Source organism: Medicago sativa, chromosome 4, assembly GCF_051527215.1.
Source record: "Medicago sativa cultivar Bolivia chromosome 4, Bolivia_mono, whole genome shotgun sequence".
Lineage (NCBI taxonomy): Eukaryota > Viridiplantae > Streptophyta > Magnoliopsida > Fabales > Fabaceae > Medicago > Medicago sativa.
The window spans coordinates 83627513-83695461 of NC_140752.1; the positions used below are offsets into that span (position 1 = coordinate 83627513).

General features: G+C 32.6%; 12 protein-coding genes and 5 non-coding genes across 19 annotated transcripts; 10 read left to right on the top strand and 7 right to left on the bottom strand.

Annotated features, from left to right (window-relative positions):
• Window positions 1-318: 318 nt before the first annotated feature.
• On the top strand, window positions 319-391 carry TRNAR-ACG (transfer RNA arginine (anticodon ACG)). The gene has a single exon. It is a non-coding gene; the product is annotated as a tRNA-Arg (tRNA).
• Window positions 392-475: 84 nt separating this feature from the next.
• TRNAL-UAA (transfer RNA leucine (anticodon UAA)) lies at window positions 476-559 on the top strand. The gene has a single exon. It is a non-coding gene; the product is annotated as a tRNA-Leu (tRNA).
• A 1644-nt stretch (window positions 560-2203) lies between these two features.
• LOC146932850 (disease resistance protein SUMM2-like) lies at window positions 2204-3154 on the top strand. Its single transcript, XM_085708020.1, has one exon. The coding sequence runs from the start codon at window positions 2260-2262 to the stop codon at window positions 3100-3102; it is 843 nt and encodes a 280-aa protein (XP_085564146.1). The 5' UTR covers window positions 2204-2259; the 3' UTR covers window positions 3103-3154.
• A 1091-nt stretch (window positions 3155-4245) lies between these two features.
• On the bottom strand, window positions 4246-5818 carry LOC146932851 (F-box/FBD/LRR-repeat protein At5g56420-like). Its single transcript, XM_085707788.1, has 3 exons — window positions 5096-5818; window positions 4641-4787; window positions 4246-4551 (listed from the first exon to the last, which is right to left on the bottom strand). Exons 1-3 carry the CDS (start codon window positions 5816-5818, stop codon window positions 4246-4248), a joined length of 1176 nt encoding a protein of 391 aa, XP_085563914.1.
• Window positions 5819-9939: 4121 nt separating this feature from the next.
• On the top strand, window positions 9940-10012 carry TRNAR-ACG (transfer RNA arginine (anticodon ACG)). The gene has a single exon. It is a non-coding gene; the product is annotated as a tRNA-Arg (tRNA).
• A 90-nt stretch (window positions 10013-10102) lies between these two features.
• Window positions 10103-10186, top strand: TRNAL-UAA (transfer RNA leucine (anticodon UAA)). The gene has a single exon. It is a non-coding gene; the product is annotated as a tRNA-Leu (tRNA).
• A 412-nt stretch (window positions 10187-10598) lies between these two features.
• On the bottom strand, window positions 10599-13824 carry LOC146932854 (uncharacterized protein At4g18257-like). Its single transcript, XM_085708026.1, has 3 exons — window positions 13497-13824; window positions 12726-13055; window positions 10599-11222 (listed from the first exon to the last, which is right to left on the bottom strand). Exons 1-3 carry the CDS (start codon window positions 13778-13780, stop codon window positions 11051-11053), a joined length of 786 nt encoding a protein of 261 aa, XP_085564152.1. The 5' UTR covers window positions 13781-13824; the 3' UTR covers window positions 10599-11050.
• A 1054-nt stretch (window positions 13825-14878) lies between these two features.
• Window positions 14879-16307, top strand: LOC146932855 (uncharacterized). The gene is made up of 2 exons (XM_085708027.1): window positions 14879-15770; window positions 15845-16307. The coding sequence occupies exons 1-2, from the start codon at window positions 15555-15557 to the stop codon at window positions 16139-16141; spliced, it is 513 nt and encodes a 170-aa protein (XP_085564153.1). The 5' UTR covers window positions 14879-15554; the 3' UTR covers window positions 16142-16307.
• Window positions 16308-17040: 733 nt separating this feature from the next.
• Window positions 17041-21561, bottom strand: LOC146932856 (uncharacterized). Its single transcript, XM_085708021.1, has 6 exons — window positions 21347-21561; window positions 20332-21248; window positions 19007-20227; window positions 18646-18879; window positions 17707-18567; window positions 17041-17618 (listed from the first exon to the last, which is right to left on the bottom strand). Exons 1-6 carry the CDS (start codon window positions 21544-21546, stop codon window positions 17041-17043), a joined length of 4011 nt encoding a protein of 1336 aa, XP_085564147.1. The 5' UTR covers window positions 21547-21561.
• Window positions 21562-24457: 2896 nt separating this feature from the next.
• On the bottom strand, window positions 24458-27762 carry LOC146932857 (uncharacterized). Its single transcript, XM_085708022.1, has 12 exons — window positions 27624-27762; window positions 27205-27369; window positions 26861-27128; window positions 26679-26772; window positions 26471-26595; window positions 26215-26305; window positions 25989-26130; window positions 25751-25908; window positions 25541-25661; window positions 25240-25410; window positions 25008-25094; window positions 24458-24906 (listed from the first exon to the last, which is right to left on the bottom strand). The coding sequence occupies exons 2-12, from the start codon at window positions 27361-27363 to the stop codon at window positions 24679-24681; spliced, it is 1644 nt and encodes a 547-aa protein (XP_085564148.1). The 5' UTR covers window positions 27364-27369; window positions 27624-27762; the 3' UTR covers window positions 24458-24678.
• A 2973-nt stretch (window positions 27763-30735) lies between these two features.
• On the top strand, window positions 30736-34651 carry UREG (urease accessory protein G). The gene is made up of 4 exons (XM_085708023.1): window positions 30736-31340; window positions 32010-32131; window positions 32231-32335; window positions 34117-34651. The coding sequence occupies exons 1-4, from the start codon at window positions 30821-30823 to the stop codon at window positions 34198-34200; spliced, it is 831 nt and encodes a 276-aa protein (XP_085564149.1). The 5' UTR covers window positions 30736-30820; the 3' UTR covers window positions 34201-34651.
• Window positions 34652-35920: 1269 nt separating this feature from the next.
• On the bottom strand, window positions 35921-35993 carry TRNAF-GAA (transfer RNA phenylalanine (anticodon GAA)). The gene has a single exon. It is a non-coding gene; the product is annotated as a tRNA-Phe (tRNA).
• A 488-nt stretch (window positions 35994-36481) lies between these two features.
• LOC146932860 (cytochrome b561 domain-containing protein At4g18260-like) lies at window positions 36482-39012 on the bottom strand. Of its 2 annotated transcripts, none has more exons than XM_085708025.1 (4): window positions 38760-39012; window positions 38363-38527; window positions 37751-37899; window positions 36482-37158 (listed from the first exon to the last, which is right to left on the bottom strand). In XM_085708025.1, exons 1-4 carry the CDS (start codon window positions 38895-38897, stop codon window positions 36810-36812), a joined length of 801 nt encoding a protein of 266 aa, XP_085564151.1. In that variant the 5' UTR covers window positions 38898-39012; the 3' UTR covers window positions 36482-36809. The 2 variants fall into 2 exon arrangements, with proteins under 2 accessions (XP_085564151.1, XP_085564150.1); XM_085708024.1 differs by having other exon boundaries at window positions 38363-38530.
• Window positions 39013-41763: 2751 nt separating this feature from the next.
• On the top strand, window positions 41764-44185 carry LOC146932861 (small ribosomal subunit protein uS11-like). The gene is made up of 6 exons (XM_085708028.1): window positions 41764-41842; window positions 42024-42146; window positions 42241-42286; window positions 43303-43388; window positions 43523-43652; window positions 43904-44185. Exons 1-6 carry the CDS (start codon window positions 41840-41842, stop codon window positions 43969-43971), a joined length of 456 nt encoding a protein of 151 aa, XP_085564154.1. The 5' UTR covers window positions 41764-41839; the 3' UTR covers window positions 43972-44185.
• A 2000-nt stretch (window positions 44186-46185) lies between these two features.
• NRPB7 (DNA-directed RNA polymerase II) lies at window positions 46186-49905 on the top strand. Of its 2 annotated transcripts, none has more exons than XM_085708030.1 (7): window positions 46186-46270; window positions 46810-46963; window positions 47352-47517; window positions 47632-47682; window positions 48178-48243; window positions 48361-48429; window positions 49652-49905. In XM_085708030.1, the coding sequence occupies exons 2-7, from the start codon at window positions 46848-46850 to the stop codon at window positions 49712-49714; spliced, it is 531 nt and encodes a 176-aa protein (XP_085564156.1). In that variant the 5' UTR covers window positions 46186-46270; window positions 46810-46847; the 3' UTR covers window positions 49715-49905. The 2 variants fall into 2 exon arrangements, with proteins under 2 accessions (XP_085564156.1, XP_085564155.1); XM_085708029.1 differs by having other exon boundaries at window positions 46821-46963.
• A 1913-nt stretch (window positions 49906-51818) lies between these two features.
• On the bottom strand, window positions 51819-56271 carry LOC146932863 (pre-rRNA-processing ESF1-like protein). The gene is made up of 7 exons (XM_085708032.1): window positions 55530-56271; window positions 55210-55281; window positions 54849-55105; window positions 54158-54320; window positions 53953-54081; window positions 52801-53513; window positions 51819-52432 (listed from the first exon to the last, which is right to left on the bottom strand). Exons 1-7 carry the CDS (start codon window positions 56133-56135, stop codon window positions 52138-52140), a joined length of 2235 nt encoding a protein of 744 aa, XP_085564158.1. The 5' UTR covers window positions 56136-56271; the 3' UTR covers window positions 51819-52137.
• Window positions 56272-62865: 6594 nt separating this feature from the next.
• Window positions 62866-66358, top strand: LOC146932864 (uncharacterized). Its single transcript, XM_085708034.1, has 5 exons — window positions 62866-63541; window positions 63703-63816; window positions 63903-63971; window positions 64666-64791; window positions 66117-66358. The coding sequence occupies exons 1-5, from the start codon at window positions 63077-63079 to the stop codon at window positions 66195-66197; spliced, it is 855 nt and encodes a 284-aa protein (XP_085564160.1). The 5' UTR covers window positions 62866-63076; the 3' UTR covers window positions 66198-66358.
• The last annotated feature ends 1591 nt before the right edge of the window (window positions 66359-67949 follow it).

The following is a 67949-nucleotide window of genomic DNA, read 5'->3' on the forward strand; positions in this document are numbered from 1 at the left end:
ATCTTCTTCATGAAGTTTTGCTCTCGTCGGATCAGGTGTATTGAAGTTGTGAAATCAAACATAATTATCACGAGGTTAATTACTGCGTTGATAAATTGGCCATAGTGAGAGTTTATGTTGACAAACTTATTAATAGCTTCTTTTGAACTATGACAGTAAATAAATAGCTTTCCCTCCTTAGTTTCGTTTTTATTTCCTCATTCTAATTAATAATAAGTATAACCATCGTTCATTAATAAAAACCATAGTGACTTGTATGTTCTACCTTTCCTATATAAATATATTTGTTTGAGACACATAAACAAGCATTCCACAAAAGACTCCGTGGCCCAATGGATAAGGCGCTGGTCTACGGAACCAGAGATTCTGGGTTCGATCCCCAGCGGAGTCGTATTTTTATTTTTTTTGTATTTTTCAAATTACGTACCATTATTAAAGAATATAAATAATATTTAACAAAACGAATCAAACCAAAGTCAGAATGGCCGAGAGGTCTAAGGCGCCAGTCTTAAGAACTGGTCCTCGTGAGAGGGCGTGGGTTCAAACCCCACTTCTGACATTTTTTTTGTTTTACTTTTACTACTTTTCGTTTTACTTGCATAACAAATAACCTCTGTTGCCAAATAAAACCTTTGATATGATATAGATTAAAATGCAAATAGCACCACCATGCATCAACCCATAGCCATACATATTGATTCTCTAATTCACATACAGATCATCATGGTTATGGTTCTAATATCTTTTGTTTGAATTGCTGTGAAGAAGCTGATACACATTTGGATTGTGAAACTATTGCTAGATAGATGAAAAAGAAGAATTCGGATTTTAAGATAACTACTACTAGTATTTGGATTATTGCTAACACAAAACCATGTCCTAAATGCAAGATACATTTTGGGAAAGAAAAAAAAAACCGGGGTGCAGAGTGCAGACTGCAGGCACATGATATACAAATTATGTGAATTTCACTTTTGTTGGTTAAGTCTCTGTGATTGAGCATTACTTTACTCTTTCTCTAAATCAATCTATTAAAATAAACTAGGATGGATGCAATTTCAACAAAAGTACTCAAAAGAAAAGCATATCTAGATTAATTCATGTTATAACCACTTGCAAATGTTTTGCTTCTCCCTCCACATACACATTCTCCTTCAAATTCAATCAGTATTTTCAACAATCCTCAGGCAACTGCAATGCATTATGTATTATTTTCTACTCATTCCATATATTATTCATAGATACACTTGAAAACAAGGCCAAAAGGCAAAATCATAACTCAGAAAATGTTTGAAAACATACCGGCACATGAACAAAGAGTATACCAATAAAAAGGTACCAATGATCTCAACACCTAATCCAACACCAGTACTATACGGTCTATACCCGTCACCATGGAGAAAATTAGCTAGCATGCCTTAACCTAAGCCTAAAGTGAGTAAGTAACATTCTTTTGGCAGTACTTCACCTTTCACATTACAACCCAACAAAAAAGAAAATAGTCGAAAGACTTCACAAGCCGCCAATTTTAAAACCATATCAAAATTTTTATCTAACAACAGCTTATCCTATACTTCATCTTACATAAAACACCAAGAAGTAGTTGTCGGCTTACCAAAAGTAAAATTTAATAGCCGCGTTAGAACTATAGAGGTTCATACACCAAAACACACCTCCGACCAACCAAAAAATCAAGCACTTTCAAGTTTCAAACAATCAACTAAAACTTAAAATATATCATAGTTGTACATTTTACCAGCAATCAGAGAATCAACAACTGGATTTCAGCACACATAGAATAAAAGGGAGAACTTCCATTACATTGACTGATCTTTTTACACTGAGCAAAAGATATATGATATTAAGCCAGAAACCACTACTTTTCTCAGAAACTGATTTGGATATTTACTCTATTCTTATAGAAAGCATAACTTAAAAAAGACGGCGTTATGTATGAAAATATAAAAGTAGAAGCTATACTTCGATTATGCAGAACTATACCAAATTATGGAAGTTCTGCATTATGCAAAACCAAACCAGATTATATTGATCATTCACCTTATACATCTAGAAACTAAAAGATATTAGAACACAACAAAAAGGCTTAGAGTGTTGGATTTATCAAGTAATCAACCTTTAATCAGTCTGTCCTCAGAAATAGGCGAGTTAATCAACTTGGAATTCATTAACCTCTCAGGATCAAACGTTCTTCAGTTGCCAATAGAATTTAAGAAGTTGAAAAACTTGAGGGTACTCCTTATGGATGATATGCCTTTCTATTGTGGTCAAATCATTCCTTTGGAAGTAATAGAAAGTCTTGAACAATTAAAGGTGTGTAGAATTAGCGGAGATATAACTACTAAAGGCGACACTGTACAAGGAGAGATATCCCTACTAGAGAAGCTGGAATCCTTACCAAAATTGGAGGAACTGGGCGTTGAATTAACTAGCATCACTAGTTTGCAGAGATTATTACACTCCACTAAATTACGAGATTTCTCTAGATGCCTTAGGATTTTTAAATTGACAAAGGAGGGGCCAAAGTCACTTGAAATGTCTTCATTATTAACATCCATGACAAAAATGACACATTTGGACCGCATAGATCTTTTGAGGATACGCAGCCTCATGGATGGTTCATCAATTGCTGACAAATGCCATCTTAGGAAGCTTCGCCAAGTGCACATAAGTAGTTGTGGTTCAATAACTCATTTGACATGGTTGAGGTATGCTCCACTTCTTGAGATCCTTGTTGTTAAGGCTTGTAGTTCAATTGAAGAGGTGGTGAAAGAAGCTAAAGATGACGACCAAGCTGTCTATGACTCAAACAATGATAATATATTCACAAATCTTAAAGATCTTCGCCTTCGAACTTTGCCAAAGCTAGTGAGCATCCACAAGAGAGCTTTGGCTTTTCCTTCCCTAAAACGTATTATGGTAACTCGTTGCCCCAATTTGAAGAAGCTTCCTTTGAATTCCAGCTTTGCTTCCCAGAACAATTTGATTGTAATCCAAGGAGAGATCGAGTGGTGGGACAATTTAGAGTGGAATGACACAATTACTCCAAGCTTACTACGTTCTAAATTTAAAAATTATTTATAATCAGATCTTAATTCTTGGATTGATAGTCTCGTAAATCTTATGTGTACCTTTGTTCTCCATTTTCCTTGTTAATTTTAATTCGTTGCTTAATCTTGTCTGTGCCATATTATTTATGTACAATTTCTTTACGCACTTATCGTGTTTTCTAGTTTTATGAGTTTCTCACAGTTGGGTTTTTCCACCTTCTTGTTTTAACTCAGAAACAGACTAACCATAATCTAATACGATAGAACAACTTAGAATTTGTGCCTCACAAACTGATTCTTATCAAGTGCATGAAACAGATTGGATATGAAAGACTTCATACCCCTTATAAAATCACTCAAATAGGAAAACAACCAGTCACAAGAAAAGTTCAATTTCCTTTTTACTCTAAACACTTTGACATTGCAAATATATTTGACATCTACGAATCAATAGCATTAAACAGACCCCAAAAAATGCCATGATCTATTTACTGACAAAGTAGTGAAACAACTGATAAACCAACTCAAAAGAGAGTGAAATGGAAAGGGACAAGATAAGAGATGAAGAATGCCAAAAGAAAATGGAGAAAGATAGCAACTAAAAATAATCAGTTATATGTAAGAAAATAATAAAGTGGACACAATGCATGGTGCTAGCAAAAGCTCAAGTACGCACTTAACATAAGGGTTTTAGCAGTAAAAGGCCTTATAAACCATCCATCAACTATGACAATTCTTATAAGACATTATATCAAATTAAATTGTTTCAAGCAAACCTTTATTGGTTAGCACTTAAAAATACAAAACAATCCACAACTGCAAAAAAAGCGAGGTATGCAACAAAGAAAATATTCAAGCTGACAGCATAACCTTTATCCCTCTTCAATCTCATTAATTTCATCAGTCATTGAAATCCACTTTGTTGTGACAAACAAACATTGTTCAATACTTTATGCCGACATAGACATCAAATGTTATATTTTGATAGAACCTAGATTTCATTCAAGTTTCAAGCAATCAATTAAAACTCAAAATATATCATATAGCTTTACAATTTACCAGTATTCATATAATCGAAAGGAGAATTCGATTACACGGATTTGATATTTTTTCACTGAGCAAAGTTATATAATATAACTCCCAAAAAAATTCATACATGAAAAATCACTACACATTCTTAAAAAAACATGGTGTATACATCATTATCAATATAATTAAATAAAATTTTACATGCTGTAGAGCCCTCCCTTATGTTTGAATATAATTTCACTAACACTTGGTCCTTTTCAAGGCAGTTACTCTGAATTTTCATGGTCTCTAGTACTTTTGAATGGTGCATAATATATTCTGCAAAATCGAACTCATGTTTTGTGCCTTTATAACCTCTAATGCAACATGTTTTGAGCTGTGATGAAAGACATTTTGGAACAGTGGGAGGATACTTCCAAAAATTGTAACAAATATTCCCTTCCTTCGCATTATCCTGTAAACAGTTCGCATAATTTTTGTTTTTAGAAAATAAAATACGTGAAATTAGAATTGAAAAGGAAAGCAAATCCTAAACATCAAAACCTGAATGATAAGATATTGAAGTTTGGGGAAATGTGGAAGTATTCCTAGCAACGACGTGCATTCCATATCGCAATGTGTATCATGAATACTAAGTTCCATGTGCGTCAAATTGTAAAACACAGGAAGCCTTGTCCAAGAGATCTTTGACTGCATGAGTTGCAAAAGACACACATTAGAAATGAATACTCTCTCCATTCCATATCTTTTGTTGCTTCCAGCTTAAGAAATTATTTATTTAATGTATATCAATATCAAAACTCTTTAGTTTATGGTTAATTATTTGACAAATTCTCACAGCAAAAAGCATAAATATAAGGACTAGTTATTTCTTAAATTTCTAAAGCATCTTGAAATCAAAATAAAATACTAATACTACCAAAAGATTTGGAACACATGCTGTGGTGTGAAAACATAATTTCTTTAAACAATTATTTAGGAGCATGATATATTCATACCTGTTCTACATGCAAAATCTTTGTTTTGCAAATCAAAGTCATTGGAGTATTCAAATCACAACAAATCCTCACTTCGACCAGATTAAGTAAAGGATTCAATTTTTCCATCGGAACAACTGAGAACTTTGATACAAGTGATTTTGTATGCAAATCTTCTAGAACAGGACAACCTAAAAAAAACTTGACAATATATTGAAGCGATATGAAAGTAACCTTATCCAAATGAAGAGTTTTGACGCAAGGAAAATCCACTTGATCAAAATCTCCAATTTGTACGTTTCCCAACTTAAGAACTCGAAGAGTCTTGTTAAAACCGAGAATGCGAGGAGGTAATTTGATTTGACGTTTTTTATTGGACATGTTGAAGTTAAGATTCTTAACTCCACGATGCATCACAAATTTAAAAATTCTATTCAACTTTTTTTGGTTGAAGCGAGAAGATTGACCGCATTTGAAGGTAAAAGAATGAATTGAAATCTTTTTATCTCGCAACGAGAACATGGTTGAGAAAACAAATTTGTGAAAGCTGTTGAAGTCTTGAAAGCTTTCGTGGTCGAAGTTGAGGGTGAAGACCGAGAGCCACACCGATTTCCATCTCTTTGAGAGGATGCTTGTGATGGAAGCGATATTGGTTGGGAGAAAAGAGAGAATGTGACAAAGTATCGAATCGTGCAAGACGCTAATTCTATCCGCGGTGGGAATTGACCGCGGGGAAAGCGACATGTCTCCAATGGAGGAATGCAACAAACAAGCAAGCAAAGGGTAGGAGGAGTTTTGGTTCAATTCACAAGCTTGATTTATATGACTTATATTTAAAATTATGGAATCAATTTATAACTAAATAACAAAAAAATATTTTGAATAAAAAAGTGAAATCTTCTTAAAAAAAAGTGAAATCTTCTATTTTCGGATTGACTATTAAAATTACAATCTTACCTCGTTATAATTATTTCACACGTCATCAAAGTTATATATTTTTGTAGTTTCAACTTTCCTTATTTTTCTATTTAAGGACTGAACTGTCGACTAAAAGAAATTCAGCCAATCATAACATATTTACCTCAATCAAAACAAATTTTCCAATAATAACTAACTTTAGAAACAAATTTTTTCCATAGCAACTCATTTTCCACTTCTAAATATCTAGAGTTAAAAACAATCTCCAATAAAATTGATAATCTATTCTCAAATTATGAAACTTAATTACCAGCAAACGCACGATTATACTGCATTCTAATTATTTTACATTTTTTTTTACTCTTTTGTGTCTTTTTGTAACATAAAAATCCCTTTTAGAGAGGAGGGAAAAAATCTCTTTTACCTCTAAAGAAATCACTTTAAAAGTATTGTATCCATTTGTGTGTGTGTGTCTATATATATATATATATATATAAATCAACATCTACTTTAAAGAGTATTGTATTTTTTTTGAAAGGCGGAAATATTATTGTATTTGTTTGTTACATTTTTTTAAAATATATTTTTTTTGTAAAGGAGAGAGAAAATAAATATCAAAAGATGAAGATAATTTTGTAACGAAAAAAAATCTCTTTTTATATAGTTGTATATAAACAAAGTAAATTGTTTTTTTTAAGAAGTGATTCTTATTTTAATAAACAACACAAAATTGATTGGTCTTTTTTACAAGATCTCTTTAAAATAATTTTTAAATTATTGAATGTCAAAAACATTTTTTAATATGTGACAACCGAATCCTATATTTAATTTATATTTACTAAAAATAAGTTTTATGATGTTCAAGTGATTTTATCTCACCATGGTTCTATTTGTTGCAATAGAACCACCTTTCTCTGAGTTTTTATTTAGGTAATCCAATAAAAATGACAATTGTTTCATTACATAGTATAAAAAAAATAATAAAATAGTATAAAAAATTAATAAAATAAATTCAAATAAAATATATTAATAAATACATTTCACTTGTCAATAATATACAAAAAACATGGAAGAAATATTTATCACTGATGTTTAACAAAAAAATGGGACAAATATTTTCACACGACAAACATTAGCACGAATTTGTTGTTAGTGTACTTTAAAATATAAATATGAAATGTATTTTAAAGGAAATATTTTGAATATAAATGTAAAACGTATTTCAAGTCAAAAAAACGTAATAGTCTAAATGTGAAATTTATTTTAAATCTATTTTGAAATAAAAATGAAATGTACTTTAATATATAAACGTGAAATTTATTTTAAAAAATAGTTTGATTATAAATCTGAAATGTATTTAATATATTTTGAAAATAAATGTGAAATATATTTTAAATTCGTCCAAACAAAATGATTTTATTTAAATTTAATCTAGATCGTGTATTTCAAATGTTGAATTATTTTAGTGATAAATTTTTTTCTATTGAAAACATTTTTTTGACATATTATATTGAAAACGTTTTTGAGAATTAAATATATTTTAAGTATAAAAACATTTACAATTTAAATGTGAAATTTATTTTAAAATGTAAATGTGAAATTTATTTTAAAAATATTTTGAATATAAATGTGAAATTAACATTTATATATTTTTTTAAATATAAATGTGTATAAATGTGATATGTATTTTAAATTTTCTAAAAAAAAATTCTTTTGATTTATATTTAATCTAAATGTTGAATTATTTTTGTGATAAATATTAATCTTTATTTTGAGTATAATAATTTATACAATAACAAATTTTGCCTTCCCTAAAAAAAATTGTCTGAAAATTTCATTTATATTATATCGATATCAACATAAAAAAAACTATATATTAAGTTCTAAAAAACTATATATTGTCAAGAAAAAAATGAAAATACTATATATATTTATTGTTTAATTTTCGTACATACTGCTAAATGTTTTACGTTGTTGTCCTCGTGAGCTTAGCTCAGTTGGTAAGGACAATGCATAATATATACAAGGTCCGGGGTTCAAACCTTGGCCGCCACCAAAAAAATATCACTACTTTTGTCAATAAAAAAAATTATTATTATTAATATTTATAACTTTAAATGTCGTTATTATTTAAGATTTGGCTAAGGTAAATCTAACAATGGAACAATCGCCTCAAAGCCATTGGCATAAAGCATACCATGTCATGGATGCACCCAGTAGACACACCTAAACAGGATATGTGATCTAATCAATAATGCTTGAACTATTGTAATGGTACGAGCCCCAAATACTCTCAAGTGTGTAGTCTTTCTTTGCACTTTAAAAAGAACTGATTTATTGTGTTTTTCTCAATTTTCAAGAAGATAAGTCAAAACTTGGGAAAAATCGGCTGAGATGTTTGCAGCTCGTTTACTATGAATCGGATAACTCAAAAGTGTACAATATGCTTGGTTGGACCCAGACAAAGGCAAGATGAAACCGTGAGTGCTTTCGTAGGTCATTTTAAGGACAAAATGTCACAAATTAAAGACTTGATTCCGCCTTGAGCTCCCCATGCATTGGTGTCAAGACTCAAAATATGACCATTTGTCGATTCATTGGCAAGGCGGACCTCAAAGACCTTTTACGGGCTGCGCAAGTGGGAAGCATGCTACTTCACCATGGAAGATATCATGATGACAAATTGAGGCAAATACAAAGCCTCCCTCACAAACAATGACCAACGTCACGGTAGAGGACACAATGATCAGAATAGGGATAAGGATGAAAAACATGAATACATACCCAACTTCTCCACTCAGTGATAGACCTCGAAAGATTTTTCTAGACGTCTGTGATTCCAACCTTACGAATCTATCCCAACAAAGTTAGACCAAACCTGAAGAAGATCACACACTCTATTGTGAATATCATATGATACACAATCATTGCACTAATGAACATATCTACCTAAATATTTAGAGGGACATCTACAAAAGTACGCATATACGAAGGAATCCCCTCAAGACGGGGAGCGACGTCAAACTCAAAGAAGAAATTCCAGAGCATTTGAACCTCGTAGAAGGTCCAGGGCCCTAGAGAAAAGACTCGATCCAAAGGAAATGCAAAAGTGATTGAGTGCCCATTGCTAGCTGACAATCCCTAAGAACATGCAATGTTTACTCGATAACACCACCACAATGAGGACAAAAAGGAGTCTTGATACACATGTTATTAGCAATCAACTTATGATGTTCGATAAGCCAAACAAAGCACCTAACTATTTCCAGAGCTTTAATCGTCCACATTCATCCCCAACCATCTACCTTCTGATTGGTGTTGACATTTTAAATACACAAAGCAGTGTAACCATGCGCTACTGAGTATTCACCAACACTCCCACTTATACATACTACTACATCATCCCCTTGATCTCTCAGAGGAGGAGAGATGATAACATGTATTTTATGCACAAATTCTAGAGGCAAACATGCTTCCAGCTCTTGAAACTCCCACTCACCATGCTCGTCGAAAAGTCCCGACACCTTAACATGCCTCAAACTAGGAGGAATGCTAATATCTAATTTCATTACTCTTATATCAAATTGGATCATCTCATTCATTCTTCTCTTATTTTGTCTCCTAACTTTCCATCTTTCTCTTAATTTCACTCTCTTTTGTTAATATTTTTATTTGTTAACGAGGATAGGGAATGAGTTTAAGAGAGTTAGGAGAAAGAAGGAGATAAGAGTGAAAGAGAGGATTTATATCCCGTCTATATTCAACAATGGTCACAAACAATTCACCATTTCCTACCAAACAAAAAACCCATGATACCAAGATTAGGCCATAATTGAACCAAATTATTCCACAAGCATGAATCATTCGGCTTATTCTCATCCATAAAACAGTAAGAATTTGTATATAAATTAATTTGTTTGCGACTCGTTAACAAGCATTCGATTAATGATTCCGTGGCCCAATGGATAAGGCGCTGGTCTACGAAACCAGAGATCCTGGGTTCGACCCCCAGCGGAGTCGATTTAAGCGGAGTCGATTTTTATTTTTAAATTTTCGTCCATTTGTTGGACAATTATTATATAAAACATGTAACAAAAAATTTTCCGCAAAGTCAGGATGGCCGAGAGGTCTAAGGCGCCAGTCTTAAGAACTGGTCCTCGTGAGAGGGCGTGGGTTCAAACCCCACTTCTGACATTTTTTCATTTTCCACTTCTGACATTTTTTCATTTTTATTTTTATTTCTTTTTTTATTTTACCTTTCTTTTTCTGCTAACTTGGTTATTTGAAAAGCTTACTGTATTGAATCCCCCAAACAATGGTTTTACCACTTGTGATTAGATCCATATTGAATATAAGATACACTTTTGAAAACTTTTGTATCGTTCAGAATATCCTTCACTATTTGCAATAAATTAGTAAGCAATAAGAATATAACAACATCTACAGGGAATGTGCGATTTTGGGTTTATTTTTTCATTTTTTTTTTTTTTTTGAAGGAGGGTTGATTTTTTCATTGTTTCTATTTTATTCTCAACAACTAAAATTTTTTTCAACTTTAAATTCAAACTCTAATCCACATCATAATTATAGGGAATGCAAAATTCTATTTTACTCTTAAAAACTCAATTTTTTTCAACTTTATATTTCAGACTCAAATACACAACATGATAATAGGGGATGGCAAATCCACACGAACATGATAACAGTGGATTCAAGTCACTGAAATCAGTTGAAGGTCAAAGGAAGACCAATCTCTTCTTGGTTTGGCCAACAAAACTAAATTTACCTATAATAATTCATGTACATAGCAATTGTCAAATTAAATTATTTACAAGAGAAAAAAGAGGAATGTTTCTTCTGCTTCTATCTTTTCTTTCTTTTTTGATTATCTGAGGGTTGTTTTGCATCAAATGAAGCCAGATACACCAATGTTGTAACTCCGATGAATAATAATAACTCGGTTTTAGTCTGCTTTGAACTCCTCATGCCTTTTTTAAAGGAAATATTTGCTTCTCTCTATCCACCTTTATAAATTATGGAGAATAATTGGTGCGCACATCATGTGTGCTTAATCTCAGATTCAGATCCAACAGTGGCCTTCAGTTCTGCCAATTTCTTCCGAAGATAGGCTTGCTTAAGTTTCTCGCGTTGAGCAGCTAACTGCTCCTGTCTGCGTAGTTTAATTTCGGAAGCCTTTTCTCTCGCACGACTGGCCTCTTCATGAACTTCCCTGCAAATCAAAATTTTTAAAAAAGACCAAATTAGCCAGAGACTCACAAATTTAACGAAGCAATTACCCAGAATAATCATGGATAAAAAAGTTCAAATGTACCAAAATCCCAGCCCCATCTTCATCATTCCCTACTTAAATGTAAAAGACAAACAGGATATTATTCTTTATCTATTCTACAAGCTCAACCTAGAAAGAGTTTTTTTTTTTTTTTTTGAAAGAGCAACCTAGAAAGAGCCGTTACTTATAGTAAGTCATTACCCACCTCAATAGGTTACAGCACTATATATTATATAATTCAAACAATTTGAATATAATATCATCAAACCAAAAATTTGACTTAATCCAGTAGGCATTCAACAACTGACCCCTATAAAGCCAAAATTAAAACCTCTAGAAGAGTGAATAAACGGGTACTCAATCACTAATTCACTATTGCACTACCTATGTGCCAATTCTAACAAGAAGGATACTTTACGACAATCTGAGCACTGTTGCCTTAACTCAGCCCTATTTTACACTCCCAAACTAAGCACAAGTAGTTAAATATATTCTCTTTCTGAGAAACAATGATGAACAAGAGTCTAGTTGTTTATCATATCCCATTTGTGGATCAACTGGCTGACATACTAATAAAGACCTTATCCACTCAGAGACTTGCTACACATAGAGAAAATCCCGGAAGTGTTGGACTTTTTTGCCATGGTGTGTCCACCTTGAATTACGAGGTGGGTATTAGAGAATTTGAAATTACTGTGTTCTACTGCAAGCTGCATTGCTCTTTGTTTCCATTGTATTCACATAGATTATTTCTGCTGTAAGTTATAGTAACTTCTGCTTCTAGCAGCTTTTGCTACTTCTGCTAACCTAGGATTCTTGCAACTGGTATTAGTGAGAGTTAATTAACTAACTGATAGTTAGAAGCAGCGACCAATCTCACTGGACTTCTATATCGAGCTCAGATTCTGCACCCTGTAATCTTGATCATCATCATTTGAGAAATATAAAACTTCTAGATTTTCTTTTCCACTCTCTCAAACATTTTCTTACACATTGCTTCCCCTCACTCTGTCACCAAGTTTTACTTGTAATACGTAGATTTGTCACTGAAATTGTTATCACAGTTGCCAAACAGATTTAGCTTCCGCATTGAAGCACAAGCTCCTCACAGAAATTTTGACACTTCTAACCTTGAAGCTTGAAAGGAAACCTCTCAAAACATTGCTATCACTCCCATATATAAAGCATATTTTGGTAATTATGCGCTCAAAATCGATTTTAATCTAACCAAACGACATTAATTCCTCCGAAATCACATTTCATACAAAGTTTTCCAAACATAAAACACACACTCCTTCAAGGCTCACAAGCACTTTAACCAAAATCAATATCATCCAAAAGTTAAGTTTTCAAAGAATCAAACTGACACACACACATTGAGCCTATCCTAACCATATATAGAACAAAAACATTGCACTTTCAACAAATAGCAAGTTCGTGTACCTAACATTGCGCTTGTGCTCAGCACCGTCAACTACTCCAGCAGCTCGACCAAGCCCAACAGGTTTCAAGTTAAACAGCGAAAAAGCATCACCATCACCATCACCATCACCAGCACCACCATGTTCATTTTCTTGCAACACGTTGGGATTGGTAGAGACATTATCATCATCATGATCATTGCTCTTACGAACAAAATCAACACAATACTTCTCTTTATCCTCTTCATCAGACAATTCTCCCTTAACTAACTTATCATACAACTCAGCCTTCTTCTCCAATGCAGCATAGCTCACTGATCCATCTTTAATAGCTTTCAACTCAAGTTTATCCCTAATCATAACAACAAACACACACACACAAACACAAATTAATCCCAATTATCAACAAACACAAATTCAATTAGGTATTATCTAAAGATATAAGTGTATGTTTGGTTCCACTTTTGGAGCAATTTTAACAGGTTTGGCTGCTCTTAAGTATAATTGATTTTGCCTCCATAATCTATTCTACCTCGAACCTAAATTTTGAGCTTTGATTCTAAAATTGATTTCCAGACTCAAATTTATATTCAAATATAAATCACTTTACTTTCAACTCAGGTTTCGGCCAGAATCAAATTTACAAAATCATGTAATTCCAAATCAATTTTTCTCACTGTAGAATCAAACACACAGCGGATATAATAACAGAATAATCAAACTAGTTCCTGAACAATTAAAATAATAAAACAATTGAAACATAAAGTGAAAGAAAAGGGAAACAGGTGATTACTTGAGATCGCGTGCATCGACACCGGAGTTTTTATTGGAATAGGGACCTTTGGAAGTGATGATGTTTTTGGCGCGTTGATATTCGGCGTCAGGGCCTGATAATTCTCTGGACTTTTTGGAATCTTCTTGAGATTTGTAGAGTTCAGCTTTCAATTCGAAAATGGAAGATGCACCAACACCCTCGATGGTTCTGTGCTTCTTTGGCATTATCGTCGATTCCGTTAGCCATCCTAACGATTCCGTCGCGACTCTCTTCTTCTCCGACGGTGCCTCCGTCCCCGTCATCGTTAAACCTAATTCCGGTGAATTTTCTCTCTTCTTCTTATTTTGTTCTTCCGTTGCGCTCGGTTCCTATTTCCTCAATTTTACACGGATGGAAGTGTAAATAATTTTGGGCTCGATTTAGTAATATCAATAACTTATTGGGCTAGTTTTATAAATTTGTTCACCAAGACGTTTTATAAATTGAAATGCAATAATTTATTCAGAATTTTATTTTTAATCCCTACAAACTAAAATCGTACTATTTAGTCCCTATAAAAAACTTCGTCAGCATTTTTAGTCCCTTTAAAATTTTCCATCAACATTTTTAGCCCATGTAAAAATTTTACGTCAGCATTTTCGGTCCCTAAAATGTTAAAGGAAAATGTCACAGGAACTAAAAAATGTGTTTTTATTTTGTAAGGACTAAAAACAAAATTTTGAATATTTATAAGGATCATTTACTTAATTAACCCTAAATAGTGGTATATCAATCGAAAGAATAATAAAAGTTCCATTGATATTATGAAAGTAAAATATAATTTGAGACAACAAAAATTAAGAAAAAAAGACACGGGTTTGGATGGAGGGTTTAGGAGGGGAAGGGAAGACAGATTTTACTTTTCATTTTTAAATTATGGACACTATGAAATATTTTTTAAAAAGTTAACATATTTTAAATTATGGACACTATGAAATATTTTTTAAAAAGTTAACATATTAACATGATGAACGATTATATAATACTCAATTCACACTTAATTTATTTTAAAGAAACATGTTATATAGTCAACTAGTAACATACCCGTGCATCCGCACGGGTACTGGTTGGTCGGGGGCGATTTAGGCAGTAAAAAATTTACAATTACTAATTATGTTTATTGCAATTATAATTCTAAATGTATTAGGGCACTTGTGTGAGTATTAATATTAGGATACAATTGTAGAATCAAACATTATGACTAATTCCATATGCATGTATGACGGTTCAAATTTGCTGTAGTTCAAAATATAGTTAGGAAATAATTATGGGATCTATTTGACAAAATATGTGTCACATAATTTAATAAAATTATTATAAGTGCATTGAAATTTTTTTAAAAAGTTGTTGAAGTAAATGTAGTAATACCTCTGCGTAGATTGTTATGAAGTATGGTAGATTAGACTAAGATGACATCAATGGTGCTACACTGCAATAGACCGATCTTTGATTGACTGGTAGTGCTCTTATTGATGAAGAACTGTATTCCATGTATTTTTTATTACTGTTGTATGTTTTGTAAATGAAGTTGTATTTATATTATATTATCCATAGGACATTTATTGTATTTTATCATTTATAGAAAGTGTATTATTATTAAAAAAAATTTGTTGTGTCTTACTACTGAAGTGTATTCGAATTATGTTGTATGCGTGATTTAATGGTAGCATTACAATATTTTTCAGGAATTGAAAATGAAAAATTATGTAAAACATTTATCTATCCTTCTTAATATAAGTTAAAGGCATGCATTGGCATAGTGTTATACGGAAGATGTATATTTTTTTATATTACAATGATAGACATATTGCTTACCTAATTACTATAATAGACATATTGCTTAACTAAAAGGGGTGAGAATATCAATAAACCGAATGTAAATGCTGTATAAGAAATAGTTGGGCCTTTTTGTTACCGGGTCATGAGTAATATCAAACTTAAAATTGGCCCGATTTCAGGTTATAAATAGTCATCGTCACATCCATTTGTTGCTTATTATTTAGCACTGCATACTTTGATCTGTCTTTGCATTTTAAGATGTCTTCTTCCAGGAAGTTAGATTTCGATGCCTCCAGCAGCAGTGTTTACACGGGAAAAACTGGGGCAGTTGAAGATATTGAAGCTGAGAAATCGAAAATTGTAATGGTTGACAATTATCGTGAGCCAGTTGAATTGCCTCCATTCTTGAATGTTAAGAAAAATTCTTGGGAGATTATTGTCAATGAATATCATATTCAACCTAATCACAAACTTGTAAGTGATATTTATATAACTTTGCTGACTATTTTATATTGCATTAATATCATTATATTGTTTAAAATATGCAGCGTCTCCCTAGTCATATTACTTATGAAGGTGTTTTGAGTTCTGAGAAGAACATTATGCTAACTCAAATTGATCGAGATCAAGATGCAGTTGATGCATTTAATTGCGAGGTTTGTGCTGAAGAAGGAGATCCTTATAAGAGATACATATGTAGTGGTTGGCATGCGTTTGTTAAGGCAAGTCAAGTTGAAGTTGGTGATAGATTATTGTTCTCCATTGAAGGTTATGATAAGAATATCTACGTTCGTTTTGTATATGAAAGTGACATTGATAGTGAATATGATAACTGGAGTAATTAAGTTGTTTGATGTAGTTTGTTTTAATTATTAGTATTTTGTAATAATGGTTGAACTCAATATCTTATTTATTCAGTTATAATTATGTATTATGAACTTTGAAGTTGTCAGTTTGTACTTGTGAAAAATTTATGTATAATAGTTTGAATTTATTTCATTATATAGTTAATTATACATGGTTAAAAGATATATAGATATATTTTTATATACCTGAATGAAAATAGCATAACATATAAAATGTTGAAATTTAATAACTTTCATAAAAGAAAAACGCATAACATGAAGTGACAAACATTAGAAATAGCACAACATATAATGTTGAAAATACAAAAGTCAGAATGCATGAAATATAAAGAACAATATAAACTAAAATCGGTACAATCATAAATGAAAAACGTGACAAACATAATAATTATTGGTTACAAATTTAAATCTTATATAGTCTCCAATAAAAAAATTCTGCTGAACAATAAATTGGTTCCACAGAATGTATGGAAGCAAGTATTATTAATGTTAAGTTATTTGTTGTGATGTTCACAGAAAATCTAATTCCAATTTTGAGATAGTGGACAAATGAATCTACAGTTTTAGTAAAAATAGTAATAGGATGTTAGTTGACAATGTAAAAAGGCAGGTAATGATAACTGTTATAAAGAGAATTAACATAAGGTGAATACTTCAAAATAAGTAAAGAACAGTAATTAGTTTCAAATATATAACATCATTGCTAATAACTTTCAGGTTGGACTTGGATAGTTGGAGCTGGCTTATGAGACGATTGGGCAGCAAACATTTTGTAATACGACATAGAACTCCTGTAATGTAAGTAAGCTAATATGAATTGTTGAAATCATGATGAGTTAAGGAAAAAATGCGCTTAAATTAAGAGCTTAACTTACATTCTAAACATGTTGGAAGATTTCCTTGTAAACAACATTAGTTGTAGTTTCCTTTGGATGTTTGTTTTCATCATGTATCAATAATTTGATACCCTTTTTGCTGGTGACCCTTGATATAGCGACATATATTTGACCATGACTAAACACATCTCTTGGCAAGTAGAGACCAACCCAATCCAGTGATTGTCCCTGTGATTTGTTAATAGTCATAGCATATGACACAATAATTGGGAATTGTCTCCTGCATAATTTGAATGGCCATGGAGATTGGGATGGCGACATATCCATTCGTGGAATGTATGTTATATTTCCATGATGTTTGCCACCCATAATTTTAGCTTCAAGTACATGAGTAGCCATCTTTGTGACAATCATTCTAGTTCCATTACACAAGCCTTCAGTCTGATCTAGATTCCTCAATAGCATAATTGGTGCTCCAATTTTTAATTTAATTTGATGATTAGGTAGCCCTGAAGTATGTAGAGTACTTAAGAATTCTGGAGTCAAAACCTCAATCATGTTATTATCATTAACTTCAGATCTATCAATGGAATTGGCACTGTAGTATACTCTCTCATCACCTAGATTGTTTGAATTAAACATGAATATCAATATCAGTAACATGTTACTTGGTAAAAAAAATGTTGAATGAGATTAAATGAAATTTACCTGGCATTAGATCAAGAACAAAATCATTGATCTGGTCAACAACCTCAATTGTTGAAGCTAAAATTGCTCTATTTTTTAAATAGTCATATGATTTGTAATTATCCAAAAAGTTTGGATATGTACTCTCTACAATTGCTAGAACAGGATCATTAAACTCCAAGATTAACATATCCTCCGGGATTGGTATATCTGCATAACCATCATTAGGTTCAGATATCTTGCCTTCGCCCACACTTAATAGCCAGTTAGAAAATTCTTCAATTTCCTTATTATCCTGAGCATTTGAACCTTGTTTCAATCTCATATTCTGTGTGAGTGTAAGCACTTGACAATGATCCCATATGTATGAAGCACTTATGGTAGCATGTACAATATCAGATCTATCACCTCTTGGAATAACTGGGAGTATTTGTCTAAAATCACCACCAAAAACAACAACTTTACCCCCAAAAATGGTATCACACTTTTTGTCATGTGTACTCATTATATCCTTAAGTGTTCTATCCAAACACTCAAATGTGTATTTATGTGCCATTGGTGCTTCATCCCATATAATTAATTTTGTTTGACGAAGCAGTTCTGCAAGATCACTGTCATGATCTATTTTGCATGTTGAGTTGTCTAGAGTTGGAACAGGCATTCTAAACTTAGAGTGTGCAGTTCTTCCACCAGGTAGTAGAAGTGATGCGATTCCACTTGTGGCCACAGTCAATACAATTTCATGTTTTGATCTTAATGAACTTGCCAGTGTACGCCACATAAATGTCTTACCTGTCCCACCATAACCATGCAAGAAGAAGACTCCTCCTTTTTGTTTTAAAACAGCCAACATAATCTTATCATATATCTTGTTCTGCTCATCTGTACATAGAACATTAAACAAAAAACATATATGAGTAATAGCAATTACATGAATTCATTTAATTTTTTCATAACAACTTTGTCTTATATTACCTGTCAGAGAAGCATGCAACTCAGCAAATTCTTGTTTTAAAACAGTTGGGTCATAGTTGCGCTCATCATAGATAAGTCGATTACCTAGCTGTTCTAAGACATATCCCTTAGGGTAAGGAATGCAAGGGAATTCCTTTAAACTACGCCTGCTTGATTGCATTAGCTTTTCAATCTCTAGCAAAGTTAAGTTTTGGATTTCTTCATCGGTAAGCAACATATCTATTGTGTAAATGAAAGTTGATGTCAAACACAATTCAAACATAAGATGTGTTTTGAAGTCTGTAAAAAACATATTATTAAAAAAACTAAACTAATTGTGAAATAATCATGAAATTAAGAAGAATACCTTGATTGTTAGCTAAAACCCTTTGACCATGTAATATTCCATCTGACAACCACTGAATGGTGCTGCGCCAAACATGATTTGGTCGATTCATTGCTCCAGATAGTAGCAATATTACAAACAATCTTCTAAGGAAAAAACCAGATCCCCATTGGTATGCGTCTCTTATGGCACCTATAAATTCCTTATCATCATCAAGGAAACCCATGGCAAAGCATGCATCTCTAAAACTATGATACTGGATTAGACCTATTTTTCGGATATCTTCATAACTTGTGGGACCTTTGACAACAGTTAGCATTAACCTCAGATAGAACAACTCTCCCGTAGTTGGTGGTACCCAGATAAGTCTACCAATGGTAAATCCCCTCTTCCTTGGTGTCCAAACTCTATCCTTTTTGTTATAAACAAACTTGGTTACAAACTGACCATAAGTGAGTTCTCTAGCAGCTTGATATTGTTGATTTGCAATTAGCCATGCTGTAAACATTGATTCAGTAACACTTGCTTTTTCTAGTACATTTTCCATTCGAGAATGATCAGTAAAGTATATGGCTTTCTCTCCAACCATATGAAAAAACATACGTTCAACTGCAGGTTTTCGGCCATGTGTTTTAAAAGAGAAAATTCTCCAACATGCCTCACTTGGGGAAATGTACCTACAATCAAGGTATTGTTTGATTTCATCAACTGGTTGTTTTTCAATTGTGGAATGTTTGTTTGTTGGCACAATTTTTGCACATATACGATCATATCCTTTGTGAATGTACTTGAATAAGTACTTTATTGAAGTGCTCTGATTACACCACTCCATGTTAATATGAGCTTGGTATTTCAATAGTAATTTGACGTTGTATGGAACAACATGTCTATTGTCTAATGAAATACCATTTTTTTCAATTGTCTGTGTATTTGCACTTCTCTTGTAAACTGGATAACCATTTTGATCCACAACAGTAGTTTCAGTGAACTGTTTTGGAAAGTACTTTGAACATTTATTGTTTCTCATGCAAGGCGACCCAATCCGAGCCAATCCACATGGACCATGAATCATATGTTTCTTGACTAAACTGTATAGCTCAGGATGTTGCTTTGGATCAGGTATTTCTGCAGAAATGATTTTATCTATATCTGCCGGTGCTGGATATTTGCTTGCTGGCTGTAAGAATATTAGAATATGAGCATGTGGTAACCCTCTCTTTTGAAACTCAATAGTGTACATGTCTGTAAAAAAAGAAAATATGTTAAGAACAGGATAAGAACAATGCTGATATATTAGGGTTGAAAACATTTGTTTGGAACATACAAAATGTAGGGTAAATACTTACGTGCCAAAACTTTGCCAAGTACATGTTTTTTGGTCAAGTCTGTCATAAGCTCGTCAAATTTAATCTTGAAGATCCTAGCAATAATATCTGGACGATCTTGTGGTTTTAGATCATTTTTGGCAAGCTCTCTTGTTATTTCTGGCCAGGTAGGATTACATGTAAATGTAATAAAAATATCTGGAAATCCAACCGCACTTGATATAGCCATACCATCAAAATACAATTGATCCATGTATCTCTTGCTACCAACAAAAGTTGATGGTAACACCACCCTTTTTCCTTGTAAAGTTGGCTGATTCTGATTTCCATTGCTAGAATTTGCATTGATCTGTCTGTATTTGCCTACTCTTAATTTGGATTGGTTCTTCCTCAACCAATTTAGCCTCTCTGCTTCCATCATTGTATAAACATCAACCAAGAATTGTTGAAATAGTTTTCTTGAGCAAATCAATGTCTTTGCTTCACCATTTCTGTTTTGTATTCTAAATGATATCCAATGTTTAATTGTCAACCTTTTTTTCTTAGTAACGTTAGTATCGTCAACATAACGTAGTAAAATGGAAGGACGATATCCATCTTCTCCATATGGAAATATAAGAGGATATTGGAAACTCAAATAACTGGCATGGAATTCATCTATTCTTTGCAAATTTCCAGTTTGGCCTTGCATGATGATATCTCTGTGGGAACCAGAGTCTATATCACCTAGGATTAGTGCAGCAACTTCAGATACTGTTGGTTTGTTGTAAATTCTACCATCAGTTTTTCGATCAGCAATCAGTTTCAATCTGACATCTTGGAAATTACGATCATGCAATATATCTCTTGCCATTCGGAAAACTTGTGCATGGACATTATTCTGGTCCAGCATAACTTTGAGTCTCTTCACAATATCTTCATCAATGTCTTTGTTTGATCTATATAACCACAAAAATTCAGACCTGTTAAGCAATATGAAATTTTATCCATAAGCTGAAATTTTAAAAAATTAATAATAAACATGTTTATGTTGTACCTGTAGGTTTTCATTCTATTTGAGATTTCATTCTCCGTATCAAATATGTATAGTTGAGCATATTTTGGACTCTCACCAGGTAAAGGCAACATACTTCCAATTCTGTGACATGCTTGTCCTTGCATTCTTAATATTGGGGGACCTCTTCCATTGTTGATGTCATTGTCCATTTTCATTCCAGGTGAGGTAAATGAAAACATTGCATTGTATGTCCTGATATTTGCTTGGTAATTCTTGCTACCTGGTGATTGGTTTCCATCTAAAAGATCTTGCAACAGTTGGGGAGGTGGGTCTAACAGAGGTAATTGCACTTTGCCACCACCGCAACATAACTGAAATTTTGGTATCGTAGTATTCCTTGATTTATCTTTTCTTTCATTATACCACATCAAAGCTCCACATTTTTCGCATTCCCACACAGGATCACCTATATCAGAATAAACTGTGGCAATGCAAATGCCAGAGACATTGGTTATTAATTACTGGCTAGATGTATATGTATATTTGATAATCAGTAAGTAGTTGGGGTTAAGATGGTACGTACCTTGAGCATAATTCTCAATATGTTCAGACTGATCTTGTTCACTCTCAGAATCTGAATCAGATTGTTGACTATCATCAGATTCAGATTCATCTGATGACGAGTCTGAAAGATTATCTACAGGATTTGTGGCATTAGGTTCATGTATGCCATTTGCAGCATAATATTGAGCATCTGTAGTAAAAGCTTTCCTTTTGGTTCTATTGGATTGACCCTTCCCATTTGTCTTCGTAGGTTCTTTACATGTTTCACCATCAGGAGAAGGAATCCGTGCTGGCATTGAAAATGGATTTAGTGGAATGCCATTTAAAATGGAAGCAAATGGGTTGTAATATGTTTGTGGTATATTTTCCTTTGATACATGTTTATTCCTCTTGGCAGTGTTCTGATTCGGTGCGGTTGATAAATCACAAACATTTGCAGTTCTGATCTCTCTTAAGATTCCAGCATGAGGATTAGTTGAAGTACTTGCTCCAGGATCAGAATACATTGATCGTGAAAACTTAACATTAGATGGTATTCTGTTAAATTCGGGATTATATTCTGTAACTAATTGTGATAGAGGGATTGGTTTGACATTTGCTCTTGAGTGATTGACTTGTTTAGCATAAATAGATCTTGAAGTTTGGAATTGGGGATTACCAACATTTGTTGAGTGTGTTTGAGTTTGATTAGACTGAATTCTCTGCAATGGTGTTGCATTCGGCCGAGGAATTTGTTGTTGAGGCTGAAGCGATCTTGGCAGCTTTCTTTTAACATTTGTGAACACAGGAGTTGTTGTTTTCAAACCAGAAACAGGTGTAGGATAAGTAGTTGGTTCTGGTCCATTAGTTGATGCTGAGGCAAACTTGTTGAGTAGATTAACACCAGATACATATTTCCTTGGTCTTAGGTTCAATTGAGAGATTCTATTTTGTTGATTAACTGAAGGATTTGTTTTATTTTCAAGAGATTGGTTTTCAGAATTTAGCTGGTTCAGTGTAACTGAAGTTATATCTGCAAGTGGTGTTGAAGAAGGATAACTTTTGATATCAAGTGATTTTGTATTGAGTTTGGAACTGGACACCTCTTTCTTTGATGTCTTTTGTTTAGCAACCTGGGACAATGTCTTTCTTCTTTTTCGAGCTTCTGCAGACTTTGAATCAGAGGTTGGACTTCCTACCTTGTCCATTTTCTAAAATGAAGTAGCTGAATGAAAAAGTTAATAATTGAAATCGAATTTAAGTTAACTATCAGATCAGACTGCATGAGCATATATCTATCGTAGACACTTGTTAAAATCACATATTGAAATTCAACATGAAATGTAGTTTGCATAAAAATGAATGATATAAAAGTAGTATGTTAAAATGGAAGTTGATATAGGGTCAAAAGATTAAAACGAATATGAATAGCATCTCCATTAAAATGCAATGAAGATATGAATGCTTACATCACAGAGTAACTAATACATGCAGATTTGGACAAAAGACATTACAGATGTGATATTGTAGTGGTAGACAAACATATAAGTATTGCAACAACATGTTAAAAAGTAGCTAGATTATAACAGGGATTACCGTGTTTTGATCTTAACCAATGTCTGAAGCACACCTTGTACTAATGTAGAAAATGAATCATATCTTGGCAAAATGAATGAATCTAATTACTTGATAAATTCTTAATAATGCAGAGAGAGTGTTTGTATGTTATAATTGTTTTATATAAGTCATTATTAAAATATAATTTACAAAAGTTGCAGGTTCCATACCACGTTTGGCAGCAGACCACAAAGTTTACTCAACAGTGTGTACAGTATAACAACATTTAATGCTTGGCACAATTTGCTATGATATTTCCCTCACATGTCAAGTCCAAAAGAAAACGTTGAGTGTAAAATTGTAGACATATAAGTGTAGATGTCATTGAGTAATATTGGCATGAAACTATTAAAAAAAAAAAAATTATGCAATTAAAAATGAAACGGCGTGACACAAAAATATCACACTAAGCCAAAAACATAATTAAATGCCCTTAGATCTGTATTTTTTATGTTGACCTCCAATTATAAACTTGGTATTTAAAATTATAGTGTAATGAGTTCTTAAAAGAGAAAATAAAATGTGAATGTGTAGTCAGCAAAAAAGCGACTGTGTAACCAGCCAAAAAAAATTTAGCCATTATGGTAGATCTGAATTGTTCATTTTGACATTGTCTAAAAGTTGGTATTTACTATTATATTGTAATGTGTTGTTAAAAGAGGTAAACATTTAGATACTGTGTAAATTGAGAGCTTAATGTATAATCTTATACTGTAATGTGTTATTGGAAGATAAATATATAAGATTGATTGTGTACTTGTTCGTTATAATAATTTTTAAGATTTGTGTTAATAGGAATTCATATATAAAGCTATGTTGTACAGTGCGTTGTACGTGTAAGCAAGATATGTATATGAAATCATTTTCATAAGATGTTGACCATTATAGAAATGTGGTAGATCAATAAAGAGACTTTCAAAGTAATAGTGGTGGAAGCAATTTGCAACATAATGTGGAACGTTTGCTCCTATCAGATATAACTCAGGAATATTGTTAAAACAGGATGAAATTGTTTATAAAGAGACTAATGAGTTAATAACATATATAGAACCCAAGGTTCATAATATAGATATAGATATAGCATCCTATATTGGATGAATAACTTGTCTATTATCACATTGGCAGAAAGTTTGGTACCAAGAGATAAAGCAATATTAGTAATATTACAAAACAGGGATCATCCTTAGGTAAGTAGTAACATAGATCATGTTTCACTTCTTTTCAGTCTTGATAACCTTAACCCTCTTTGACGAAGACTGTTTGGCAGGAATGATCTCTTCATATGTCGCAGTCGTAGGAAGCACAACTGTTTCGGGCATCTTCAAAGGGGTGAATTTATCAGCAGACGCATGATTGGTAACCTTTCCTTGAGACTTATCACTCATTGGGGTGAGCTGGCTCAATGTGTCCGGATCGTATTCAGCAGTTGCAGAGGGCTCCTGAAAATAAAAGGTAAAAAACCATGTCTCAAATAGATATATTTTAAAAAGTCTAAACCAATGCACTAATTATATCAACTTCACAACTAATAAATACTTACAACAGACATGGTGACCTCTTCAGTAAGCGCAACACTGTCGGGAGGTTTTTCAGCATCATCGGCTGACTCAGCGCGTGACTCGTTGATCTCGTGAATTAGACAATAACAAAATAATGTGGTAAGGCTCTCAACAGTTGTTGTTTGATCATATGGATTATAATAATGCAGTTAGATATGTGCATATATCAAAGTAATAACATAAATAAGATGTGAAAACTTCATTAATGCATACCACAGCTTCTGGGAACTTAGAACTGACCAACGTTGCCAAAACATCTCCTTCTCTATAGCAAACGACAGATATTGTCTTCCATTTTGGCTGCCATTTGATCTTAAAAGCCATATTCTTCCCACCTATGCCATCCATTAGCATTGGATATTCTAGTCGGTTTGTAATACCAGCCTAAATGATAAACCATATAATAATCAATAATATATGAAACACCTAAGGTTTTCTTTGAATATTTGAGATATATATGAAACTCATGAGAAAGGTCAAATTAGTATATAATAAAATATATTATTGATTAAACCTGGATCATGTTGCTTCGAAGCTGGGCAGCAGAAATCCCCAGTAACTGTGTGGATTCACGATCCCAAAGAACAAATGTAGCCTTCGTATCACCATACGAAACATCCAGCTCAAGTTTGTACCTTAAAAGGAACAATATGTATGAATCAGTATATGGGCCATCAGCTTATGTTATATATCAATTAGTTATAAAGCAGGAAATACATTTTACCTGACAATTTCTGTCTCAGTATTGTGGCCTGCATCACAAGTGTATGGAGGGTTTTCACCCTTAGCAATCTTACTACACTTGTAGCAAGCCATGTAGTACCAACCAAATTTAGTTGAATTGACCTTATCGATTTTTGCAACAGTTACAACATAAGAAATCTGAGAGAAATAAAAACACAGAATATCAGATGAAGTTACAATAAGATATTACCTTGCACACATCAGCAAATAAGATATACCTCATCAAGCTGCAGAATATCAGACAGTGGCATGATTAACGGATTAGATAGCAAGTCATCATCCGTACTAAATTGCGACCCAGCAGATGATTGTGTACACATAACTTGGCTTTGTGTCATCATCTGATCATTCTTGGGCAAACTGCAAAGTATTATGGATCAATTAGTATTACATTAAACAAATGTTTTTGTTGCAAGACATCATGAGTGCTATTAAGATACTTGCCTTTCCCTGAACCTTTTGATTTGGGATATATCAGCATTGATATACATTTTCGTAGCACCATAGGTGTTAGAAACACAGAGAGGGTATTTACCTGCAATATTAATCATTTGCAAAGATCCTCCTCAAAAAATATATATATACACATATTTATACAACACACACACACACACACACACACACACACACACACACACACACACACATATATATGCAATTTAAATATAATAGTATAAGATAAATATGAAAAATAAACAACCTTCTTCCTTAATCTTCCCATACTTCAACATCACTACAACTGGACCACACTCCTTGTTATCATTGTTAAATTTGATGAATTTTGCAGCATAGTCCTCCCAAAGAGTGCAGTGTAGAGAGATGTCACTAAACACATTATCACAATATTTAGTGATATTGACAATATATGGTCAGAAACAATGTAGTTTGAAGGATAATTTAAATTTCACCTAAGGTCTTTCAAAACCAAGTTCACTTGCAGTTTCTTAGACCCTCCTTGATTTAGTTGACAATGCCCAATTTCATGAACATATCCTATGACATCTGTTGGAAAAAAAGTGTTTTTTACAGTTGGAGTAAGTACTACTTAACAGAAGTAAATCAACAAAACACTGTAAGTTAATGTACTTACGAACTAATAGATCAGAACGCCATTTCCCAGCAACAATTTCAGCAAAGGGTTTGAACTTCAAGTCACTATCAGGGATATCATGAACATTAGGGTCTACAGCAGTTGTTCCACCCGTCCAAATCAACTTGTACTTGTTAACCGATGCTTTGAAAAACAAATCATTGGTCAATACCACAAAGTTGCTCAAGGTATAAGTTGTATTTTCTTCAATCTTTTTATCGGCTTCAGCCTTATATGCCGTTGGGATGATGACTTGAACATCAGTACCCTATTATAATAAAGAAAAACAACGTATTAGACCAACTTTCATAAAAAATAAGATGATATCCTTGTAACCATATTACCTTTGCATCCACGATGACCATTTCTAAGTGCTCCCTTCCATCCTTAACAACCGTCCATTTGTCCCTAACCCTCACAGCAATTTTCCAAAAGTCCTTCTTTTCGTTGATGTCTTTTAAAAACACAAAAGGTCTAGTTTTGACTTCAAAGGGTGCAGCCATTTTCAGCTGAAGGAAAGTTCAAACAAATGATATTACAACTCGGAAATATGGTGAAGTAAATCAACAAACAAAGAAAAACAAAATGAAAGCCACGAAATCAAATGTTATTAAACTATGAACATTAAACAGAAACAATGAAAACATCATATTATAGACAAAAAAATAACATAAACAAAGATATCAGATATGAACTATGAGACATATAAAATGACACACATATTTTTTGTGAAAAATTATTGTTATAACTGAAGAAGGATTACCAGGTTATGTTTGAAGATCTATGAGACGAAAATATTGATAGAGTGAAGAGAAGTATGAAATGTGTATTGTCTTAACCAAATGGATCTGTGTTGTTTTGTGTGATATAGAGTAGTAGCAGAGCACAATGAGTTCAAATATTGAGAAGTGTGATAGTTTGAAAAGAGTGACCCATTGTACCGTCGATTTGATTGGTGAGGCATATTGTTTTTTAAACATTTTACTGTAGCATTCAGTTCGTCCAGGATTTAAAACGTCACATGTGCAATTAGATTGCAAGTAACTAAATATTATGAAGACACATTTAACCAAACCAAGTTGACCATGACCTCATTAAAGTTAATCATATCTAGTTATACATATTTAGTTAGATTTTAAGTTTTACAGACACCTTTTACCCTTAATTTGGCTGCCTGGCAGAAGGGCAGATTGGGTTATAAACGATAATTCCACAACAGGTTTTTTTCTTATATTAAGAAGGATAATTACTCAATCACACTTATTCAAAAAAAAAAAAAACCATAATTTAAAGGGTTAATTATGTTTTTGGTCCCTACAAAATTGCGACATTGTAAGTTTAGTCCTTACTTAATTTTAATAGCATTTTTAATCCCTACAAAAAATTTATGCACTCAATATTAGTCCTTACTCAATCCAAATTTGTTTAATTTATGCTTAAACTCTTAAGTTTTTCAACAATTTTTTACAGGAGTGTTAAGAACGTTATTAAAAGGTCCTCCGAAAAAAATATCGCAAAAATTTGATTTCTACGTCCATATTTTTGTTACTTATATCTTAAACTTTTGTCGTTTTAAAAAATTCATATTTAATTTATTTCATGTTAAAAAATTATAGATTTTAGTAAATGAACCATTCATAGTGTTCTAAACTTGTATAAAAAGAATCGTTAAAAAATTTAAGAGTTTAAGGATAATTAAACAAAATTTATTTTAGCAGGGACTAAAATTATAAGTAAATTTTTTTTGTAGGGATTAAAAATGCTATTAAAATTAAGTAAGGAATAAACTTACAAGATCGCAATTTTATATGAACCAAAAACATAATTAACCCTAATTTAAAAAAGGAAAGTAAACCCCTCCTCTCCCCTCTATTTCCCTAGTAAACTCTCAATTCAAACTCACCCATAATGTGGGACAGAGAGAGCAGTGGTGTTCGCTGTGCGAGTTAAATTATTTTGAAGTAATAACTCATGTGATCCAAATATAAAATTGCATGCCGCATAGTTCGGATAAGTGTAGGAATTCAAAACTACCGATTGTAATTTTTTTTATTAATTATAATATTATAGTGAACTGGTAAAATAATACGTTTGATCATATAATTTATTAAAAATTAATATTAGCAAAAGTCTATTATGATTATTACATTTAATATTATTATTCCAAATTTACCCTTAAATTAAATATTTTTTTGGTAGTGACCCTTACATTGAATATAATACAACTATTCATATTTCAATGTTTTTAACATTTTCAAGGGTAGAATTGGAAAGGTGTTTTTATAAAGACTTAAATGCACTTAAACCATTTTCTTAAAGGGTATTTTTTTTTGTTTTTTCTTACATATTAGACCGGAGGAGTGTATGATTATATAAGGATAATTTTAAGCTACTTTTCCTCATCTAGTGATCGTGCTTGTCACACGCAATTTGAATGGACACTTACATTTTATGAATCTTGCGTCTTTGTTTTTTTTTTTTTTGGTACAACGTGTCTTTGCATTTCTACTTCTTGTATTTTTCATATAGGTTATGTTAACAAGAGGACACTTGTTACGAAACTTAAAATGAGAACTTTACATTGAAAATAACGTATTTTATGCTTTTAAAAAGTTGATGGCACATATTCCAATCAAATAGTGTTAACTATTTTAATTCCTTAACAAGGGCAATTTTAGTATTATTGATAAATTTTAATGAAATTTGGATATTAACCGAAAATTTCCGAGGTGTAAGTAGAAAAATCAAATTACAATCATAATGACAAATGCTAACCTGTGCCCTTAAGGACACATGTTAAGAAACTCGTTATAGAAATATACATACCAAAAGTCGTACATTCAAGTTTGCGGACGAGTTAACTCGTCATCTTGTATTTGTGTCTCTTGGTAATCGTGACTTTTACCAAGAAGACGAGTTGGTATTTGCATTGGGTAAAGAATCATTTTCGTCTATGAATACGTGAATAATCACAATTGTCTATCAACGTAACAAAATTACAAAATAGTCTTTGATTGTGTACTTTATCCATCAACATAGTGGATTAATATGAAATTAAACAAATATATTGAGAACTTATATGACAATGTGAACATAACATTTTAACATCATGACTATTTAGAGCAACGAAATGCAATATCAAATTATCAATACATTTATATGAATAAAATAATTATCTGACCACTCACATTTCGACAAAATATTATAGTCAGACCATCCACAATGCAGCACCCTATTTGGGTGCTTAAATGGGTCCCGACTATACACCTCATTCGTTTTATAATTAACACGTAATAAACACCCAATCTCTCCAACCCAACACCTCAAAATAATTATTAATTGGGTTCTAGCAATAACTTTATATCATTACATTTTAACAATAATTTTTATACTCATTCATAATTATATAATTTTAAAATATTGAAATAATTTAATTATAAATTATTAAAAAACAAACAAATTCAAAGAAGGAAAAAATAAAGTAATTAAGCACAGATTTTCTTTTTAAGGAGTAATTGAATACAAGAAATGTCAACTAAAATTTCCAACGGCTATGCTACAAGCAAATTCAAATTCAACTATTTTTTTTTAGGGAATCAAATTCAACTATTATTTACAACTATTATATAATTATTTTTTAATATCAAAATAATACAATAATTAAATATATAAAAAAAATAGAATTAATTGTAAAAGTGGGGCCAAGAGTAATAGGAAAGAGAGGGTGCCTATACAAACACCCACCTTCATAAACATCATATTTATTAGTGTCACAAAGGGGATGCTTATTTACAATGGTGCTTAATAGGGGAAGGACTCCCATTGCAGATGGTCTCACGTTTTTACAAAAAGCTGTCAGTCTTGTCGTATTGTTTGAATTGGTCCACACCTCATCTCGAGATACCTCGTCCTCAAGTACACTGAGAACTGAGAGAATCTAGCTAAACTCAGTAACAACCAATGTCTTCTGGAGGCGATCACACCCATGAACATGAACATGAACATCATCACCATGACCACGACCACGACCATAAGCATGGTGATTCATTCATAGGCGCTGATGGAAAAGTGTACCATAGCCACGACGGTCTTGCACCACACTCCCACGAACCAATCTACTCTCCCGGATTCTTCAGCAGAAGAGCTCAACCTCTTATCAACAGAGACTTCAATGAAAGAGCTTTCACTGTTGGCATTGGTGGACCTGTCGGTACAGGCAAAACCGCTTTGATGTTAGCACTTTGTCAGAATCTAAGAGATCGTTACAGTCTCGCTGCTGTGACTAATGATATATTTACCAAAGAAGATGGTGAGTTTTTGGTCAAACATAAAGCGCTGCCAGAAGAAAGGATACGTGCTGTTGAAACTGGTGGGTGTCCTCATGCTGCTATTCGGGAGGATATTAGTATTAATCTTGGTCCACTTGAGGAGCTTTCGAATCTTTATAAAGCTGATTTGCTTCTTTGTGAATCTGGGGGAGGTATTATTAATTTATTAGTATTACTCACTAAAGAATTTGTTAGTTGTTTCTAATTGAGTTAGAAAGACTGATTATAATGCACTGAATCACTAGTTTAGTGTGTGTTTGATATCACAATGGTTTGGTTTTGCCAAAATTATGGTGTTCAGTGTTCTGTCAAACCCACCACGAATCATGTATTTTGTATTTTTGGTTTCATAGTGGGAAGAGTTAAAAGTGATTCCAGACACGTAAAGATTTTTACACTCTAATGTATTGTTCATGTCACTTTTATATAAATGTATCCAAACATAAACCACTTCACATTTAACTCACTTTTAACTAAAATTAATTAATTCAAAATCAATTTTTGTTGCATAGTCAAGCACATTCTTAATCTATAGGTATAAAAAACTTTGATCATATTAGTACTTTTGGATCGTTAGTTTAGTTCCTAAAATTGTCGCGTATGGACTAATTCGATCAATTGTTACGGATGGAATAGTTTGATCTACAATTGGCAGTTTTAGACAACATTTTAGAATTTTATTAATTTAAGAGACTAATTATCTGACACCTACAATTTCAGGACTAAAATGTTGATTTACTCGCTCTATGTTATTACACTTGTTTATGTTTTCAAGTTTGATATAAAAAAAACTTTGGATGTTGACTTCAGTTTTTGTGCAGATAACTTGGCTGCCAATTTCAGCAGGGAACTGGCTGATTATATTATTTACATCATAGATGTATCTGGTGGTGATAAAATTCCTAGGAAAGGTGGTCCTGGAATCACACAAGCTGATCTCCTTGTAAGTGCTATACACAAAACTATCTCTGGCATGAATAAATCTGTCTATATACAATTCTTTTCATTTTATTTTTGATTTTGATGATTATGGAACTAATAGGTGATAAACAAGACTGACCTTGCACAAGCAATTGGAGCTGACTTGGGTGTCATGCAGCGGGACGCTCTTAGGATGAGAGATGGGGGGCCATTTGTATTTGCTCAGGTTAGTTTAGGACGTTATCTAGTGTTTCTTTCTTGCAATCTTTGTGGCTTTGAGTATATCCAGCAAGATTCAGATTCTCTGCAGTCAGGGAATACACACAGTCACGTAGCCAGCACGTAAGGAGTTGTCCGATCAAAGATCAGATGGCTTGGATCGCTTGATGGAGGGTACCCGACTTCAGGCGATCCAATTCCCAAGTTAATGCCTGTTAATATTGTTGGGTCATCTGAACCAATGTTTTAGAAACCAAACCGGACATCAAATTGGAAATCTCCGGGTCATGGTTCAACTGCTTTAAACTGTTTGAACCGAGATTGAAGTGCGGTTGAACCTTCATATAACTGAACCATAGCAGTGCCGTGCACAGTTCAGTCAATTGAACCGTCCAGTTTGGTTTTCAAAACATTGAGCTTTAACCCTTTATCAAATCAGATAGAACACTTTGAATATTTGGGAGGAGCGGTAGGGTTAGTCTGTAGTTTGCACTAACTTTGCTAATCGATGATTGCTGGAGGAACTATACAGCTCCATAAATTACATTAATTTGTATAATGATGAGAGTATTTGAGGTTCCATCTACAAAAGTTAATGCAAAAACACATATATTCTACTTATAGAAATATACTTATTCATATGCACTACTATCAAACAAAAATACTAAAATAGGTTGTTTGATGGTTCACCAAACAGCTAAGCAGCTGCCCTAAGCATATTGTCCATCAAAAAATTGCATGTTGGATTTAGTTGAGTTGGCATATACATTAGGTTTGTATCTTGGTCTTCGAATTAATTTCATTCTTCTTCTGCTCCATCTTAAATGTTGAGTAGAAAACAACTGGTCCAGGTAATAAATTTGAAAGAGAAGTAAATCCTCCCAAGAATAATGAATGCCTTCTTTCCATGTTATTTCTCAAATTACTGGTGTTTGCTTGTTATTCTTTCCGTGTTAATTTCCTTTCCTTTTTGCTTCTCTGTTGAGCTCATTGCTCTCCCATCTTGTATAAATACCATTCCCATTGTTGAGTGTATTCTGAAGTTATTGTTTCATCTTTCATAATAGTAAGGAACCATTAATACAACGTGAATGACCTAACCTTAAAATCATGTATAGCCACAAAACCACTGAGCATTTTGCCTTGGTATCTGGTTGGAATTGCATATTTACCCTGTTTAAATAACTGAATTGTTCGCAAGCAACTGTCATAGATCCACAATCAGAATTTATATCAGACACATTCAGAGAAAATTGATTGATAGATCGATTGGTGGATATGTTGTATAGTGAATCTTAGATTTGTTTTTAAATAGGAAATTGTGAGTATTTATGATTGAAAGTTGGCAATATAGCATTGAATGTGTGTGTTGTGAGTATTTATGATTGAAAGTTGGCTATATAGCATTGAATGTGTGTGTTTATCTCATTTGATTTATAGAAGTGAATCAAGGTTTACATGAAGCATTTTTTTCTTACCCAAATTTTACTTCTGCTTATATAACTATTTAGTAGAACTGGTTCAGAACATGGAAAGAAACAAAATACTGTGGGCGAGTTAGGCTTCTTAGTAACATCTATAAGGCAGTAATAATAACACAGCTTATCGTGAGCTTATCGTTGTTCAACCAAATCACTCACCTTATATCACAGCGATTTTTTTCGGTCAGAATTTAAATTTCTAGCAGCCTAACAGCATTCTTTACATGACCTTTCTTGTATTACAAATAACGATGACCCACCAATATTTTACTACTCTTGTTAACTATCTTTCTGCATCAATGTACAGGTGAAGCACAATGTTGGAGTAGAGGAAATTGTGAATCATGTTTTACAGGCATGGGAAGCAGCCACAGGGAAGAAACGCCGTTGACATTTCTTTGAAAAATGTTGTTGAACTCGGATTGGTCAACAGGGGAATGATATATAAGAAAGCTGGTAGCTCGAGTGAGGAGTGGAGCCTAGTCTGTTGTCTTTTCATTCATGTTAAGAAACTATTTTTTGAAGCATGTTACCACCTTGGACCTAATCAGTGTGTATGAGTCATGCGTCTATCTATCGCCAGTGGTCATTCGGTATAAATATGCAAATTCACACATCTATAAAAGTGTATGGAACTATGGATCACATGGCTACTGTGTTAAATAACTCTTTTCATTCATGTTGAGCTAGTTGACATCTAGATCTCTTCATAAATATGCACAAGCATATATGGATTATTTTATCACCTTCATTTAGCAAATACATGCTACATCTGTCTAGATTGCTTCAATCCATTAATTAGTCTATTCAATTTAATTGAGTAATAGCATTAAGGACTTGAATTGTTGTGTTTGATGTGCAATGCTTATCCAGTATATTTAATTTTGAACTTCAATATGTTCTAGTCCCCTAAAATAGGGTCATTATGGATTTTGATCCTTAAAAAATTGTGTCAATGTTGTCTCTCTTTTCTGAAAATGATCAGTTAGTTCCTCTTAGCTAGAAAAGAGTGACTAAAAGCTGACCATAAGAATGCAAAGTGATCCAACAAGGGTGTTCATTTTTCAGAAAGAGGGACTAAAAATATACTCAAGTCTTAGTTTTAAATGTGTTCTTATGTGGTAAAAAAAAAATTGGGTGCAAATGTTCTTATGCTGTATTTAACAAGCTTATGAACTCCTTTGGATTGTTATTATTATTTGCAGGCCATAATTTATGGCAGATCCATCATCATGCCAGGAACACAGTTGACTAGAGACCAAATTCTTATAAAAAAATACAGAGTTTTCAAATGTAATGTTGGTTGTTCATTATTATTTAGGATGAATCAATTTGAAATATACAAATCGTCTGCAGAAGGGTTAGCTGGTCTAAGCCACCACATGCTTATTTAAATGTAACATAGATGAATTATTTCCTTTGGATCGAAATGTTGTTGGTAGTTGGCTGCAAAATACGTGGTGGATAGCTTTCATTCTTCATAATCAAATTTATCCAAGTATGTTGTTGTTTTAGAAGATTGTAGAATCTCACTTGAGTCTTTATTTTAAAAATTCCCTCGTATCTTAGCAATAGAGGAACAAATGTGGCAACTCATATCTTAGCAAGGTAACCACATTAACATCTCTTCAACATTTTTTAATATTTAATTATTGATGAAATGAATTAATTATTCTCCAGTTAAAAAATGGTGTATCCAAAAAACAGAAACTTTTTAAAATATAACAAAGAGCCATAAAATATGAATCTTCAAACAAAAAAAATTTTACACAAATTTTTCTTAAACCAACTGTCTAATTATTTAATTTGGTGATCCAACCATTGTTTAGTTGTCTAGTTTACTCATAGCAAAAAATTGGTATGAATGTCTTTTTGATGAAAAAAAAAGGATGGATATTGGTAATGCACAACAGTACAGAAAAAATCTTTCAAAAAAGAAAATAAAGTATAGCAAATTATAAATTTACAGAAAAATGTTTCAACCATTGTAGTGCGATCCTGGAAAATGATGTGAATATCTTAGCGAAACATTTTTTTTGGACCTTTTTTACAATGAAATAAACAAAAAAAGTTGAACATGCGGTGAGCGTGGATCGAAAAAAAGTTGAACATGCGGTGAGCGTGGATCGAACACGCGACCTTCAGATCTTCAGTATAACGCTCTCCCAACTGAACTATCCCCGCAGATATTAACGTTTTACTATTTATAGTATAAAATGTTAACAGACAATGGTATGTTAACGTGGGATGGAAAATAATCGCCATTGTTTTCAACAGTTTGGTTTTTTTCTTTATTGCCTGTCACCCTCCCACTGCTATCTTATTTATTCTCTTTTTAACACATTCTATGGTGATACATTTCAAAAAACATTAATATTGATGATATCTAACTCTCTTTCTTTCATTTTCTTAACTGATCAATTCATCCATAAGAATGATAGCTTGTATGTGTGAGCCATCATAAACTTGATCGTTGGAAATAGACTGCTTGAGCTTGAGATCAAAGTATTCATGATTGGTATGGTTACTCGTGAATGAACAACACCACAACCTTCCATTTGAAGTATTGCAATATAAATATATCATCAGATCATATTTAATTATTTTTTCCAAAAATTACAGTCCACACACTGCTTTTTACACAATTGTCTACACAACCTATATGGTCAGTATTCACATACACACTTATAATATGTACATGTGAAAACTATATATTGAAAAATCTGTGAAAAAAAATAATGACATACACTAATCGAACTTCACTTTTTGATGAATGCACTCTATCATCTTACCTTTCATAAAATCATAATTCATATCCCACTTACATATAAAGTGCATGCACCAAAAACTAAAGTGAAAAATTAACAAGCCAACAGCCTAATCAAGATGTAATAGAAAAGAGTCATCCTTTTTTTTTTTTTCTTTTTCAAATCAAATCAAAGTAAAAAATGTCAAATCTCACTAGATCATGGCAAACACTTGTAATACCCCGTCACGTGATTAGTCAAACAAATTTCCAAGTGCATTTATCTTTCCACATGCAATTGGCAACATCTCCTTTTGATTTTGTTGCCTTTGAGGAATATCTTGGTAAGATGACATAGTTGATTCATCACTTCCTTCAATCACTCCTTGCTTTCTCATATATTCCAATTTGTCTTGGAAGAGATAAATCAATCCAATGAAAAAGACTTCCACTGTAAAAAGTATAGTCCAAAACAATGTGCTTTTTAAGGTTCTCTTGTGATATGCTTTTAATCCCGTGTAAATGTTGATGATCCCCACAAGGGAAACTATTGTCCCTAGTATCCAGTGTGCAAAGTACCAATAACTCCTCTCTTTCTTTCCCCTGCAAATTCAATTAGAATATTTAAATCAACTATCCCTATATTAAAACATTACAGTGTAGGATGTTTGATTTTTTAAAACATTTAACTATTTTCATTTCATATTCTTACTTTAAATTTTTCAATTTGTACAGACATTCAATGTAAAATTACACATAAATACATTTAATTATATTCAATTTTTGTGACACTTTGTTATATTAGTTCTTAAAATATCCTTTCAAATATCTATGTATAGGTGTGATTAATGCGTAAAATTAGTCCTCAAACTTTCATACAAAGGGACTAATTTGTCCCCAACATGAAAATATGAGGAGCTAATTTAATATTATTTTTTGTTAGACCCGTTGAAAATTATGAGAAACTAAAATGAGTTTTTTTAGCCTAAAAATAACAAGGCAACAATTTTGTGATGACTAATAAAAAACAGGAAATACAAATACAAACTTTTTTTCAAACCAAATATTCTAAAGTTTTCCCTGCTGATTAACATGCATGCAGAAATACAGAAAATTAAAATGGCTATTTCTACTATGAAGTTTGTGTTGTTGGATTTATTAGCTTTATATGAGGTGTAAATATTAATGAATTAACCTGTGAGGTCTGAAAAATCCAATGAAAGCTTGCACAAGTATAACACCATAAAGTGCTAGACCTAATCTTTGATGGTTATTATCAAATGAATTCTCAAATTTTATCAATGACATAGCAGCTCCAACTGTGGCAAGAAGCACTGAAAGCATCTGTTAGATGAAATGTTAGACTATTTTTACAATGAGGATAGAAAGGTAAAAAGGAACATTGAGTATATATACTGCATCCAAAGAGCTTAAAAAAAACTACAACTTCTTCCAATGTAGACGACTTATAGTTCTAACTAGTTCAGTTCAAATGATAAATAATCATAATAATGATGTTATCAAGAAAAACAAATAAGAGTAATATAATCTTGCATAAAAGAAAATAAAAAAATAAAAAAAATAAACATTGGACACACCACTATAAAAGTTAAAGCAAGTTATGATTATGTTGTTACACAAAGATCAAAATTTCAATGATTACACAATGTAACATTCAAGAAAGCATCTTGTATACTCCACTAAGATAATTTAACACTATTCCACTTGTCAAGTTTTTAACAAAAAAATTGTACTACTTTCATTGTATAATTTTAATCAACAAGAATTAATGGAAGAGATACATGACCTGAAAAGCAACATGGAAATAGAAGAGTATTCTGCTCCTTCTTGATCCAGGTTCTGCTTTATTGGACCCTCTAATTGTAAGTATCCCAAGAGGCATTAAGAATCCAACTGAACCCCATAGAAGCAATCCATGTAATGCTATATCTGATGCTTTTTGATGATTTACCTGCTATATTAACCACCAGTACGTACTTATAATAAAGGAATGATCACTGCTAAAAACTGGTCATTTTATTAACCACAAATCGGTCACTAAATTGATAAAATGAATATTGATGACCGATTTATTCACCAATTTAAAATTGTTGTTAAACCAATAGCTGCTAGATAGTTAGCAGCATTGAGAAGAAGAACATGAAAGATAAAATACATGCAAAATTCAAAAGAAATTCGTATACCTTGTGAACTTTGTTATTTGTGTTCCTGTGGCTGTTAAACTGATTCACTTCCTTCAAGGTTGTGCATTGAGTGAAAGGTAGAACAAATGCATAAAATGAGACTATAACAAAGCACACTGACTTGTAAGAAATGCGCATTCTCCTAGCACAATAACACAGCAACACAAAACTACGTACAAGGTGCTAATTACTACCCTTAAGCTTCTCCCACTGTTTCTCTCTGAGTTTTGAAGCTAAATATGCTTTAAGATATGATTGTTTCTGGTATGGCAGAGGGAGCTTTTAAAGTGTGTTAATGAAGGGACTTATCTGCTTTTTGTATAAAGAAGCTTTAAATTTTTAAGGGAAGGATGCAATACAATTACAATACATGCAATATGAATATGTTATATGTCATGTCACTATGTAAGTTAGTTGAATATAAATTTTAGCTTATATTAGAAAGAAAGTATATTAAAATTGAAAAAGTTGAGACTATACTACCTTACTTTCTAACGTGGGGTTGGTTGACATTTGATACTATAATAGGTCAAAATCCTATTGATGTGCGTTTGAATATATGTTTTAAGGCGGACAATTTGTATGTGAAGATAATTAAAGTGGATAAAATTAAGTCAGATCGATCAATGACAATTTTATTCTTGGGTCCATAAATCATTTGGTACAACAAGAATTGCTAGCAGCAGATACCTTGTTTAATCAATAAAAAGAAAATGCTATCTATCAACAGTATAAGTAGGAGTTCAGTAAAGGTGTTAAAACTTAAAACTTAAAATAGTGAAAAGACTTAAAAGGATAAACATTTCATATTTTGACTAGTTCATTTGTTCGTAGTAACCTCACATGTGATGTTGATGGATCAGTAGTGTCTTTGATACAAGTTTGACACAATTTTAAGTCGGTAATGCTTTGATGTATCATGATGTGTGATTAGGGTCGTCATGTTTATCATTTGATCGGATGAAAGTGCTCATCATTCACATTATATTTTGAATAGGCCAATTATATATAGTATACAAGCGTGACAAGTCTTACACCACATACAAGTTTATTTTAATCGTTGTATCAAATGTGATATGATGCAACTTATTGATATGTTCCTTCCACCCTTAAGCACGCCACACCGTGATCTGAGGTATTGTCAACTTTGGATGTAAACCTTTCACAACTTTGTCTTTTGTAAAAGGAGTCTTGCTGGTTTGAGGAGTGCGGGAGTTGTGTATAAACTACACATAGCCTCGACTCTCAAGCAATGTGGAACTTTTAAGGTGTGCAAGAACATCTGCCCCCCAGTCGAGGCTAAGGGAGAGTTTTCTGGACTCGATCCCCAGTGAAGTCTCCACTGATCCGGTTGGACTTGAGAATATGGGCTTGTTGGGTTGAGATCTGTTATGTAGAGGGATTGAACTTTCGTCGTCCACCGTGGGTCGACTTGAGTCCTTCTCCATCGGAAGAGGGGCGATGTACCTTCACGTGCTCCGACGCCTAAGTCAATTGAGAATACGACTAATAATGGGGGTAAGAAATGTGTTACCTGATCCAATGCTAAACACGAGTATATATGGTGAATAAATAGGGTTTTGGTTGTCAAGCCTTTATCTGGACAGTTGTCCCTGAGGGACAAGTGTGACCATCTACGTGGTCTTCTTGCATTGATTCAGACTGGACGGTTATGATCTGTTGATCTGGACCATCATCCAGTGGGGTTTATGACGTGTCCATCGTATGGTGTCGTATGCTCACGGGTCATGAATCCAACCCGACTATAGTCGGAATGGGCCTTAGCCTAATCCGAAATACGATCCAATGATAAAAAAAAAAAAAAAACTTGTGTATAATGCAAGACTAATTTACTCATGCACATTAGATAAAACCTCTTAAATACTCATCAAGAGAAACAATACTTGTTTGAAGATTAATAGAGGTGTATTCAGTTTGGTTCTGAGATAGACAAGTTTGAGGATGCGTCCTAACCTAGATATAATAGGACAAAAGAAGTGGAATTTAATGTTATTATTTTTTTGGAAAAATGATATGCACCGCTCGTGTAAACTATTTTTACACCAAATGTTCAATAAAATAAAATATGTGGTAGTCATTTTTAAATATCAATTACAAATTAGGTTGAGCTCTTCCATGATGGTCCAACGTGAACTAGTACTTTTTTTTTTTTGGTGGTCGGGGTTTGAACTCTAGACCTTGCATATGTTATGTATTGTCCCTACCAACTGAGCTAAGCTCACGGGGACACGTGAACTAGTACTTAAAATCATCAGAAGTTTCATCGACAATCAACGATACTATTCATAAATAAAAACACACATTCGTTTTAATATTTACGAATTAGACAATGACTTAATGGACGTCGGTTCAATACATGTTACATCCGTATTTTCCGCTGTTTTTATCAAACTAATGTTATTTTAGTCATTGTTTCATTTGTAATCATGAGGAGGATCATTAACATCTACTACAAAAAGACGTCGTCTGTAGTCTTTCGTCGACAACACAAAACTACAAGGTACTACTGTACTATCATTTGCTCTAAGGCACATGTTATGTTAGCATCTTTCCATAAATTTTTCATTTGTACAATGTAAGAAAATTAAACAAGACTGATCCTTAGTCTAAAGAAACGGTTAAATTGTACCCCTATCCATGGTTTTCAAAATGTTTAAAAATGATCCTCCTAAACTTTATTATACATGTTTTTTTATTTAGATGGTTTCCCTTCCCTCTATGCCCTTAGTGTTGCTCAAAACAAAGAAAATAGCCTATCAAAAGGCTAGTTTATAAAGAAGAATAAAAAGGAGTAAAAAATACACTATAGAAACGGAGGGACTTCAGAGGAATACGGGGGGCCTAAAGAACAATTATCTATTTTTCGTAGGCCCATATTTTGAGCTAACAGGTTCAGCTGATGCCAAAAGCCCAGCCCAAGATATACTTTCACAAAACCCTAATCCATAGATAAATTTCTTCTTCTCGCATATAAACGAAAACCATCGAAGCTTTGTTCTCTCTGAAGAAGAAGAAGGTGCACGCCGGCGGATTGAAGCAGGAATCCAAAACCTTCAACAATGGTACGTTAACTCCATAAACATTGATCTGTAATAATTTCACTACAAACACTTTATGGCTTTTAATTTCAATTGTTAAGTCATTGAGCATACAAATCGATTTTCCTTTGAAATTGAAATTGAAATTGAAATGTTTTTCTCTAAGATCTGATGGTTTGTGAAATGGTTGGTTATGTAATTGTAGTCGTCGAAGAGAAAGGTTAGAGAGCCAAAGGAAGAAACAGTGACTCTTGGTCCAGCTGTTAAAGATGGTGAACAAGTTTTTGGTGTTGCTCGTATCTTTGCTTCCTTTAACGATACCTTCATCGTGAGTCTATTTACCTTCGTTTTATCATTCATTCCAAATTGTTTTGTGTGTTTTTTGATTTGTTGTTGTAATTCATTGAATTGATTTATTGCAGCATGTAACTGATTTGTCTGGGAGAGAAACACTTGTCCGTATTACTGGTAAGTGTGTTTTGTTTTGATTTCTTTTATTTCTTTTATCATTAAATTTGATCATTTTTGAAGTTATATTGAATTTTTTTCTCTATCTTAGTTGATTTGTGTGAATATCAGTTTTTATCTCATGATATTTGATTTATAAGATTATTATGTTTGATATGTGTTTTGTGGAACTCTGTTTCTATGGAACTTTTTTATTTTCAACTGATTATAAACTTAAGCAATGCCAAAAGTGAAGATTTGGGCCCTGTTTGGTTATTTCCAACTTATAGTGTGTGCACTTATCATGATTAGATATATGGTCCATTTTGATTGACTTATTTTTTAGTTTAAGAAAAATAGCTTATGCAAATAAATATACTTATGACAAGCTTATGAATAATACATAGAAGCTTATTTATTTCCGTAAGCTGTTTTGCATAATGTCAAAAAATAAGCTAATCCTAACAGATTCATAAGCTATTTCTATAACAATAGATAATATAAACCCAAGTGTTTTCATATAAGCTATAACCTGTCCTCACAAGCTATTTTGGAAAATTTATGAAAATAAGCTGAAAACAGCTCATGACATAAACATATGAAAATAAGCTGAAACAGCTTATGAATGTCAAAAGCTGTCTTCCTAAGTTCTCTAAAACAAGTGTTTATGCTAGTAGATAAGCTTAAATAATCAATTCCAAACAGACCCTTCTTGCCATTTACAATTTTGCTCTACCCTGATAATATAAATGGAGCAATTCTTCTATTGGCACAACACCAAATAAAAAACATTTGGGCACACTCACATCAGTTGCATCAAATGAAAAAAATTAAAAGAGAATAAAATTAAATGATGTTGATTGATGTGATTAAATTAATTTTGTTTTTATTTTTTTCATTAAGTGTGAGTGTGCCCAAATATTTTTCATTATGGGTTGTGACCATAGTAGAATTGCTCATTTATAGATCTTCGTTGCCATTAACCAGCTGGATGCATGTCTAAGTCTGTTTGTCTTGTCTAATTTACTATCTTTCAGGTGGAATGAAGGTCAAAGCTGACAGAGATGAGTCATCTCCATATGCTGCTATGCTTGCTGCACAAGATGTCGCCACCAGATGCAAGGTAATTGCATTTATTTGTATCTTGTTATTCATATGTGCTTTTTCTTGACAAGCCCCTGCTTTTAATTTGATTGAATTCGTATAATCTGATTGCAATTAGCTGTCATAATTTGCTGATCCTGTGTTCTGGAACAGGAGTTGGGCATAACTGCTCTTCACATCAAACTCCGTGCCACTGGAGGAAACAAGACTAAAACACCAGGCCCTGGTGCTCAGGCTGCTCTCCGAGCCTTGGCTCGGTCAGGAATGAAAATCGGTCGCATAGGTATTCTTTTAGTCCATTTTTAGGATGCATGTCGTGGTAAATTTGTTCCCTGCTGCTCTAAGCTGGTGATGTGGTCTGGTTTTTATGTGCTTTTGTTTTTTGTGTTGTGTTTGTGAATCTTGTTTATGAAGTAATAGTTCTCCTTCCCAGTTACTCTTATTTTGTATTCTCAGCATTTGACGATGAGTTTCTAAGTTTTGATATCCAGCTTAGTATCTAATTAGCTTGCCTTTTGTTTTTTAAATTTGCAGAGGATGTGACCCCAATTCCTTCTGACAGCACCCGCCGAAAGAGTGGTAGAAGGGGTAGAAGGCTCTGAGTTTGCTATGGTATTATGGAAGGAGCTGCTTCTGTTTTTATTTTGGTCACCGTGTTTTTGTTTCTTTCCAGACTGTATTATGGCATATTCAAATTTAGCTTAATATCAGTTTTGCTACTTAATTGTATTTCTTGAGTTCGTTGACCAAAAGTTCTACATGAGTTTATTTAGATATAAGTTAAGAGTCAAATGAAAGTTTTTCATGCTTCTTCTATTTGATTTACATCTTTTGCGGATTTGATAAATTGCTTCATCTAACTTTTGTTCGGTTTTCTCATACCCTTATGAGTATAACTTAATGGCATTCGTATACTTACTATTAAAATACCAATGGCTGTGAAATTCCCACTTACGTTGGTTGTAATTTGTTTTTTGAAGACACGTTGGTTGTAATTTGTAATGGTTTCTGGTAGTTGCGCTAATAAAAATCAGTTTACCTCAGTTTAGTTATGCGATGTTTGTCGACCAATTTTAAAATTTCACATATTTGGTTTAAAATATGGTCATATGATATATGAAGTTTTGAAGGGATTGTTATAATTTTATCGAGGTTGAGTTTTTTTTTTTATCATGAAATCACATTCTACATTATTTAAAACATCACAGATTCAATAAATATGACAAAGGGACCAATTTTTAAAATAGATGGTATGTGAAATGGTGAAAATACCGACCAAACATGCAATTAAGCCTTTATAGGATTGAGAACAAATTGTCTTAATCAATTTGAACAGACAAAATTGTATGTATATATACTAATTTACCTTTTAAACACTACTATGTTTTTTTTTTTTTATCTATGCGAATAAATTATCATTCAACAATTTATCTCTCCTGCTATTGCGTATTTATTTCCTTACAAATAAAATTATTTATGAATATTTTGTTGGGGCAACTTGATATTTAATGGTAAGAAAATAAACATTTACAAAAATTAAAGAGTAAGTGGGGGCAAAGCAACTGCCCCCAATGACCTCAACCTTGATTTGCCATTGTGTGTTTTATCATGTCATTTTATAATATTAATAAAATATTAATTTTTCCTTAACCAAAACAAAAAACAAAAAAAATATATTAATTTTTCCCATAGCATATCCTTTATTATTTATTCTTTCAACTTCTTTAATTTATTTTTTTCCAAATTATTATTAATTAATGATAGTTTTTCATAATTTATTAGTTTTTTAATTAATTAAAGTTATTCATAATTTATCTTTCTTGTATAAGATTAAACACATTCTTCAGTATATATGTGAAAGCAACAAATAATAACGGAATAAGTATATGTTAAAATATCTATCCGATTTTATATACAAGCAAATAATTTTTTTTTTGACAAGATATACAAGCAAATAATATTTTAATATTTTTTGAAATTGAATAACTTATTTAGTTTATCTATAATAGAGTCTTATAGCAAATTAAAACATTAATATAGTCCAAATATATCAATTATTATGTAAATTAAAAAAAAAATTGATCCTATATGAATGAATAGATATATGAAAACTTGTCTCATAAGTTTATCTAAATTGATAAGGGATATTTTTTGGTAGTGGCCGGGGGGATATTTTTTGGTAGTGGCCGGGGTTTGAACCTCGGACCTTGTATATTTTATGCATTGTCCTTACCAACTGAGCTATGTTCACGATGACAAATTGATAAGGGATATTAGATAATACAGAGAGATTGGAGTGAACCTTAAACATCCATTTATTCATTTAAAAGTTAAATGTGAATTTACGGCCATTAAACCACTTTATAAAAATACCAAAAAAATAATATGAAAAACCAAAAAAATCCCCAAGCAAACACACTTTAAAATAAAAAGGCTTAAATATGAAAATAGTCCCTGCAAATATCTGACATTTTGGTTTTAGTCCCTGTAAAAATATTTTTTTGGTTTTGGTCCTTGGTATTTTGTTTTAGTCCTTGTAAAATTGATTCATATTGGATTTGGTCCTTGTAATATGTAGAATATTTGATTTTAGTCCCTCAAAACAAGGACTAAAATGAATATTATAGGGACCAATTTCAATATGAAATGATTTTACAAGGATTAAAACAAAATACGAAGGACCAAAACCAATTATTCTATATTTGCAGGGACTAAAACCAAAAAAATATTTTTACAGGTACTAAAACCAAAACACCAGATATTTGCAGGGACCATTTGCATGTTTAAGCCAAATAAAAAACCGTGATTCCTCTCTCGCTTCTTTCCCCTTACCATACCACTGCACGCCGGTGACGCCACACCCTTCACAGTTCTTAGCTTCAGAATTCACCCACCAGCAAGGTTCGTATCTAGTTTCCCTTTTTTCCTTCTCCCCTATCTTCTCGAATTGAAGTGCGAAAACAGCGTCTACCTTTTTTCCATCACTTCAATAAGAGGAATTGTTACGATTTTTTAAGAATTTTCGCATTGTTGAGTAATCAGGGTTTAACACTTTAATTAACCACATATTCACTAAATATTAGTTCTTGCATAAGCTAATATTACAATCGAAGAGGAAATTAAGCTAAACTCTGTCTTTATTACTTCACAAAATTACCCGAACAATGAACTCTTACTAGGGCACACTTTCTCTCTAGTTCATATCCATTGAATTTCATCGAGAACTTGTGATTTTTTTTTTATTTGGCTAGCTTTACTATGTTATTTTCATTAGCGTTGGGAACTTGGGTACATTCATATATATATCTTTTCATCTTTCTTTCATTGTTTGAAATTAAGTTAGTTGGATTTTTATTTGTTTTAGGGTTTATATGGATTTGACTGTTTTTTTTTATGGTATTCTTTGTATCTACTCTTATTATTTGTTTTGTGGCAACAAGTAACTGTTCAGGTTCGGTGAGAAGGGAGAGATAAGAAAATGTTTTTCCATATAGTGCTGGAGCGAAACATGCAACTGCATCCACGCTACTTTGGTCGTAACCTTCGTGATAATCTTGTTTCCAAACTAATGAAAGATGTTGAAGGCACTTGCAGGTGATTCATCTTAAAGATCATTTCACCCATAATTCTAGTAATTAAACTTAGGACAAAAATGCCATCACTTGAGGTTTTTTCATTAACAGACTACTACTTGAAGAATACGTACGATGTTGTCTTTGATTTCTTTTCAATTTTGTTTTTGGTTATCATTTAAAGAAGACAAATTAAGTAGAACTACATTTTGAACGTTACTTGAAGATGGAAACAATTTTAATTGACCTGTAACAGACCTCTTAAACCCCAAACTAACAATGTCTATAATAAAACATTTTGTGTCTTGGACTAATTTTGTTTGGAAATAAACCTGTAATAATTTGGATCAAACTGTTTCTGTTTCGGACTTTGTGTTGATGCAACTTTTGGGCTTTCAACTATTACACAGTGGTCGACATGGATTTGTGGTGGCGGTGACGGGAATTGAGAACATTGGTAAAGGGATAATTCGTGATGGGACCGGATTTGTGACATTTCCAGTTAAGTATCAATGTGTTGTTTTCAGACCATTTAAGGGAGAGATCTTAGAAGCTGTTGTTACCATGGTGAACAAGGTTTGTGCAATTCCTCTGTCTCTACATTTTCCTCATCAGCTTTATCTAGGTGTCTGACTCTGCTGTGTCGAATGTCGATAAAGTGGTTTATATTATTGAGTTCTGTTTGTACAGATGGGGTTTTTTGCTGAAGCTGGACCAGTTCAAATCTTCGTTTCCAACCATGTAAGTTTATTTATAAAACTTCACCTTTTGCACTTATACCTAAGATACTGTTATTATTGTTCTTCATTTTAAGCCTTAAAATCATGATTCTCATTTATGTACTTGAGATTAGAGGAGTAAAAGACATTACCTGTCTTAAGTTATTCTTTCTTATCAAAAAATTAAATGCACATTCTGAAAAAAATAATTACTGAATGCTGTCCAAACTTGTTGCAGTCAAGTTGCATAAGCACTTATGTTCTTCTGAATGATGGAAAAGACATCGACTTCTTGTTTTGTCATTTGTCATATTGACTATATGGTATATACACTAGAGATCACTATCTGTATGAAAATGGTTTTCATTGATTTCTTGCAAGGTTTGAAAAAAGGATAATTTGCAAGCTTTTGAATTGTGACCCAATTTTAGTCTCTCCCGTAGCTATTCTGTTTTGCCTTTGTTACTATTTCCTCATGTATTTTTGTCTTGATCAGACCCTTTTTTTCTCCTTTCAGTTGATTCCGGATGATATGGAATTCCAGACTGGAGACATGCCAAACTACACTACTTCAGATGGATCGGTACATATCATTTATAATAATTTCTCGTTGAAGAGGAAGAGAGCAATTTGTTTTTTTAGGTGTTCAATATAATGTGTTTTCTTCTGTTTTTGGCTTTGATTGTTTGTTTTTTTACAGGTTAAGATTCAGAAGGATAGTGAAGTGAGGCTAAAGATAATTGGGACTCGAGTGGATGCTACTGAAATTGTAAGCCCATATATATTGCAGCTTTCAGTTTGCTTTTATTTATGTTGTTAAGCCCATCAGTTTTATTCTAAATTATACTTTTAAGAGATTCGAATTAATAGGATATGAAAGCACTGTGGTCTGTGCCAGATATAGCTTTTGTTTCTTGCAGGTCTGTTTACTAGTACAAATTCCTAGAGAACAGCCTTAGTTTATGATAATTTTATTTTTAAGTTCATGGTAGGACCTTGGGCCTTATGACACAGGTGATCCAATTATAAAAGCAAATATGAATAGACCCACTACATGGTAGGTATACACGAGAAGGGGAAGACTGGTGTTAGTGGGGAGAGTCTATGTGTGAGGGTATTCAGGATTGTGATATTGAGTTGGATAGGAGAGAATATCTCTCTGGTTAGGAGTCACTGACTCTGGATGTACTTTTCCTTTCATTGTAGAGCTAGATCTCATTTCCTTTAATGAAATAATGCACTGTTGCATTGCTCATAACTGTCGGTTTCTATCAGTTCATTGCATTCACAGGCTTAGCAGTAGTGATTTGTACATATCATAAAAGTGGCGATAAATTTATGCTAGTGTTTTACCACTTGGTTAATCTTTTATCACCATTCCAACAACCCATGTCAACAGGGATCAACATGGAATGAAAATGACTACCAAGTATAGGTTAATCTTTTATCACTTTTGGGGTTTGCAAGAATCATTATTCATTACTGCTCCATGCTGCAATTTTACTTTACTACTGTATTAAGATGCAGAACATGGTAGAACTTGTGAGCAAATCGTGATCACAAATTGTCCAGTTACTTTATGCACCGAGAAGGGTTATTATTCTCCTACTTTGTTGATGTTACTTCTGATTATTTTTCATATTTCCTTGCATGATTATCCTGTAAGATGTTTTAATTAACTTGTGATAGCGATGGCCTAGCAGCCTAGTTACCGTTTTAGCATTAGATAATGTTTTTTTTCTTCCAATATTTCTTAATGAGAATCAAGTTATACTCTTGCACATGCTAAGCCTATTTTTTCATTCTCCTCACTCGCCCTTAGGGCTATAACACGAATACAATGAACACTGACCGGTGCAACTCTTCAGTTTCTCATAGCTATTAAATTATTTTTCCTTTGATCTTTTGTATATAACTATTTATCATGTTTTATGGTTTCAATATCTTCAAGAACTCATTTATTTAATGTCACATATTATCCTCTTTTGCAGTTCTGCATAGGTACCATTAAAGACGATTTCTTGGGTGTGATCAACGACCCTGCAACAGTTTAAATTCACCTTTATGTACCCTTCTATCGTATAGTTTGCGTGGCATACACCTGATACTCATATCATGTTGGTGTAACTGTTGCATAAATTACCATAGAGTTACTTAGTTGATGTATCAAATTCTCTTATTGATTACAGTGTGTATGAATATTTTCTATCTGTCAATGTCAATTACCTTTGTGCTGTACCCAGAATTAATGGCTAATATTTTCAGTCCTTCCTTTTACTAAAAAACACTGCAATGTTTGTTTACTATTTGGGTCAAGAATTAATTTTTGGGAAGCAAAACAAAGTAAGATGTACGGGTACTTTTTTTTTTTTTTTTGGTACAAACAGGTAGTATTTTAATACGAAATGAATCCCTTCCTGCCTTAATTTATCTGGCTGTTTCTCCTGTGCAGTTTTGTGCCGTTGGATTAATCCAATGGAATCCAACGGTTTAGTGATAAAAAGAGAAAGTGTGTGCGGTTCACTTTCGACTTTCATGGGTTTTCTTCACCTGCTGTTTGTTGTTCTCGAGTTTTTTACAGTACAAGAACGGTGATTTCAGTCACCCAAAATACAAATAAATTGAATCAAAGTCACCCAAAATACAAATAAGTTGAATCCAACTTCACCACACAACCTAGAAACAACATTTGCCCCATATGTTATATTTGACAAAAACAGTAAAGGAAAAGAACAATATAGGAGAAACAAGCTGTACATAGATCCTATTTCAGTGGCTTTTTACACAAAAATAGTGAATTGATTTTTTGGGTGTTATGCGGTTTCTACTCAAACCCAGTTTTTTTTTAGGGTACTCAAACCCAGTTGTTAGCTCCTCCATGGTAGGTGGGATTGTGATTCCGTTTCCTAACGGTGAGTTTGACATTATTAAAAAAAAAAACAATGATTCCAATTTCTAACAGGCAAAAGAGATGATGCGATGAAGAAATCCCACAACAACGATGCGAGGGATGAAGAAATCTCAAAAAAATTAGCCCACCCGTTATCTTTCCAATGACATTGCCGTTTTTATCTTACTTTTTGACTCTCAGCCGTTGGATCAATGCAGTAGAGATGGTAGTAGACAATGGGACAATAGAGGATCTGGATCATTTTAATAGTATAGTATATTTATTTTTCTTATGTGTTTAAAGTATATAGTTTTTTTCGTTCATAAGAAATGACATGTTACATTACATGGGAGTGGCAAGTAACTTTTATGTAAGCCAATTAAAGTTGGCTCATTTGGTAAAAAGTTGACTCATCCGTAAAGTTGTAAGTTTTTTTAATGAGCAAGAAAATCATTGTTAACGTAATTTAATATAATTTTAATTGTTCCTAAAAGGCCATGAAGTCTTGAGTTCGACTTCTGTTAGCAGTATGAGAACCGATGTCGGTGTAATTTAATGGAATTCAAATTGTTTCAAAAAGATATCGTAAGGGTGTTTCATTTTTAAAAAGAAAAGAATAGTTTAAATACTTTTTTGAACTTAATTCCTAACGGTTCTTAGGAAAATAGTAAGATGAAGTTCAATTGGACAGTAAAGAAGTTCCGACCAATGATTGCTGCTGCTAGGATTTAAACTCAGGTTTTCCAACTAGAGTCCAACAACTTGAGATTAATTGCTTCAATACTTGAGCTTTATTAAATTTAACCATAATCACTTCAGACAAAAAAAAAAACAATGATTTTTAATGCTAATAATTATTTTACAAAAAAAATTGTATTTAAATTTAAATTTGAGGTTAACTAATCTAGAGATTTTGTCAAAAAAAAAAAACTAATCTAGAGATATGCAATATCAATATAAACAATGTTAAGCTGTCAAAGAGACTTCTCCCCCCACTCCACTCTAAAAAATCGATTCCATCCGATAGCACCGTCCTAGACGGGCAAACACAGTCTTTCCCCTTTTGGAACGGTGTATCGGGAGAAAACCATGGTTTTTGCCTATCCAGTCTCTTTTTTAGAAATGGTTAGGGGATAAAAGCAGCTATATTTGAACCAATGCTTTTGGGACCTCTGATGTATAGCTTTCTGGCTTTTGAGCTTTTGCCCTTTTGGAATGAATTCCAACTTTTACAAAAACAAAAACTGCCGAGGCTTAGAACACAATGGTTAGGAAGTCATCTTCTCCAATGAGAAGTTCTGTATAAATATAAATTAAAAACAAAAGATATCCACCTATGAGAAGTTATATATGAATATAAACTAAAAACAAAAAATATCCACCTAGTTTGCAACAAAATTTTTAATAAGCATTGTGATTAAGAAAGTTCTTGACAAAAGATTAAACTAACTGAGCCTCAATAGATCCAATACCAACCACATGCCTGCTTTTTACCCCAGCGATTTTTGCCGGCATGTGGAAGGGGCCGTAACAATTTCACAAGGTCTCTTCCATTCAAGTGAGTAGATTGGACCACAAGGTTAAAACCTAGTGCTTCCTTTTCTTAAATTGTGATTTTCCAGCTTTCTTTGTATTGACATCAGAGGATAGCTGGATTTGCTTTGATTTCATCTTAATCGATTTAACCAAAGATGATAACTCCAATTTATCTTGCTTTGATTTCAAATCATCTGACCCTTCTTCCCCACCCTTCTCCTTCATACCAGAACCATCAGAAGACAATTGTGTTTCTTTCGGAAACTTCATGTGCTCCCTTTCTACTGATAATTCTTCACGACCCTTCTGCTGCTTCTGTGCCAGCTGCCTGGCATACACGGCGCTCCTGCAATCAACAAAAATTAAATTTTAGAAAGGAAAGAAAAAGAGTTTACTACATGAAAATAGGCATATACAAGTTTCTTGAATAACGGGAAGTACAATTATAGGGAGCAAAGACCATTCCAATCTTAGCAACATAACAAATGTTATCTTTGAGTTAGACAAGATAATATTGGGATTTTGATTTAGCTAAGAAATTTTTTGGTGCCAGCTGAATGTAACCATCATGCCAAGAAATAATTTTCAATATTTTACAACACTATCCCAAGTTTACCCCATCAGAGTGAAATAGTAGTGATAAAAAAATATCGAAGAACTTCATACTGTTTCTGTGCTATCTACAATAAAGTTTTTATCTATGTCATAAAATACCTTTTAAATTGTGGATCAGTGGGATCAATAGCGAAGTCAGCTGAGAAGATAGATGCAAAACGTGGATCATCAAATGCATTGTTTGGTATTTTCCCCTCATCAATAGCATTCTCCGCCTTTTTGCCCTTGCCTTTTTTGCCCTTGCCTTTTTTAAACTTCAGATTATATCCCTTGAGACCAGTACCTGTCCCCTTGTCATCAGCAAGCAACAGTTCAAGCTCTTCTTTGCTTGCTTTGGCTACCCCATCCATATCTTGGAGCTTATGATCTTTGTCATTTTTATTTTCTGGCTTCTTCTTCTTCTTCTTAATATCAGGTTCCTCATCAATGAAGAAGTCATCTGCGTCTTCAGTAGCTTCATGATCATTATTATCGCTATCATCATCTGATGATGATGATGATGAATGCTTTGATTTGTTTTTCCTGGCTTTCTTTTTCTCACGTTTTTTCCTCAGATATTCTTCCCAAACTGTTCTTGATTTTTTATCCTTCTTTTCCATAATATGTTTGCTTATATCTTGCAAACCTGTATTGAAGGTCACCTCCATATCCATGGCATCATCATCTCCATCTTCATCTGAATTATTGTCAAGCAAGGCAAGATACTTATTATCTTTTTTTCTAGGCCGCTCATCAGTCTCATTGTTATCCTCACTATCATCACTATCACTCACATCAGAAGCTATTAATTCATCCATTTCCAACTGAGCCAGCTATCACAATAGAAAGGAAAAGAAAAAAAAACTTAAAGCTCTGGGACAGAGAGCTTATTACAAAGCAAATTGCATGAAATAAACAATATAAATTCATTACATAAAGAATATCAGTGGTCCCCAATTTCTTCTACCACACAGATACATAACAATTAACAAAAAAAGACAAGTACAGGATACATCTGTACTAGTTATTAAGGGACAAAAGAATGGCTGTATATTGTGAGCGTATATGTATGTGCATGGCATGGATATTTACAGAGTATATTTCCATCGCAGCATAAAATTTGATAATTTTATAAATGTGAATACTATTTGGAAATGACTAAATAAAAAATGAGGTAACTACTCAGAGGTTCCAAAACTAACACCACACAAGATTTTTCCAAGATATAAATTTATCAACACAGTATACAATACACTAAGACAGAATGCTGACCTGCTCGTCAGTGAATTTCCGCTTCAAAGTATTTGCTCGAAGAGGTTCATCCTCATCCCAAGTAAGTTCAACTTTACTGTGCTGAAGTGCCCGAGAATAGAAATCTTTGTTCTCGTAGTTTGCAGGTATCTAAGAAGAGAAATGAGTCAATATCTTCCTATTCTATTATAATCCACGATACAGCATATATATAAATGTTAAATACCTCTGATGCAACATCCTTAGGAGGCTGTTTGAATTCCATATCGTCTGGAATAAACCTTAAGTCAAGTGGATTCGATGAGTGTTCAAACTCAACACCATCATTTTCTTTGTAAATGTGATCTGCTGTGGCACTTGAGTCACATTCCACCAAAGCAAAATAGTACCTAGAGAGCAAGATAAAGATTCAAGTTAGAAAAACATGGTGGTAAGAGGAAAAGGGAGATGGGCACGTCAAAATAGTAAACATGGAATAACAATAATATGAGTGACATGTGATACGGGTGCATAGCAATGTGTGTTTCACTATTTCCCATGTGTTCCGGGAAGTATAATCTCCATAAAACAAAGCGTAATGACATGACAACATTGCTGACCACATAGACGCATTCTAGATCATAAGAAAGGAGGATAAGAAATGGAACAAGATTTATAAAACTTCACACATTAAATTTCCCACTTGACAATATCAGCGTGTAAAATATTTTCGGAACATTATAGCACAAGACTTAAACCTTGATATAATGAATGGTTAAAGGGAAAAAAAAAATTACTAAACGACGAGAAACAGTAGCACTGGAATTTAAAACCATATGCTTGATTCAAGTTGAAAATAAATCTGAAAGCTTAATCATTAATCTATACGCCATTCAAGCAAATATATCACAACAGGAATCATTTTTATTGTTATTTACCTCATCCTGCTCTTTTCATATGCACGCAGCTTCTCATTGTCAGAATCACTATCATGAAAATCTTCTTCATCGGTCTCTTCTTCCTCACTATCGTCTTCATCACTTCTTTTATTTTCACCATCAAATAGAGCAACAGGCCCTTTAACTTCCTCCTCATTCATACGTTGAAGGCCAAACTCGGTTGGATAAATAGTTACCGATTTGACCAGTCCATTAGGTGGGGCTAATGAACTAAATAATACATACAAGTCCACAGCCTACAACCAAAAAACACAACAAAACACAAACAACATTTTAACCAAACAAAATCTTTGAACTCCAGATAAACACAATTGACTCACATTAGGCTTCGAATACACACCTTCACATACCGCCAGTCCATATTAACAACAGCCAGCCTATGAGTTTCTTTCTCAATCTCTGCTACCTCTTCCTGTCCATATCATAATAATACTTAGAGTTTAACGCGCATACACAGTAAAACATTTTTACACTGACATCTAATAGGAGACCATCGAGTTAAGAGACCAACCGATCAATTAAAATTATTTTTACATTGACAGTGCATCTCCTTTAAATCCTAATATTACTAATAATAAGAATCAAATAAGTGACATAATTTTAAAATGGCATATAAATCAGAAACATGAGAATACTCCAAATAAAATGCATAAACTATACCTGAATTTCAGGTTCATCCTCTTCAGAATCGTTCTCATCAACACCATCATCAGTATCCGTATCAATATCTATTTCTTTATCAGTATCTGAATCCATAGCATCAGCCTCCGAATCACCGCTCTCTTCAGACTCAGTTCCATTATCAATCTCCGGTTTCGCATTCTTAACTTTCACTAACTCCTCTAATTCATCATCATTATCCTCCTCATCACTACTCTGTTCTACTTTCTTCTTCTTCTTATCATCTTCCTCGTCCATTTTATAATAATGACGAAGAGAATGTTCCTGCGAATTAGCCTTATCTTTGGGTTTACCTCGCTTATCGACGGGTGCAGAAGAAGGCAAAAAACTCTTGTGAGTGAACATGCGGTCGAATCGAGAATCAATCGCAACCTTTGTTTGATGCTTTGGTGGTTCACGAAAACGTGGATCAGTGTGAACCATGGCAAATCGAGGATCTTCGATAACCACTTTGTCATTACTGTGTAATGGTTTATCAGACTTCTTCGAATTGGACGAAGAATCCTTACGCTTGCCATTGTTCTTCATCTTCTTCTTCCCTTTGTTGTCGTCGTGGTTCTTCTTGTTTTCCTTTTTGGATCCCATTGCGATGCCGACGACGAACTCCGGCGGTGTGTTTCCGGCGAGTTGTTTTCACTGCTTGTTTCAGAGAGAACGGCAAAGGTGAAGGAGCTGCTGAAGTTTGTGGTTTTAGGGTTTTAGACAATTTTACTGTTGAAATAAAAATGATGATGGACCTTTCAAAATTAAGTAGAATGGGCTTCGGTTTAAACTTATTTTTTTTATTCAACCTACCTACTTTTTTTTTTTCTTTTTTGTAAAATTGATTAATTAAAAAAGAATAGAAATTACAAGCATTGCTTTACTAGGTTAAAATCTAGAGTAAACATTCATGGGCACAAACAATGTATGTTTCGGATGCTAAAACATTGCATAATATATGTCGGATACGATCTATGTGGACACCGTACTTATTCACCTTAAATTGTGAATTACTAGCCATCATGCAACTTGAAGCGGTCTTGTATGCACAAAGATTGTATTTTCTGAAGATATGAGAAATAATGAATCACATTATTTAGTTAAATCAACACAACCCAACCACTTGTTTCTTGACTTCCAAATAATCAAATCATGGTTCTAGAAAGCAAGAGTAACCAATTAAGAGTCTATTTTCAACCAAAGAGAGGTCTAACATTTTTTTAAAGCTATCTCGATTGCATGCATAACCTCAGCGAACTCTGCGTGAAAAGTGGTAGATATATACTTAAATTTTGAGCAAAACACCATACAACAACAACATACTATCTTTGAAAATACCACCACATCCAGTTGGTCCAAGACAGACTTTTGTTGTAGCGCTTATGTTGTATTTGATTCAAGAAACAATGGGAGGGTGCTACAAACCTTTTTAATTCGAGGAGCATTGGGAGCATGTGTTAGAACATAAAAGACCTTAAGGCTCTGTTTGGTAAGGCTAAGAAGGTAGCTTATAGCTTATAAGCTTGTCCGACAAAAAAAAAACTCTATTTGATAACGGTTTTTTACAACGAGCTTATAGCTTATTTCACGAGTTTATAAACTATTTTTCAGACGTTATTCCAAGTAGCGTTTGAGCTTATATCTTATTAATATTTCTTCCACTTCTACCCTTATTATTTTTATCAAAACCCACTTTCACCCTAATGTTGTTTATTTCATTGCCTTTGTGTAATAGTTTTTCACTGCGTGCGTGCGTTCCGTTATTTTTTTCATAGAATAAATATACATTCCATTATTTTTTTTTCAGCACGTCAACTTTTAATAAGTTTTTTCATTCAAATATACCTTCCGTTGTAAATAATATAGTACATGTAACATTCAATTTTTTTTCAAAAGATAATATTCATTATAAGCATCTATTTTTTTTTTTACAAGAGTTGTAAATATCTATTATTGTTAATAAAACATTTAATAATAATTCTTCTAAACAAATACAAGATATGCATGCAATAATGGTCTATTGTTACATATAATTGTTTTATAAAGTACAAACATTTAATTAAAACAAAATTTTAGCCAATAAAAAATAATTTAATAAATTTAAATTACTTTTAAAAATAATAAATTATGAAATACTTAGATATTAATATAAATATATTTTATTATGAATTAAAGATAACCTTTTATGTCATTTAAATTAGCTTATCAGCTATCAGTCATCAGCCATCAGCTATAAACTATAAGTTATAAGCTATCAGTCATCAGCTATCAGCTAGCTTATCAGCTATCCGCTATTTTTTACCTAACAGAGCCTAAGTATCAAAAGTTCATGCATAAATGAGAAGAGTTCTGTGTAGAATGGTAGCCATCATCAAGGGCGGACCTGAACAGGTCCTGGTGTGGCAAGTGCCACACCAGCCCAAGCTGATTTTTTTCATTTTTTTTCCTCCATATATGAAACATTGAATTGAGATAATAAACTTAATGTAAACCTATCAATCACAAGCAGAGTACCAGTAGAAAAGAAGAAGAAATCATATGTAGAAACCATGGTAAGAAAGGAAAAAGATGAAGAAACCATGGAACCGTAATAAGAAAGAAGTAGAAAAGAAAAGTATTGGCTGTTATAATCTTAATATTCACAATGCATGCCTAATATCTTATCGCTAAACCTAATTTAGGTCTCGCAATTACCTTTGTGTCCTCAAGCCTTTTTTGAGGGTTTTGATCTCTCCAAGATTCGAACCCATGACATTGAGGGTTTTGATCTCTCCAAGATTCGAACCCATGACACCTTTGTGTCCTCAAGCCTTTTTTGAGGGTTTTGATCTCTCCAACATTCGAACCCATGACATTGAGGGTTTTGATCTCTCCAAGATTCGAACCCATGACATTCGAACCCATGACATATTGGTTACTTCAAAGCATTTTAACCACCAAGCCACTTACTGTTTTGGTGATATCATTTGACTTCACTACATGATATCCAACATTAAACTCCCTTTTCTAAAAACCAATTAATTCTTTTTCCTTTCTTTCCAAACGGTTTTGAACCTTTTTTTCTCCTTCGCAATCTAAACCCAAAAATTTGTTCCAAAAATTTGTTCATTGTTTAAACATGTCGACAACTAATGATATAGTCAATCTGATGCTTATATATGAAAATCGAAATAAACCATCTCTTTTACTTTATCTGTGTCATCTCTTTTTTTTCAACTTCAATACACCATTTTTTTTTCATTGTTCCATCTCCCTCTCTCTCACTTCTCTGTTCACTATCACCATTCCTTATCCACACCATCAGTGCAGTAACCAAACAATCATCACTAACCAACCGTCACCGTCGTCATCGTTAACAAACCATCGTCGCGGTCAACTTTCATCACGTCATTACCATCACCGCCACCATGACAATGACTCCGTCGCCGGCAGTCCCCTCGATCCTCTCTAGCGATCTCATCCTTGATGTACTTTTGTTTCTTCCTATAAGATCTTTTCTTCGATTCAGGTATGTAAGTAAGTGTTGGAAAACCCTAATTTCCGACCCCACCTTTGTGAAATTGCATCACCAGAAATCACAATCACAAACACGAAATTCACCCTTCCCACTGCAGGTTGAAGAATTCAGGTGGTGGTTGCAGTTATGAAAACAGACCAATGCCTCTTCTGCTGCTATCATCTATATTTAAGTTTTTTTTAGCTTTTATTTGTTACAACTTTTGTTTTGTCTGTGATTCTTTATCTTTTATGGTATTAGATGATTTGCTGTGAAATTGAGAGTAACTGAATCATTGAGGAATTAAATAACTTCGAATTATGTTGTCCGTATGAAAGAAACTAATAGAAGGTATGTATGTTCTCTCTAGTCTGTTTCTCTAATCATTATTGTGTGATATCCGGTGTTCATTCTTTTGCAAATAAATTTCCTGTAGCATCTGATTCAGTTAACTATCTATTTTGATTGTGTCTTCTTTGGTTTTTTCAATTTTCAAACTTCCTTGAGATAGACTAGATCCGTTGAATTCAGAATATGGTAAAGTAGCTCCGGGATGGGGTACTACACCTTTGATGGGTATTGCAATGGCTCTATTTGCGGTATTTCTCTTTATTATTTTAGAGATTTATAATTCGTCCATTTTACTGGACCAATTTTGTGATTGTTAATCTTTTATTGTTTATTTGATAAAATTTTGTCTACACATTTTGCAGATGGGGAACAATTGTTTCATTGTGCTTATAAAAAAAGTTGTTTCATTGTGATTATAGTAGAACGTGCTAAAACTACTATTACTTAATTCATATATTCCATTTACCCATGTCTGTTGGCATGTCCAGTAGAAAGAATGGAGTTTATCCTGTTAGGTTAGTTTGTTTATTTTTTCATTACTTCTAACACTACTGAATTGAACATTTATAATTTTGTTATCTAATGACATAAACCTTTTGATTGTTCTGAACTTTTTTTTTTAATTCTTACCTTTTGATGTTCTAAACTTTTTTTTTTAATTTGTAGGTTCTAATGAAGGTGCACATAGTTATAGTTACTTGAATCTGAAGAGAAAATGAGCACGAGTATTGAAAGGTCCACATTTACTTACACTGGTATCACCACTTCGTATCCGTTAAGTATAACTAATTTCCTAAATCTCTGTGAAGCGATAACTGACAATATATTTTCTCTGCAACATACTCTATTATACGATTGGAAAAAAACATCAGATTAAAACCTTACACTGCAACTCATTGTATCTACAAAATGCATGCGATCAGTTCAGCTTATGTTTTAAAGTTTGGTGACTGTTAAACCATAGTAGTTACAGTACACATAATATTTTCTGCTAAACTTTGTCACTTAATGTTGAATAGGACGCTATTTGACATCTTAGTATAGTAAATTGTTGACTGATCTCTATTATGTTATCATTCCGAGCAACCTTCTATGAACAATGTACCTTATTATAATCTCATTGCTTATGACATTATTACCATCAATCATAACTTCATATCTGTTACGTATAGCTAATATTCTAATTTTTCAAGAAGCAAGAACTGATGCAATGATTCACTGCAAGATAATCTAAGAAACCATGTTATCTTATCCATGAGTGCATCTAATATCTTAAATTGCGGTGACTGTTAATCCAAGATTGCAGTTACAAGGCACAAAATGCATTCAAATAAACTTTGCCTTTTTTCTCCTGGAAAGGAAATTTTTCGACATCTACCCATAGTCAGTTCATAACTGATCTCAAGTTAGTTATTATTCAAATCATAATTCTATGTTTCCCTATGTAGCGGCGAGTATCCAAAATGATTAAGATATTCGTTTCGAACAACTATTCGAAAACTAATCTTTGTGGACAAACTACCATATATTTAATGTCAGTTTCAACAAATGAAACACATGTATTTGTTAGTACATGGTGGAGATGGTTCTCATATTTTAGATTGCGGCAAATTTTTGAATCATTCAAATCATCCTAAATACAATGTTGTTTACAAGAAAAATTTTCGTAATGTACCAGCATGATTTGTTCCCTTTTTAACCTTGTATTTGCACAAATAGATTATGAATTAACAGTATAATTGAATATTTTGTTTGCCATCAATATGACCCGTGCGGCAGCACGGGTGCAAGGTCTAGTGTGACTATGAGTATCAAATATTTAGGGTTATGCGTTTGTTTTTACGGGCTTGGGCCTTATATTTACATATGTTATTTAAAATCATTCTTCTCATTTTTAAAATTGCTCATTTACACCCAAAATTCACTCGCTACAAACGGCAATTAACTCACGTTCGCTACTTATGTGTACATTTTATTTAATTATTTAACCGCGAAAAAATTGTGCCTCACCAATATTTTGAGTCCAGATCCGCCCCTGACCATCATGGGAATTATTCGAGATCACCATATGAGAGACCAACTTTCAAGAAATGTTCTTTTAATTTTTACAAAACCAATTCACATCAATTAAGTTCATACAGTAGTATATATCAACAATAATGACAATTTTACATTGAGGAGACCAAGACATCAAAAGAAAAAGTGTCGGTAGAAATGTTCAGAGAAGAAGTAAGACATCTCCGAAGATTTTTTGCAAAAACACAATCCATAGTTTTGTTATTGTTATTGTTATTAAATAAAATAAACACTAATAGGAAAAAATGATTTTTATTTTATTACTAATAGAAAAAAAAAATGATTTTTATTTTATTACTTCTTATCTAATCAAATACAGTACTCTCTCTGAACTCAATTATAAACAAAATAAAGAGTTAAAATCACCCCAAAAACAAAAGGAAAGGTAAAAAATCGCCCAATCACAATACTTATAAGGGGTCAAATGAAAAAAATGGCAGTCCATCACATTTCAGTTCCTGAATACGATGGGTTTGGGAAAGGATTTAAAGTGAAACTAAGCATAAAATAGATAATGTCACTTCAAATAACTTTAAACCATGTAACCTCAAAAGCATGACTGAATGATGAAAATATGCTTGTCATAATTGGCAAAGTGGCAAGATATTATTTGCTTTTGATTATATAAAAAAGTAAAATGATGAAAATTTGCTTGTCACATATGGTAAAATGGCTAGATTATTATTTGCTTCTGCTTTTATATACAAAAAAGTAAAGTTGCAACATGTAAATATGTATAACCTCTCCAATCTTCACAACGGTATCGCTCGAATTCTAGAGCACTAACTTTTCTTACAAGTTTAGGTTGTCACAATTTCATTTGAAAGTTGTTTCTTTAGCATTCTATTTGGAATCTTTTTTAGCCTACGCTGTTTCTTTTCTTTTTCTTTTTAAAGAAGGTATATTAGCCAACCAAAATTGACATTAGGGATAATCGAACATTAGAACCTTGAGAGGAACATACTCTAAGTTCTCAAGCCAACGTCACAACAACACTTCTACAACGGACTTTGATCAAGTAAGAACATATCTTTTCCTTGGTCATGATTACCGTTTCAACCCAACCAATTTGTCCATACAGAAGCTGTTGTTATGTTCCAACAGAAGCTTTTCTACAAGTTTTTATTTGTTTCCTATCCTAAAATATCATCTGTACACACACAACTACATAGTCTAATATATTTGAGAATCCGAAGCACATTTAAATTTTGTCTTTCCATTAAAAATAATTAATTTTCATAGGCATGCATAAAAAAGAGATCCATAACCACATGTACAACAAAATGAATCTTGATTTTCTTCCCTTTTGCTTTTGCTTTTCCTTTTGCACAGGTTTTAGATATCCCTTATTTTAAGCAAAGTTTTATCCCCATTTACGTATATAGATAAGAAACACAATAAGACGGGTCTAATAAAAGCTTCTTCACAAATGTGCAACACGTTTTCACAGCATAAAAAAATGATACCTGACTTCAACCCTTCATTTGAGAGATTCATTTCATTCTCACTCATTTTAGATCATGACTTTTAAATACTACTATAGTAAACTTGTTGATTGAATATATAATATTATTTACTTCTTAGCCTTTCCTCACCATCACTTTATACTATACCTAGCTAGATGGAACATTATGCTATTCGCCTTCGTTGTTCTCCCCTTCCTAGTCCTCCCTTGCATCTTTCCTATGGTTCCAAAAGATATGAAAATGCAACTGCTAGGGGAAGCAAATTTAATCTCAAATTTAACCATGCCGCTCTTGATTTCCCTCAATTTACCACAAACAACCAATTTGCACGTTCATTTAAGCATGCAAATTGCATGGTTAACAACAGCTTCTCCGTGCCTAATTCAAAGAATATTGAAGGAAGTGAGAACAAAATTTCGAGAGGAATGAGTAGAGTTTCTCTAGTTTTGGGTTGCATTCTTGGAATAATCAACTTTAGTGGTATGATGAATCCCAAAATCAGTATGGCTTTGCCTTTTGATCCTAATAAAACAATGATGATAGCTGGAGGAGAGAATTCATTTGATTCACTGTGGAAAACGGTCAATGCGGAAGGAATAGAATCTGTTGATAACAAGAAGGTTGTAATTTTTTTTCATCTTTTGTTAATTATGATAATTGAAATAATTCAAATGAGGAAAAAAGTGTAACCTGAAAAAGTGACAAGTTAATTATATATAGAATGGTTAATTTGATTATTAATTACTCTCTTGATTTATTCTTGCTGGAATTATATTTGCAGATGCATGTAGTGGATATGCTGAAAGACCTAAGAACAGAATACAATAATTGTAAGGATGATCCAGAGAGAGAACGCTCCCTGCGAAGGCCATTGATTGAACTTCTCTTGATTCAGGTACATACTCTTCCATTATTTATACTTATGGATAGTAATTTAGGTGAGTAAATAAAACTGATCACACACAATGCTTAATTTTGCAGGGAAACTTCCATGAAGCTGACGATGAAATTGATAAACATATTTACCCTAAACTCGTTGGTAATACTAAGGTTGGTTTGTATCCTCTTTTTTTCCTTGTTAGGAGGTTAACTCACAATTATACAGTTAAAATTTAAATTAGTTTTTATTAGCAAGTTAATACTCCCTCCGTTTCAAAATGAGTGTCGCTTTAGCCAAAAAAATTTGTTTCAAAATGAGTGTCGCTTTCAGTTTCCAATGCAATAATAACATTTTCTTTTCAATTGTACCCTCCAATTAATACTCAACACACTACTTCCAAAGTATTACTTTTAAAACTAACCAATAGTTAATAAGGATAATTTGGTAAAATAACCATTTTCTTTCTCTTAATCATTGCATTTCTTAATATGTGTGTAAACACCTAAAACGACACTCATTTTGAAACGGAGGGAGTAGTTTTTATCACAAAGTTAAAAATAATACTTTTATGTACCCTTCCATTTCCTATTTTATTGATGTTACTGTTTCTGACTCAATTATAAACAACATTGTTGGACTCAAATATGAACAAAATTATTTTTTTTATACATTTAGTGTTACTATTTCTCTTCTTCCCTTAAAAAAATAATTTAATGTTACTATTCCAAATACACACTTACATTATTTTAATTATGGGAAGGTTAGTAAAAGTTTTTTCTTTTTTAACAGTAGTACTTACATGATATGATATAACAGTACACATTTTATCCTGATTTCCTCACTATATATATATCTATGGTGCAGTTCTTCCGTGGCACAGTGATAAAGATAAATTATGAGGAAAAGATTGACAAACTGCTCAAGAAATACCGCAATGATAAGACGTTCGATTTTGAAAAACAATCAATAGCCGATATTTTTCTCTACAAGGTTGGTCATCCATTTTATTTTACTATTTTTATCCCAAAGAGCTTAGGTGAATTGGGTCTCAAAGACTTGTCAAAATTAGATAAAATTTTATAGTTTATAGACACCGATGAATCCAAAGATTTTGATTAGCAGGGTCAATATTTTCATAGTTATTGTTAAGCAAAAAATTAGACATTGTGTAAAAATTATACTTATTTATAACTAAAAAAATTGAAGTCACTCTATAGATTAAATTTCTTTGCGTGAATCAATATTTTAAAATTATTGTATCATCTTTTTCATTATCACCACCATCAAATATAGTTTTTTTTATATGTGATCAAACAATCATTTAACAATTCATCTTTCATATCATCGTGTCTTTAATTATTCATAAGTAAGAGTCTTTCATGTTTTTTTTAGGGAGTTTACTTAGGTTTTAGTGGTAACAAAAATAAAACTACTGAAAATCTTCAAAGAAAACAAATAAGTAGTGGGGACAACCGTCCCCAATGAGTTAAAGGTAGATTTGTGGTTGGTTATAGAGCATAGACTAAGATACTTATATATTATCTATCAACAAAATTCTCATGTTGATAATGGAATTCATAGTATAGTCTTTGTGGGATCTGAAATGAATTTTTATCAACTGAACCAAAATAGGTTTGTCGTACGTCTTTTTTTAGCAAATTTTATTGTACATCTTAACTTATCAGTCATTAGACAGTAAATGTAGAACTAAACTCAAACCCTAACTTTTGTAGATGATTGCTCTTTCAACCATCTAAAAATACGAGTTCTTACCAAAAAAATAGCTTTTAATAGTGTATCTTATCTAAAAATACACTACGAGAAGATAATTTCTGATAGTGTATTTTGATATATTTAAGCATATAATCAGAAGAAAAAAAAATTAAGCATATAAGAGGAGATGAACAATCTCCAATATTGTATATAGTGTGTTAAAAAGATGGTAATAGGCTGACCCGTTAAAAATTAGATGAATATTATTATTTTCACTTATAAAATTGCTCAAACACATACCCCAACGACATTTAATTGTCGTTCAAGTTTTCAGCGACAGTTACTTGCCGATGAAAACCGAACGGCAGTTAACTGCCGTTGTACCAACACTGGTTCGAAAAAGAAAAGAAAAAAAAAAGCAGTTTAAAAAGTAAGAAGAGTAATTTGCTAGTTATGTTGGCTCCTTCCTCGTATAATTCATAATATGGGAGTGGTTTAGCATCAATATATCATTGTTTACATCAAATATCGTTTGTTGCATAATGATTTAATTTTTTATTCTTCATGACAAAAATGAATGTAAGTCCAATTAATGAATGCAGGCCATTATACACACCAAGTTAAAAGATAAGGAAGCAGCCAAGTGGTGGGAGGCATTTGCAAAAACACTAACCGATGAATAGGCTCCTATTTCCAACAGAGTATCTGTATGGTGTTATTATTATCAAATTCAGCAGCATATTATTCACTACCTTTCCAGTTTCCACTGAACACCCTCTCCAAAACTTGTTTATGTTTAATGCTACTAGCACTTATTCTTATCAACAACGAAGAGTTTATTGAATTTACGGCTCTTATATACTACTCCGTCAATCTTTTTCTTTAATCATGTTATTGATGCGAGTATATACCGACTTAACGGCTATGACTAATCTATCTTCTGATTGGTCACATTTAGTAGAGTCTCAACAGTAACACTTAGCGGTATGAATTTCACCGCAAGCTAGCTCTTTGCACAAAAACCAAACTAATGGTAAGAAAAAAAAAATAAAAAAAATAAAAAAACTATTCTGCTCCTTCACATGCATACCACAGCATAAACATATATAACGTGGAGCCAAAGAAACAACAATAACAGAAAATGAGTGGCTTAAATCATATGATCATCAAATGCATCGTGAAATTTCTCTATATAGTTTAGGTGACATTTAGTATACACAAACAACTCTTTTTGTGTATCATACAAAAATGATTTTTTCACCATAGACATATTAGTATTTTATTCAATGGCTTGGATTAGAGATGAGTTACCTCTTTAATGGGTTTATGTAATACAATGGGTCTATTGCAGTGTCACCCCAAATTGTGTGTAATTTATATTTATGGATTTTTGAATATTAATTAAAAAATTGGAAATTTTTGACAAATAAAAAATTGATGAATTGTTTCGTTTTATGACAAAATTTAGTAGTCCATACAAATTTTGATATCTTGACGTTTATAAATTAATAAATGTCATATATTCACAACCTAATCAAGTAAATAACATTTCATTAAAATATTATTCTTGACTTTAATTGGGGGCATTAATTCTGGGCATTCGTTTATTTAGCTATTATTTTGGACTTTTTACCTTCTTTCATTTCAATTTTTTACTTTACCCATTGAAATTTAGCCATTAATTTTGGGCATTATTCTCCTCTAAAAAAAATTATGAGCATTATTTTGGACATAAATTTACCTTCAATCGAAAAAAATTCACAGTACTGCATTTTATATTATTAATTTCAGTAAAAAAAATTATTATTATCAGCAATGAAGATGAGTTGAGGAAATAAACTCCTTGTTAATGAAAATATGAAATTAACAACACAGTATCCTTTCATTGCTTGAAGATATCCGGATCAACTAACTCAATCACATAGTTTCAATCATTTTTTCTTTTTTAAGAATCTAGATCGACTACTTTGGTTGAAGCCTGCATTTTCCAAGTTTATTCATAAAATAAATAAAAAGTAAAAAAAGCTTGATGGATTGGACACTGAAATGAGTTTATGTTTTTGACATGGTTGCAACTTATCTAGCATGTTGATTTAAGAATGAAAGGTAGTAATTGAAACAAATCTCATCGTAAGAAACTACAGATTGCAAAAGGGAAATAATAGATCGAAAATTGCAAATCGAGAGAGAGGGAGACCTATATGAAAATGATAATGATGGTGAAAGTGATGGTGTTAGAGTGAGAACCTGAGAAAGAAATTTCTGGACAATTAAGTTTTTTGGTTGACAAACATTTATGTTTGGTGAAAGATCGATGAAGAATACTATAAATTATTTCTGGTCAATTAATAATGGAGAAATTAATTTGGCCAAAGTAGTGTATTGAGTTGTTTTGGGGAGGTATTTTGTTTTAAACAACAAAAGGGCCAATTTAG

What these genes read in the sequence shown, in the direction of transcription:
- LOC146932850 (XM_085708020.1), top strand. Translation starts at nt 2,260, where the DNA reads ATGGATGATATGCCTTTCTATTGTGGTCAAATCATTCCTTTGGAAGTA.
- LOC146932851 (XM_085707788.1), bottom strand. Translation starts at nt 5,818, where the DNA reads ATGTCGCTTTCCCCGCGGTCAATTCCCACCGCGGATAGAATTAGCGTC. An exon ending in AGATTTTGCATGTAGAACAG is followed by an intron (nt 4,788 to 5,095) that starts GTATGAATATAT and finishes CAACTCATGCAG; the next exon opens with TCAAAGATCTCTTGGACAAG. An exon ending in TTCAATATCTTATCATTCAG is followed by an intron (nt 4,552 to 4,640) that starts GTTTTGATGTTT and finishes AACTGTTTACAG; the next exon opens with GATAATGCGAAGGAAGGGAA.
- LOC146932854 (XM_085708026.1), bottom strand. Translation starts at nt 13,780, where the DNA reads ATGACGGGGACGGAGGCACCGTCGGAGAAGAAGAGAGTCGCGACGGAA. An exon ending in GTCGATGCACGCGATCTCAA is followed by an intron (nt 13,056 to 13,496) that starts GTAATCACCTGT and finishes TGTTATGATTAG; the next exon opens with GGATAAACTTGAGTTGAAAG. An exon ending in GAGCACAAGCGCAATGTTAG is followed by an intron (nt 11,223 to 12,725) that starts GTACACGAACTT and finishes TTTGATTTGCAG; the next exon opens with GGAAGTTCATGAAGAGGCCA.
- LOC146932855 (XM_085708027.1), top strand. Translation starts at nt 15,555, where the DNA reads ATGTCTTCTTCCAGGAAGTTAGATTTCGATGCCTCCAGCAGCAGTGTT. An exon ending in TTCAACCTAATCACAAACTT is followed by an intron (nt 15,771 to 15,844) that starts GTAAGTGATATT and finishes TAAAATATGCAG; the next exon opens with CGTCTCCCTAGTCATATTAC.
- LOC146932856 (XM_085708021.1), bottom strand. Translation starts at nt 21,546, where the DNA reads ATGTTTTCATTTACCTCACCTGGAATGAAAATGGACAATGACATCAAC. An exon ending in ACTTGGCAAAGTTTTGGCAC is followed by an intron (nt 20,228 to 20,331) that starts GTAAGTATTTAC and finishes CTTTTTTTACAG; the next exon opens with ACATGTACACTATTGAGTTT. An exon ending in GACAGGTAATATAAGACAAA is followed by an intron (nt 18,568 to 18,645) that starts GTTGTTATGAAA and finishes TTCTATGTACAG; the next exon opens with ATGAGCAGAACAAGATATAT.
- LOC146932857 (XM_085708022.1), bottom strand. Translation starts at nt 27,363, where the DNA reads ATGGCTGCACCCTTTGAAGTCAAAACTAGACCTTTTGTGTTTTTAAAA. An exon ending in TTCGAAGCAACATGATCCAG is followed by an intron (nt 25,411 to 25,540) that starts GTTTAATCAATA and finishes TTTATCATTTAG; the next exon opens with GCTGGTATTACAAACCGACT. An exon ending in AAGAGGTCACCATGTCTGTT is followed by an intron (nt 24,907 to 25,007) that starts GTAAGTATTTAT and finishes TTTTATTTTCAG; the next exon opens with GAGCCCTCTGCAACTGCTGA.
- UREG (XM_085708023.1), top strand. Translation starts at nt 30,821, where the DNA reads ATGTCTTCTGGAGGCGATCACACCCATGAACATGAACATGAACATCAT. An exon ending in TCTTTGTGAATCTGGGGGAG is followed by an intron (nt 31,341 to 32,009) that starts GTATTATTAATT and finishes GTTTTTGTGCAG; the next exon opens with ATAACTTGGCTGCCAATTTC. An exon ending in GGCCATTTGTATTTGCTCAG is followed by an intron (nt 32,336 to 34,116) that starts GTTAGTTTAGGA and finishes ATCAATGTACAG; the next exon opens with GTGAAGCACAATGTTGGAGT.
- LOC146932860 (XM_085708024.1), bottom strand. Translation starts at nt 38,897, where the DNA reads ATGCGCATTTCTTACAAGTCAGTGTGCTTTGTTATAGTCTCATTTTAT. An exon ending in ATTTCCATGTTGCTTTTCAG is followed by an intron (nt 37,900 to 38,362) that starts GTCATGTATCTC and finishes TTCATCTAACAG; the next exon opens with ATGCTTTCAGTGCTTCTTGC. An exon ending in GGATTTTTCAGACCTCACAG is followed by an intron (nt 37,159 to 37,750) that starts GTTAATTCATTA and finishes TTGAATTTGCAG; the next exon opens with GGGAAAGAAAGAGAGGAGTT.
- LOC146932861 (XM_085708028.1), top strand. An exon ending in CCTTTAACGATACCTTCATC is followed by an intron (nt 42,147 to 42,240) that starts GTGAGTCTATTT and finishes GATTTATTGCAG; the next exon opens with CATGTAACTGATTTGTCTGG. An exon ending in AACACTTGTCCGTATTACTG is followed by an intron (nt 42,287 to 43,302) that starts GTAAGTGTGTTT and finishes ACTATCTTTCAG; the next exon opens with GTGGAATGAAGGTCAAAGCT.
- NRPB7 (XM_085708030.1), top strand. Translation starts at nt 46,848, where the DNA reads ATGTTTTTCCATATAGTGCTGGAGCGAAACATGCAACTGCATCCACGC. An exon ending in TTGTTACCATGGTGAACAAG is followed by an intron (nt 47,518 to 47,631) that starts GTTTGTGCAATT and finishes CTGTTTGTACAG; the next exon opens with ATGGGGTTTTTTGCTGAAGC. An exon ending in AAATCTTCGTTTCCAACCAT is followed by an intron (nt 47,683 to 48,177) that starts GTAAGTTTATTT and finishes TTCTCCTTTCAG; the next exon opens with TTGATTCCGGATGATATGGA.
- LOC146932863 (XM_085708032.1), bottom strand. Translation starts at nt 56,135, where the DNA reads ATGGGATCCAAAAAGGAAAACAAGAAGAACCACGACGACAACAAAGGG. An exon ending in AGGATGAACCTGAAATTCAG is followed by an intron (nt 55,282 to 55,529) that starts GTATAGTTTATG and finishes TGATATGGACAG; the next exon opens with GAAGAGGTAGCAGAGATTGA. An exon ending in CTAAGGATGTTGCATCAGAG is followed by an intron (nt 54,082 to 54,157) that starts GTATTTAACATT and finishes TTCTCTTCTTAG; the next exon opens with ATACCTGCAAACTACGAGAA.
- LOC146932864 (XM_085708034.1), top strand. Translation starts at nt 63,077, where the DNA reads ATGGAACATTATGCTATTCGCCTTCGTTGTTCTCCCCTTCCTAGTCCT. An exon ending in AATCTGTTGATAACAAGAAG is followed by an intron (nt 63,542 to 63,702) that starts GTTGTAATTTTT and finishes TTATATTTGCAG; the next exon opens with ATGCATGTAGTGGATATGCT. An exon ending in TTGAACTTCTCTTGATTCAG is followed by an intron (nt 63,817 to 63,902) that starts GTACATACTCTT and finishes TTAATTTTGCAG; the next exon opens with GGAAACTTCCATGAAGCTGA.